At 42.7% G+C, this 72,089-nt stretch overlaps 3 protein-coding genes and 1 long non-coding RNA gene across 5 annotated transcripts in view; all 4 read right to left on the minus strand.

Moving 5' to 3' along the window:
• Nucleotides 1–14,471: 14,471 nt before the first annotated feature.
• On the minus strand, nt 14,472–34,947 carry LOC310861371 (angiotensin-converting enzyme-like; the record flags this gene model as incomplete). Its single annotated transcript, XM_083768792.1, has 13 exons — nt 14,472–14,703; nt 17,030–17,152; nt 18,239–18,337; nt 18,925–19,069; nt 19,560–19,783; nt 21,336–21,508; nt 24,150–24,247; nt 25,118–25,309; nt 26,242–26,385; nt 29,171–29,258; nt 29,973–30,143; nt 33,537–33,710; nt 34,729–34,947. The coding sequence occupies 13 exons, from the start codon at nt 34,945–34,947 to the stop codon at nt 14,490–14,492; spliced, it is 2,064 nt and encodes a 687-aa protein (XP_083624918.1). The 3' UTR covers nt 14,472–14,489.
• A 4,031-nt stretch (nt 34,948–38,978) lies between these two features.
• On the minus strand, nt 38,979–48,702 carry mrgbp (MRG/MORF4L binding protein). Its single transcript, XM_083770068.1, has 5 exons — nt 48,503–48,702; nt 46,198–46,319; nt 45,608–45,689; nt 42,809–42,883; nt 38,979–42,060 (listed from the first exon to the last, which is right to left on the minus strand). The coding sequence occupies exons 1-5, from the start codon at nt 48,642–48,644 to the stop codon at nt 41,849–41,851; spliced, it is 633 nt and encodes a 210-aa protein (XP_083626194.1). The 5' UTR covers nt 48,645–48,702; the 3' UTR covers nt 38,979–41,848.
• A 1,980-nt stretch (nt 48,703–50,682) lies between these two features.
• On the minus strand, nt 50,683–53,010 carry LOC310861092. Its single transcript, XR_014569459.1, has 2 exons — nt 52,156–53,010; nt 50,683–52,105 (listed from the first exon to the last, which is right to left on the minus strand). It is a non-coding gene; the product is annotated as an uncharacterized lncRNA (long non-coding RNA).
• Nucleotides 53,011–53,718: 708 nt separating this feature from the next.
• Nucleotides 53,719–72,089, minus strand: part of hm13 (histocompatibility (minor) 13) — a 21,746-nt gene continuing 3,375 nt past the window's right edge. Inside the window, exons 2-13 of one of the 2 annotated variants that reach the window (XM_083768314.1) lie at nt 67,788–67,820; nt 65,528–65,626; nt 64,789–64,871; nt 62,993–63,081; nt 62,367–62,452; nt 61,089–61,214; nt 60,857–60,914; nt 60,237–60,320; nt 59,487–59,523; nt 59,262–59,364; nt 59,082–59,167; nt 53,719–53,824 (exon numbers count right to left, since the gene is read on the minus strand). In XM_083768314.1, coding sequence (XP_083624440.1) covers nt 53,731–53,824; nt 59,082–59,167; nt 59,262–59,364; nt 59,487–59,523; nt 60,237–60,320; nt 60,857–60,914; nt 61,089–61,214; nt 62,367–62,452; nt 62,993–63,081; nt 64,789–64,871; nt 65,528–65,626; nt 67,788–67,820 — 978 coding nt within the window. In that variant the 3' untranslated portion in view covers nt 53,719–53,730. The remainder of the gene's footprint in view (nt 53,825–59,081; nt 59,168–59,261; nt 59,365–59,486; nt 59,524–60,236; nt 60,321–60,856; nt 60,915–61,088; nt 61,215–62,366; nt 62,453–62,992; nt 63,082–64,788; nt 64,872–65,527; nt 65,627–67,787; nt 67,821–72,089) is intronic. The other variant, XM_083768315.1, reaches the window with a different exon arrangement.

Genomic DNA, 72,089 nt, shown 5'->3' on the forward strand with positions numbered 1-72,089 from the left:
CTATAATCATTTTGAGTTTATAGTCTTATTAGGTTGCGTTTTGCGCTGTGGCAGCACTTCAATATGTCTCGCGTTGATCCCGCCTCTAGCGGCCTCATGGTTTGAGCACCACTGACATGGAAACATAGGTTTATTAGACAACTGTTAGGATTTAGATGACATTTTGTAGAATCTGATTTCAGGTAAAAGTACTCATTATGCAGGATGCTCCATTTAATGTTTTTAAATCATAATGTATGTCATATAGGCTTGTAGATCGGCTATTTTCAGCAAGTGAAAAAAAAACAGTCATTACGACGGCATCAATCAAGGCCCGCCAAAATACATTTCGTTCAACTAAATCAACTGTAGATTTAGACGACTGAAATCTTATAATATTTAGTCGACTAAAACTAGACACTAAGACATTCCAGGTGACTCAAATGTGACTAAAACTAAATAAAAACTATTCAAGAGACTATAGGGCTCCATTTCCGTCACAGCTAAACCCCTTATCCCTAAATTTCTTTGCCTTTTTTTTTATATTTTGAAAAACATATATAGCAACTATAGCAATCTACATTGACACACTGTGAGCTTGTAGACTGGCCATTTTAACTATTCAAAAATGTTTTGCAAAATAGTAAAAAAAAAAAAAGAAAAGGCAAAGACGTTTAGGGATATTCGGTTTAGCGGTGACGAAAATGGAGCTCGTATGACTAAAACTAAAATCTAAATATGCTGCCAAAAACAACGCTACGAGCTTGTAGTATTTTTCAACAGCTAAAGTATAACATAATGCTTAAAACACCAAAAGGGGTTCCCGCCCTGAATGGGTTAAGAACATTTTGTATTCTGTCCAGTTACTTGTAACGGAGTATTTCTATACATCGCAGTATTGATACCTTTACTGTAAAAAAGAAACTGTAGATTTAGTCGACTAAAATGTATTTTTTCGTCATGGGTGCATCAGATATGTATGAAAGACAAATTGATTATGTAAGACAAATGAATTGTTGTCTAGTATGATTTGTACTGTATTGTGATACACCATGTGCGAAATAAAATGGAAAATAAAATGGCGGGTCTTGATGCCGTCGTAATGGCTGATTTTACACTTGCTGAAAATAGATGATGTACTGTTGTAGATCTGCTATTTTAAGCATGCATCCAAGTGTAAAATGACTTATAGTGGATCTCTTGTCCACTAGTCCCTTCCTAACATTTCAGTCTAGTTTAAATTTGTTTTAAGAAATTGTCAATATTAGTTTTAGTTTTAGTCAACATATCTTAGTTTCCATGTCGTTTTCGTCAGTGGAAAAAGGTAGACGACGAAAAGAGTATTTTTTTTTCCCATCACTGTGTTGTTTTAGTTGGAGTCAGAGCAGCAGCTCTGAGACGAATCCAGAGAGGAATATCTTTCTCCTCCTCTTCCTCCTCCTCCTCTTCTGATGAAGAAGAGAGTGTCGTCCACATTAAGCCACGTTACATCAACACTCAAGTGACTCAACCTGCAGGAAAGTTTCACTGTTAAACTTGTGGAAGATGTTTCTGAAGTCACATTGTCTAAATGACATACAATGTATATAGCATTAGCATTGTATACGGCACATACACTGTATATATATTGTGTGTGTGTGTGTGTGTGTGTGTGTGTGTGTGTGTGTGTGTGTGTGTGTGTGTGTGTGTGTGTGCGTGCGTGCGTGCGTGCGTGCGTGCGTGCGTGCGTGCGTGCGTGTCTACAGATAGTGTGATCAATGAGGTGGAAGACCCAGAGGAGGTCTATGATGACGTGGACACAGATCCTGACAGACTGGGTATCCAATCCACTTTATTTATAGAGCACATTTCACAACTCAAGGTTTACAAAGTGCTGTACAGAAAGTTAAAAGCTTATACACTGTAAAGCTAAAACATAAGACACCAGCAAACCACACATTAGAAAGGGACACATAGCAACAAAGCCAAAGAAAAACACAGAACTCTCAAATGGAATTAAAAGCCAAGGTGTAAAGGTGGGTCTTAAGGCGAGATTTTAAAGTCTCGATGGTGGGGGCCAGTTTCACATGGGAAGGTTGAAAGGTAACCGCAGAATCAGCCTAGGGGTTTCATAACCTTTAAAGATTTATTTTTATTTTTATAAATTACAATATATTGTCAGTGACAGCCATCAGGCTATAGGATACAATTTGCAGCAGTGTTGGGACGAATGTTTAGTCGCTCAAGTTGTCGTTGAGTTTGAGTTGTTGTGGTGTTTTCGTTCTGAAAAGCAGCATCCGGACCACAGGGGGCAGCACTCCCACAGAAGGACACGTCCTCCTTGTCTTATGACGACGTCGGCGAGGAAGTGAGCTTCATCCACGACCCTCAGCCCCGTTCCATCTGTCGACAACCTGCCAGAACACCTGGAGACACTGGTAAGAGCATCTGTCGACAACCTGCCACAACACCTGGAGACACTGGTAAGACCATCTGTCGACAACCTGCCGCAACACCTGGACACACTGGTAAGAACATCTGTCGACAACCTGCAGCAACACCTGGACACACTGGTAAGACCATCTGTCGACAACCTGCAGCAACACCTGGTACACACACTGGTAAGACCTGGGTGAAAGAAGCTTAATTTCCTCACAAACACTTCTCGTATAGGCCTACTGGCTTTTTAGATATTCGTCCAAAGTTTGTGTGCAGAAGTTTTGTTTTGAATGGCCCCGGAAATGAAGGCCCGGCCCCACCTGGGCCCTCATCAAACCCTGTACACTCAAGACACACTCCATATATGGCCAGTACAGAATTCATTCCATATGTTGATCTGACCCTCCATACCAAAACGCCAGTGCTCACCCAGCAGTATGCTGCCCGCCACCCAGGCGGATGCGTGCACGCGACCTCGCCCTCAGAGCATCTTACTGGTTGTAATTGTCTGTGCGTGTGTGTGTGTGTGTCTACAGATAGTGTGATCTATGAGGTGGAAGACCCAGAGGAGGTCTATGATGACGTGGACACAGATCCTGGCAGACTGGGTATGGATCCTTTTGTTTCTCTAACATAAGGACAGTTTACATGTTGAAAGAACTACAGTGAGGTACAAACATGACCTTATATTACACAGTGATGAAAGCAACACAGCTGCATTGCAATTGTTTTCTATTGTGTGTGTGTGTGTGTGTGTGTGTGTGTGTGTGTGTGTGTGTGTGTGTGTGTGTGTGTGTGTGTGTGTGTGTGTGTGTGTGTGTGTGTGTGTGTGTGTGCATGTACAGACAGCGTGATCTGTGAGGTGGAGCATCCACAGTGCGACGACGTGGACACAGGAAGTGGCATCGCAGAGACGACGATGTGAGGTCATCATCGTCAGGCAGATTTTATTTTTGAAACAATTTCAATGTTTTTTTTTTATTTGGATTTGTATTAACGCAAGAGAACAATGGCTTCCATTCCGTTATAGAGGACAATGGCTTCCATTCCGTTAGAGAGGACGATGGCTTCCATTCCGTTATAGAGGACAATGGCTTCCATTCCATTATAGAGGACGATGGCTTCCATTCCATTATAGAGGACAATGGCTTCCATTCCATTATAGAGAACAATGGCTTCCATTCCGTTATAGAGGACAATGGCTTCCATTCCGTTAGAGAGGACGATGGCTTCCATTCCGTTATAGAGAACAATGGCTTCCATTCCATTATAGAGGACGATGGCTTCCATTCCGTTATAGAGGACAATGGCTTCCATTCCGTTAGAGAGGACGATGGCTTCCATTCCGTTATAGAGGACGATGGCTTCCATTCCGTTATAGAGAACAATGGCTTCCATTCCATTATAGAGGACGATGGCTTCCATTCCGTTATAGAGGACGATGGCTTCCATTCCGTTAGAGAGGACGATGGCTTCCATTCCGTTATAGAGGACGATGGCTTCCATTCCATTATAGAGGACAATGGCTTCCATTCCGTTATAGAGAACAATGGCTTCCATTCCGTTATAGAGGACGATGGCTTCCATTCCGTTATAGAGAACAATGGCTTCCATTCCGTTATAGAGGACAATGGCTTCCATTCCGTTACAGCATGCTAACATTCCAGGAATAGAACGCCTGCCGTTTCTACTATTCATTCTTATAATTCATTGGACACAAATTTGATTGTGTCATTTGGATGTATGATGACTATTGACGTTTGATGACTCCTGTTGCATTTTTGAGTGATGCAACCACTCCCTTACAGAGCTGTGTGTGTGTGTGTGTGTGTGTGTGTGTGTGTGTGTGTGTGTGTGTGTGTGTGTGTGTGTGTGTGTGTGTGTGTGTGTGTGTGTGGCTGGGTGGGTGGGTATGAGCACGAAAACAGCATGGTTGTTCTTCACCACCTGTGCGCAACCTAACACACACACAAACACACAAGCACATATTAACTGTATATATATTTTACAGCAAATATAGCTGGCTTTTACTGGCTTTTTATAGATGTTAGATTACTATTTAGTGGTACTTGATCCCTGTTGTGTATGCTTTTAAACTTAGATTAGTGTTTTATGACTTTTATATGATCTTAAAGCTAGATTACTGCTTAGTTTTATACTTTTATATGTTGATAAAGCTAGATTACTCTTTAGTTTTATACTTTTATATGATGATAAAGCAAGATTGCTGTTACTTGATGCCTGTTGTATGAATTAGTGTGCTGTTTAGTGTTATGACTTGTATAACTTTGTGAGACATAATAATGCTAAAAGGTTGTTAAAAAAGTGCAGCTTTAAAGTTAGTTTAGGATAATTTGGATTTGTTTTTTTTTCAACCTTAAAGTAGTTTACACATTATGCATCATAATCACATGCTATCGTTGTAATAATGATCTATATTTGTATTTGCAGTTTTGGTGTGCTATTTCATTAACCACTATAGAGTAATTCCTCTGCTGTATATCCTGTGTTCACAGAAATGAGGCCTTATTTCTGTTTATATTTCTTGCAAAAAAAAGTTAAATTGACCATTTGTTTTTAATCAACATTTTTTGAATTAACATAATAAAAACAACAAATTTTAATGGTTGTTATGGTTGAGCTTCTGGTGATGTTTTTTCCCTTCCTTATTTCATGAAGTCAGATTTAGATTCGACACCTTTTTAAAGACGTAGGAGGGGCCCGGACAGGAGCCTAGTCCCTCCATGCGCCAGAAGTGTACCTCCCAGCCCTGGCAGAGTTGCTCTGGAGTAGTTCCAAGGGATTGTGTGCCCCTGGTTTTTCCCTAGCGGGACTGATTGAGGGTAGCTACTGGGACGTAAGTCGGGACTTGATCACTCCCGGCTGGGTCGCCCGAGTGAGGGGTATGATGTTTGAGAGACCCGAAACCCAGTTGACCTCAGGATACATCCCAGGTGCATCCATGCAATGTTTATTAGTTATTAAACCATGAATGATAGAATGAATGATGTAACCATGACAACCGTTATCTATGGCAGTGGTTATCAAAGTGTGGCCCGCGGGCCGACAGGGGTCCACAGGTTTTATGACATCACACACAGACACACAGTGATGATATGACATCACACACAGTGTTTCTCACCTCGCTGTGTTTCCTCGCTGAGCTGGGCCCCCTGGAGCCTGTGGAGCCTCTGGACGAAGAGCTGCCTGTGGTGGAGCAGTTGGCCGACACCTGACTCCTGGACAGATACGCAGCCTTGCTAGCGTACGCCATTAGCTCCTCGCCTGGTGAAAGGGACAGAATGGAAGGTGAAAGAAGATGAGGTTAACGTTGATGTTATTACACACACACACACACACGTGTGGGTGCAGGGTGTATGGGGTGGGGGTGATGGTGTTAGTCTCCCCACGGCCTGCAAAGGGAGACAATTATAGTGTTTGAGCGGTGCTCACCGCTCCTTTACATGACTATGTGTGTCCGTCTGATCGTATCTGTGTCTGTCCGTTTGCTGTATAGGACCTTTGACCCTGCTGTTTACACTATTGACCCCTGTGGCTGCAGATGCGGGGCCATTCACACTAATCACGTTAACATTGTGGTCCAGTGTGCATTTAATCTTTTATTCGAAGGGACATGCAGCACCCGCATCATCCCAAAGCCTATACCGCTCATGCAAGGATGCACTGTGATTGGCCAGTAGCTCCTTTGGAATAGCTCTCGGTTGCTAGGCGATCAATAAACAGTATATATAACAGGATATATATATATATATATATATATCCATGTATCTCTGATTCTTTTCCCAGATTGCTTTTTTCATCAAAACAACCTTTATTCTTTTGTGTCCGGTTAGCTCAGTCTACGCGGGGGGGGGGGGGGGATAGCCTCCCGCATGTTACCGGCTGATACCGACAATTAGCCACACCGACCTACCTATCACCTTTATTCACGGCTAATAACTTAAGTGTCGCTGATCGCAGTTACAAAATATATGTTTCGGGATAATTAAAATAAGATTATTCACGGCCCGGGAAGGGCTTGCCTTCAAAATAACAGTATGCACTGAAAGAAGGGATAAATGCAGCAGGAAATATATCTGCCAGTAAATTAGTTAACTGAAGGCATAAGGCTTATTAGCCATGCTTTGATCATTTTAATAATCTTGTCAATCAATAAATCAATCAATCAATCAGAACGTACTGAGTCTACTAGAGATGGACACAGGGATGATCACTTTGCCGTTTTTCGTTGGCCACAGACATCCCCTCCGTGTGCACGGATGTGCGTTCCTGCTGTTTGACACACATTCACACGCACGCACACACGCACACACATACGCACACACGCACACACACACACACACACACACACACACACAATATGATATACACAGTGATATACACACCACACACAACACATATTAAGCAGCCATGTTGTCTCCTTTAAGCAGCCATAAATAGTATTATTTATATCGCACTTTCGGTCGTTCACACACCAATGGCGGAGGAAACCATGCAAGGCACCAACCTGCACATCGGGAGAGAATGGGGGTTCAGAGTCTTGCTCAAGAACACTGACACTTAACGCAAATGTTGACTCACTCACCCAGGTTGGTGTTTAATTGCTGTCTCAATGATATCACCCACATCTTCAGTGATGTCACCTGGATTCATACAAAGAGTTATAATTGTCATGATATAAACACAGAAGACAGTTATAATTATAATAATGATATAAACACAGAGAAGATATATATATATATATATATATATATATAGTTATAATTGATATAATATATATATATATAGTTTTAATTGATATAAACACACAGAAGACAGTTATCCTGCCACCCTAATTAAAAACACACGCACCCCGTTTATCCGGCTGCATTTGTCCGCCTTCTCCTACCAAACCACACCGTTTGCCCACATCTCACCAGGCACAACACCACCGGCATGCCTGTCCAGACATAACGCACTACTTTGCATCCATGCAACTGTCATGTTTACATCACAATACCCATTTCTATGAAAAAAACACATTATGCTCCACCAGTGTTGCACAAGAATGTGTGGTGACGTCAGATTTGCAGCCCGCGTTCACAACAGAGCACACTGCCCCCACCCCTTCTGGCTGCTAACTGACTGTGCCAAACAGTCCAGTCCACCACCACCACCACCACCACCACCACAGTCAGTCACCGCAGAACGCATCGACATTCGACAAACAACACGTAAGTGGTGAGTCCCAGGGCTCGACAGTGCGACTAGGTACTCGCATTTGCTACTGAAAATAGCACCCTGCGAGTTGTACCATTCACTTTGTAGCACCGGTGCGACTACAGAATTTGCCCGTACAATCGTGATAAAGACACGCCACTGATACAGCAAGTGCACATTCTATAGTCGCAGTTCCATACCTAACTTTTTATTCTGTAGTAGGTGTCGTTCGCTAAAAAGAGCCGATCTGCAAGCTAACAACGTGTCGAGGCTCGCGCACAGTGTACGCGCGCGCGCACATGGAGTGGACGGCTTGACATAAAAAAAACAATCCTGGCTTAGCACGGCGATCGCTTACAAAACAAAGTAAACGCGTGTGCGCAGCGTCAATGATAATACGAATGACCGACCTGGCTGGATACAGTACATCAGTCAGTGGTCCATCCATGTGACCTGCATAATGAGCAAAAAGAAAAAAGGCAAAGATCTGTCCCCCCCACCTCCTCCTCCCACCACCACGTTCTGCATAGCAGACTATATAGCTTAGTAAGTCAGTAGTCTACTGTATAGCTGCATATGTCCCATGTTCTGTCTGAACTGAAGCAGTCAAAGCCAAGGAGAATGTTACAATACTCATTCACCATCGACAAGCCTGCCCTGCACTGATAGAAATCCAAAACATTGTAGGTCTACTATAAATCAGTCAAGGTCCCCCAAAAAGGTTATTTAGAGTATGTTCTGCTCCATTCTCAACATCTTTTGGTTTCCAAAAACTGTAATTTATTGTACAGTTAAACAGTAAAAAGCTGTTTAATGTGTGCTTATTTTAATTTAATTTGCTTTGATGGGAAAATAGTTATCAGACATCTGATGTCTTCAGAAGAAGACATTGCACATTGCAAGAGACATTTGGACTAATGATTTGTAAGACCTGTTGTGTTTGTATTGTGTTATAGCTATACTGTGCCAAAATGCCGTTTTCTATGCATTTCAGGGGTATTGGGGGGTTTGACCCAAAAAACAATAAATAATAATAATACCCATCCGTTGCTACATGTGAAGGGCACAATACTGGGTTTAAAAACACAGCTGAAACATGAAGTGGAGACCGCGATTTCCTTCTTCCCATTGCGCTGCAACGTAACTAAAGTTATGGCAAAAAAAATTAACTATGATATATCGACCAATAAGAATAGGGGGTGGGGATAGGTAACTTGGAGTTGGATGAAGGACAATGACGCTCAAGCGAATCAAGTGAAGCGACTCACAAGTCTGTATACGACAAACCATTGAAAAGTTATAGCAAAACATAGTAACTATTAAATATCGGCCAATCAGAAGAGGTGTGGGAATAGCTATAGCCTATGGAGAAAATGAACGGGGAATTCACTTCTGGGTATCACGTCGTCATGAATGGGGGCGGGACTGCGGTGCTCTATAGCAGGGGTTGTCAACGTTTTTGGCTGGGGACCCCCAGAAATGCTTTGTCCATGTCTTGCGACCCCCGCCCCGCCCCGCCCCCCTCCTCACCACCAATAGAAACTGACTGTAAAATAAACCTTAATATTAGAGAAAATATATCATAAATTAATACTGGAACCAGATAATCATTAAAGGAAAGTTTATGCATGCACCACGCACTATGTAAACTCTCAATTTCCATTTTCCAGCCATCCATTTCCACAAAAACTTCCACGGGTTGAGAACCCCTGCTCTATATAGGCTCCTCTCTCGGAGACGTTCCCTGATTGTTGTCTAAATCAGGGAATGACCACTACACCACTTTGCAACCTTACTTCATAATTGGTCCTCACAGTGACATCATCGACAGGGAATCCAAGCTAATAGAAACTGCAGGCTTTCTATTCCTGAAAAGTTGCAATGTGAAAATGGAAACCATTGTTCTCACGATAATAAAAATCGAAATATTGTTTTAAAAAAGATCTTCTTTAGAAAAGATCAGTGTAAAATGTCACTGGTGGACGGATTTCTGAACTGCCCACAGCCCTCCTATGAGACACAGACTGAGTAGGAAATAAATGTTAATGTAGTATTTTATCATGAACATTAGTGAGGACCAATAATATGAACATACGTTGAAACGTGGTGAAGTGGTCCTTTAAGCCACATCATATGAGAGCTAAGCAGCAGTGGATGTGAAGCAGGCAGCAAGACAAGCAGAGATCTATTGCGCATGCAAAGCCCTATTTAAAGATGGAGGGCCATGATTTGGTACTTTTCAGGTGCTTCAGTTCAGGTGTGTGGTGCTAAGGTGAACACCAGCTATACTTAATGGACCGGTGGGTGTGGCCACAATAAAACATAATTTTAACACTTTCTGTACACATTTTGATTTTGAAAGAAAATATTTCAAAAATAATTTTGAAAAACCCTTCCTCCTAGAATAAAAATACTGGTAGCTGATTATCATGTTTTATGGGGGAAAGAAATATCTGTCTTTAACGGAATTCAGCGCTAGACCCCCATCTGAAGATATGTTGTCTCAGGGACCTCTCAGAAGCAAAGATTTGAGTTAAAAACCTTCGCTCTGAAAGAATATATATTCAAAGATGTGTGCCGCATTTTTTAAAAAATTCAAAAATACCAGACCTACAAGCTCATAGCACGACACGCAGAGATGGGCAGTATTTGAAATACATGTATTTGAAATACGTATTTGAAATACTTTTTTGTATTTTGTCATTTGTATTTCGATGGGGATGGAAGATGTATTTTGTATTTAGATAAATTTTTTGACCCAGTATTTGTATTTTGTATCAAAATACATTTTCAATATATTTTGCCCATCAGAGATGGGCAGTATTTGAAATACATGTATTTGAAATACGTATTTGAAATACTTTTTTGTATTTTGTAATTTGTATTTTGATGGGGATGGAAGATGTATTTTGTATTTTGTATTTAGATACATTTTTTTACCCAGTATTTGTATTTTGTATCAAAATAAATTTTCAATGTATTTTGCCCATCTCTGACGACACGAGTGCCGTGCTATGAGCTTGTAATGACCACGTAATGTACCAGCAGAGTACCAGGAAGCTGCAATCAGATGACTAACAGCTGAGGCGTGCAATACTCCCGTATCCTGCATGAACTAACACTATATGCTTATCATGCAGTATCATGCCCCTTTTGAGACCATTGAAATGTGTGATCTTTCGCCACTTCTGTGTGTAAAGTTGTGCAATGTTGGTAAGACTTTATATTAAGGTCGTCTTTATAATGCATTATAATGTGTTTATAAGACATTATAACACTCGTTATAAATGTTTGTAATAATGTATAACAACTTATAACCACCGTGTTTATAACATATTATAAGTGCTGGTCATAATGCATTATTATGCTCCGTGAACAGCACATTATAACTATCATAACTTAGGTGGTTATAAAGGCACATAGATAAGTGCTGTAATGTCTGTGTCATAATGCATTGTAACCAATGTGTATTAAATTGAATAATGTCTTATAACTTATAAGCATCAATAATATGCTACAGTATAGCAGTACTTTGAGACCTTTGAGAGTAAAGTGGCAACATTCTTTAATGGTTATTAGCAGTTGTATCATTTTATAATACCCTATAGCATGACTTTGTGAACTTTAAGTAAAGTGACACAACTTTGCATAATATGCTATAGCATAATATTGATGTTTATGAGACATTATTCCATTTATTAAATAAAATTGGTTATTATGACATTACAGCACTTCTCTGTGCCTTTATAACCACCTATAATAGTTATAATGTGCTGTTCCACTGAGCATAATAATGCAGTATGACCAGCACTTATACTATGTTATAAACGTGGTTATAAGTTGTTATACATGATTACAGGACGTAGGTCTCTACAGCGTAGGACGTAGTGTAGGATGTAGGTCTCTACAGCGTAGGACGTAGTGTAGGATGTAGGTCTCTACAGCATAGGACGTATGTCTCTACAGCGTAGGACGTGAGGTAGGACGTAGGTCTCTACAGCGTAGGACGTAGTGTAGGATGTAGGTCTCTACAGCATAGGACGTATGTCTCTACAGCGTAGGACGTGAGGTAGGACGTAGGTCTCTACAGCGTAGGACGTAGTGTAGGATGTAGGTCTCTACAGCATAGGACGTATGTCTCTACAGCGTAGGACGTGAGGTAGGACGTAGGTCTCTACAGCGTAGGACGTAACGTAGGACGTAGGTCTCTACAGCGTAGGACGTGAGGTAGGACGTAGGTCTCTACAGCGTAGGACGTGTGTCTCTACAGCGTAGCACGTAGGAGGACGTAGGTCTCTACAGCGTAGGACGTAGGTCTCTACAGCGTAGGACGTAGGAGGACGTAGGTCTCTACAGCGTAGCACGTAGCGTAGGATGTAGGTCTCTACAGCGTAGGACGTAACATAGGACGTAGGTCTCTAAAGCGTAGGACGTAGGAGGACGTAGGTCTCTACAGCGTAGGACGTAGGAGGACGTAGGTCTCTACAGCGTAGCACGTAGCGTAGGATGTAGGTCTCTACATCGTCCTACGAGAGAGAGAGAGAGAGAGACAGAGAGACAGAAAGAGAACGAGAGACAGAGAGAGAGATAGAACGAGAGACTGAGAGCATTTCACCATTCGATACACTGTTAGGTATAGTACCTCTATAAGGCTTCGGGATGACGGGTCAGAGTTGGAAAACTCTTGCTACGATGGACGCACAGAAATGGCGGACATATCAGATTGTAGATATTGTCGAGCTGTACGCGCACATGTAAATTACTTGGCTGACGGACCTATCGTTGCCGAGCTATCACGCGTCGAAAGCTATACCCGTAACCCTAGCCGATTAAGAGAACCGTGAGTCCGTGTGCCGGGAAACACATATCAACGTGTTCAGCTCGTCGTGCTGAGTCCGAAAAACTTCCGGGGGCTGGGGACAGGAAGTAGGCCTTTACACCTACTTCCTGAGGTCGTAGAGAGACAGGACCAACACCGTTGGAATCGGGGCCAAAAAGTAAGTGGGAATACATGCCCCTTGATTAAAAGAAATAATAGGAAATATGTTGTTCTTGGATGCATTGGTGACATTTAAAAAAATCACCGTAGTTTGAGGGTTTGCGCCACCTTTAGGCACTTTCCCAACGTCCTTTTGTTTCAAACAAGACGTACTTTTGTTCAGTAGATGATGCTGAATCTGGGGAACCTGGTCCCGTTGCTCAAAGACACTCCTAACAACAAAGGTCAAGGGTATGACCTTTGCAGGCTTAGTTTCCGGCCTCCGCTCTAAAAATCAATAAATTAAAAAAAAATCCTTTCTTTCCAAACAAGACTATTTCTGAATGTTTGAAGCACACCTAATCCAATGAAAGTGGTCTCGTAGCTGTACGACACTTCTAACTTGCCACTAAAACAAAAGAGACACGTTTTTTCAGCCCCAAAAGCTCAAATAATGTATTTCTTTTCAAAAACCACTTATTCTGACTTGCTTTTTTGCGCTGCGATGCGCTGAGGTGTTTGCCAAAACCTTTCGTTAATTCTTTAGACCTTCAGCGTAAAAAAGTGAGTCTAGAGAGGTACCTGAGAGGAGAGGAGAGGATTGGAGCTCACAGTGACACCTTGCAACAGGTGTGTAGTTGCTAAAAAAATGTCACACACACACACAAATGTTGAATAAACATTTATTCAGATCTTTATTTGACTGTGATAATGTATTGAAAAGAACGTATAGGCCTATACACACTTATTACAAACACGAATGAAGAGAGATGTTTTAACACAGTGTTCCTCAACAGTTGATCATATTTTATCACCTCCATTTACGGGAATCATGGTCCTGATCAGTGTAATGACATCATTAAACACTGGTTTAAAATGATCGACAGGTATATATTTTATTTACATTCACTGTAACATACATTATACAGTGTGTGCATCACCCATTCTTGAGAATTGGGTCAAAACCATTAATCTATAAATTAAAAAGGGAAAAAAAAGAAAGATCTTTTAAGGACCAAAGTGTTGGTTGTATTACCTGACATCTGACGCAGTTGACAAAATGGTATATTTCATTCATTCAACACAGTCATAGCGAGTACATTGATGTTTTTCAACATTAATTGGAGTTCTCTCACTGCTATTATTAGAATTATCCATTTTAAACCATAATTTGTATTTAGTTTGGATTTAGAAAGACTCAGAGTTTATATTTTATGGTTGAGACACATCTGATAGCAATATTATTTAATGCATTTATCCAAAAAGATTACAAGAGAAGCTTTCCTGCCTTCAAAATAAATAAAATTAAAAAAACAGGACAGCGGACAATAGTATAGACTATAGAGCGAAGCCTGTTTATGCCCCATTAAATTATCTTTTTGTAGAAATCTGACGGAGATGACAAAGATCCTGGACACAACATTAAAGGGCCAACATTTATACAAAAACAAGAAAATAATAGTAATACCTCTTACACCTTGCCAAAAAACACCCTAATCTCAGACAAGGACAACTTCAGAGTGCAAGTTATGTAATAGAAGAAACTTTGTAATAGTATAAATCGTATGTAATTCATATAAATCATTGTCGTAGCTCCTCACTGGCTGCACCAATCGCTCCAACTTTTCACACAGGCATTATTGACCAGAATATCATGGAGTCAATTTAACAAATTATTAATTAATAATGAATGTATTAGTGAATTGAAAGTTCCCATCGGCGATCAAGTCTTTTTCTGTCAGAAACCGTCGGACACTTGGAGGGGATCGGTTAATAACAATTGCACAAAAAACATGGGTTTTTCAGAAAGATGTTAGGATTTAGAAGCATTTTATTTTATTATTGACCCCAGTCCAAAATGTGTTGAGACACACATGTGTCGTTAAACCCCTTCTCACCAACCAACACCCTGTGCATAGCCCTCAGGGACGGCCGGCACCCAGTTGACGTCGGGCCACCCTAAGGTTTCATCGGCGTTCTGCTGTTGGAGCCATTTGATCATGGGATCAAAGTATCTCATCAGAGCCCCGGCGTCCATCTTGTCGGTCCCCAGAGCCGACTGGAGAACTTCAGTCCAGGGTTTGGAAGAGCCAGACTTCAGCACCCTCCTGGAAAATATGGAAATGAGATCTCACTTATAGGGCTTCAACATTTCATCGTAAATTGAACTATACCTGTATGCAATTGATGATATAAAAAAATACAATGGTAATTTAATAAAATAATCAATTAAAACTGTTTAAGTGCCAGGGACGTCATCCTGTATCTAAATATGCACTGGATGCCATGCCTGAAACTATTTTGGTAAAAAAAAAAAATATATATAGAGCTTGTAGATCTGCTACTTTCAGCATGTTTGCGCAACACCTTTGTGCGACAAAGTATACCGTATAAAATAGGGCTTAAAGGACCACTTCACCCAATTCCGACCCCATTGGACACAAGCCATATGCTTTCTTGGGTTTTAATTCCTTGGCAGACCTTTTATGTACTTTCCTGTGCTTTTTTTCTGCAAACTGTTAAAGTATCCAATCAACAGAGGTGGACAGAGTATACTCGACCACAGTACTTGAGTAAGAGTACAAATACGACCTGGTCAGATGTACTCCACTACAGGTAAAAGTAGCTCAGTGAAAAAAGATTTACTGAAATATTACAAACTTGCTTTTAAATGTACTTAAGAGTCAAAGTAAATGTCTTATTTTTCAGATCAACAAATTGCTGTATTTCTTTCACAATTCTTGTTTTCTTTTTTTACTCTGAAACAACTTGTACTGTATGCACTGATGTGCTTGCTTGTAGAACAACTATGTTATACATCAATTAGCATAACAGGATTATACTTTCCTTTTTTTGATACAATATAGAAAAAGGTAAGAATTGATTGTGCCAATCGTCCTCTCTTAACAACAACAGTTTGAACACCGAGCAAGAGAATAGAGCACAGAAGTCTGACGTCACTTTCAGTAGAGGGCGTCAGTCCCCAGGTTCATGTATTTGTTTAGTTGCATTGAAATCCCCATTGAGGCGATTTTAGATCGCCTCATATAACAACTGTGTTTGAAAAATAAACATGTCACCCCGGCCGTTTCACTCATATGGATATGAAGAATCAACTGACTGAGAGAAAACGCTAATGTTACTGCTGCTGAATTAGTTACATTTTCGCTAGAAGCAGACTGTATCATATATGAGTGACTGACTGTTGCAAACTATACAGAGACACCTTCCCGACAATAACGCCGAGACAGCTTGTTTATTTTTGGACCACGACGCTTATAGTAGACGATATTAAGATCACCCCATGTTATTCTCCATAGAGAAATTACTTCCGCGAACCAGGGGAATCGTCGGGATAAGCGAGTTACGTCAGGACTTCGGTGCTCTATGAAGCCCTGCTGTAGCTGGTGAACGGAGGTGGAATTAACCCATTTAGGCCGGACGTCGAAATAAAGAAAAAGTCTTCTGAAAGAATATATGTTCAAAGATTTGTGCCGCATTTTCACGATTTTTCTAAAATAGCAGACCTACAAGCTCGTAGCGCGCCACTTGATCTGCTATTTTCCAATAGCTAACGTATACCATAATGCTTAGTTAGAACACCAAAAGGGGTTCCCGTCGCCAGGCACGGCTAGTGTGAGAGCAGAAAAACTAAATCACACTGGTGTGAAGTGAGGGGCGCCCAGTGTGGCTGCCACATGATGTCGCATCATGTTCTCAAAAAACAGCCAACCTAAACGTACAGCCTTCCTAGAAGTGTACGTATAATAATTTGTCTTGGAAATGTATATTAGAGTAAGTAATGCGTATAAAAATTAAAAATAAACACTCAGGTAAAGTATCTGTGGATCCTCAGAATCTGTACTTAGGTACAGTACTCAAGTACATTTACTCAGTTATCGCCCACTTCAATCAATCAATCAATCAATCCCATTTCAACCTACAGTATCTTCAAATCAATGGTCCTCACTAATGCTCATCACAATATGGCATCAGTTCAGAAACCTTCCTACCAGTGACATCATCAATGGGCAATTAAAGCTAAATAGAAACGGCATGCTTTCTATTCCTGGTGGCATGCTGAAATAGGCATTGTTCTAGCATTATTACAAAAATAAATACAACACAAAACTAGAAATGCACTCTGTCGAGCTGCCAACTTGCGCTTTGCACACAAGTTGGGATGCACACGCAGATCCGACACACCAAAGGTCCGACATGCGGAAACAGCAGTCGGACATGAGGTCGAACATGCGCTGCTCCCGTGTTTGCGGTTATGGTTAGGCTAGGGTTTGAGGTAGGTTGTCGTTCTAATGACAGTCGGAGGGTTAGTGTTGTGAATCACTTTGTAAAAGTGTTTTTGAAAAGTTCTATATAAATAGAGTTTATTATTATTATTATAAACTACAGTATATAGGAGGAGTCAGGACTTACTCTAAGACCGCTCCTGCCTCCCTTGAACGGTAGATATCACATGTGTGCAGGGGGCCAACGTGATTGGCTGCCTGGCACAGTTTCTCGTAGAACTGGAACTGCAGGATGTAGCTGAAAAAATACCTGCAGGGGAGACGGTCGGTCGCAGAGTCATCTTTATACATTTGCTTTAGTCGAATTGACACAACATGCAATAAAAAAAAACATAAACCAGACAAAAATACTGCCCGTCAGGTTAGACGGAGAGTTCAGCTAGCTCAAGGGGAGAGAAGATGGATGGATGAGGAGAGCGGATGAGGGTGCCATCATGACGAGTCATAAGTGTAGTGTTTGTGCTGTAGCAGGGCTCTCTTCATCTCCATCTCAGCTCTTAACCCATTCTGACCTGAGATCAGATTCATACGAGGTTTCCACTGGACACACACTGGTCTGATTAACCCATTCTGACCTGAGATCAGATTCTAAAAATGTCAGTCGCTCTTCGATTTTTCAAAAATAGCAGACCTACAAGCTCGCATCGCGCCACTCGGTGGCGCGATATGAGCTTGTAGATCTGCTATTTTTAAATAGCTAAAGCATAACATGATGCTGACACCAAAATGGGTGTAAACAACAAATCTATTTTCAAATCAATTTATCAGTTTATCAGTTTTATAGTTTGACAATTCTAAATTCTGTCTGCTCTTTTTGTTTGTGTTTCTTCACTCCCGTCTTGATTTCGTCGACTGAAACTATGACGAAAAATGTTCGCCGACTACCTTTTTGCACTGACGAAAACTAAATGGAAACTCAAGCTCAAGCTTGTAGATCAGCTAGTTTCAGCTGGTGTAAAATCAGTAATTGCGGTGACGTCAAGGCCCACCAAAATACATTTAGTCGACTAAATCACCTGTAGATTTAGTCGACTAAAATCTTACGATAATTGAAAACTATTCAAGAGACTATGACTAAAACTAAAATCTAAATTTGCTGTCCAAATCAACAGAGATTAGGGTTGTAAGATTAGGTTAGGGTTTGGGTTATCGGACTAATCTAAAATCACATTATTGTGACAGTACAGTATGCATTTGAGCCCAAAGACGTAATTTATTGATTGCTATGCATTTCATTTTCCACTTTTCACAATCAATCTTGTGCTGTGAATGTCAACCATCAAAATCTTTGATGCATCATGTATGGCGTGTTTGAAGGAAATGTAGCATTTCTTACCTGATATAAGGTGTGTTTGAAGCGACATGGTATTTTGCTCCAGGGTCAAAGTGCTCCTCCGTGCGCTTGATGGGTGGGCAGATTCCTTGGTACTTTGTCCTTTCAAAAAGGCACAAGAGAATGACATAATTTGACATTGGTGTGCGTGGCATTATAAGTCAATGTGATCCTTACATGTCCATGTGATTGTGGTGATACGATACGATTCAATCATTTAAATTCAATTTAATCTGTGTGAAACATGTGGATAGTGCAGTTTTTTAAAGATTGAGATTAAAATCGATGTTTCGATGCAGTTACTTTCTGTCACTACGTATATCCTTACACCCCTAATATTTGTCCATTCATCCAAACATCCATCCATCCATCCTCAACAGCTTATCCGGAGTCGGCTGGCAACTTCCCAACCATATTTATATAACCATATAAATATAAATTATCCTGTATATACTGCACATCCGAGATTCAGGAACACCTTTATACCTACCTTTATACATATTGATTTATTCCAAAGTCAATACCGTTTCCGACAACTTGTTGCAGCATGCATTCCTCTTTGAGCAGTACTTGCGTATAGACAAATACCATAATGACTATAACTCAGAGGTGTCGTCAAAAAGATTATACTAACATGAATGTTACATAATTATAGCATGACTGAAAAAAGGGATTCATTTCATATATACCTGAGTCGCCACCATTCAGAGTTGTAGCGCTCTGGGGGTGTGTCCCCGCTGAACACGCTCCATCTCCATTGGTCGATGAGGTAGCCAAACGGCAGGAAAGCAATTTTCTTCAGGGCCATCGTAAACAGATAGTTGATGTCACTCTCTGTGCATAAAGACAATGCGGTGTTTAGCCTTACAGTATATTATATTATAGAATATAGCATAAACAACGCCAATGACGCATTTGAATGGTTGATGTTGGCTGAATTCCTTAGCCTGACTTTCCGCCGGGAACCCGTTTTGGTGTTTTAACTAAGCATTATCTTATACTTTAGCTATTTTTTAAAAATCGTGACAATGCGGCACAAATCTTTGAATATATATTCTTATTTCGACGTCAGGCCAAAATGGGTTAATGCCGTCTTTGTTTAGTTGTTGAGACGACATGTAGCTATAGAATCAATTGCAAAACAAATCTACTAATGTAGCTCATGTCCTAAGGAATAATATAGGCATCCATCTATCTATCTATCTATCTATCTATCTATCCATCTATCTATCTATCTATCTATCTATCTATCCATCTATCCATCTATCTGAACTGGCTGAAGCAAGAATTATAATAAATTCATTCATGTATCAATGAATGCTACCGGGGTCGTTGGTGACAGAATCCAGCAGGCCAATGGTCTGCAGGTGTTTGGGTGTGGCGATGGACAGAGTCATGACGTCCCCTATGGCCTCATGGAAGCCAGGGTTGGCTCCGCGGCGGAAGCCTACAGGCTGGTCCTGGTAGTGCAGGTAGTACTCCACATGTCCCATCTCATGATGCACCGTGGACAGATGGTCCATGGTCACCTTGGTACACTGCTTGATCCTATACACGCACACAATACCATAACCATACAGACCTGAGATCAGATTCTAAAAAAAAATTATTCTACATCCCGACAGTTTTCTGAAAAAGCTATGTTTGCTATGTCAGTCGTTCTTTGATTTTTCAAAAATAGCAGACCTACAATAATAATAATAAAACTTTATTTGTATAGCACCTCTCATGACATGAAATGCAGCTCAAAGTGCTTTACAGAGCAATGGAGAAAAAAAAAGAAAAGCAAGGCAACGACATTAAAAAACAAGCAGTAATGCAATACAGTGAGGACAAAAAATAAAAGATCAATTAAAAGCAATGTTGTAGAAGTGGGTCTTGAGCTGTGCTTTAAAAATGTCTACAGAGGCTGCCTGACGAAGGTACAGTGGGAGCTTGTTCCATGCCGACGGCCCGTAGAAGCAAAAAGCTGCTTCCCCGTATTTTTTTGTTGCCATTTTTTTAGGCAAAGCGAGCAGGCCAGCAGTGGAAGACCTTAGGGGGCGTTTGGGACATATTTAGGCAGGCAGTCATGTAGGTAGGAAGGTGCGAGACCATTGAGAGCTTTATACACAAGTAAAATCATTTTAAAATCAATCCTAAAAACAACCGGAAGCCAGTGCAGTGAAGCCAAAACTGGAGTAAATTATGTTCTCTCATCTTAGTTCTAGTTAAAATTCTGGCTGCTGCATTTTGGACAAGTTGTAATCTGTCAGTTGTTTTCTTAGGCAGCCCTGAAAAAAGTGCATTGCAGTAATCAAGCCGAGAAAAAACAACTATACAACACAATAACTTCTGTTTGATAGGTAGGAGGAAAACCAGGACAGGGCCGTACCAGACAGGCCTATCCAGTGCTCCAGACGCTGTATTAAAATTGAATCAATTGATCAATCGTGTCAAATACAGCCGTTATATCTAGAAGTAAGAGAACGGATACATGTTTCTTGTAAGCAGACACCCTAAGATCATTAATTACTTTTACAAGTGCTGTTTCTGTGCTGTGACCTTTCCTAAAGCCAGATTGGAATTTGTTATGCACATTATTGTTCCGTAGAAACACATCCAATTGATGAAAGATGCATTTTTCTAAAACCTTGCCCAGAAAGGGCAGATTTGAAATGGGTCGATAGTTACCCAAACAGAGGGATCAAGATTGTGATCCCAAGCTCATAGCGCGCGCCACTCGGTGGCGCGCTATGAGCTTGTACAGGTAGATCTGCTGTTTTTCAATAGCTAAAGCATAACATAATGCTAACACCAAAAGGGGTTCCCGCCCCAAAATGGGTTAAGTAAAAGTAAATGTCCGGAATTCAAAATGTATTGAGTAAGTGTACAAACGTATTGGTATCAAGATGTACTTTAAAGTATCACTCGTTATGCTGAATGTCCCATTTCAAGTTTTCAAATGTAGGCCTGTAAAAATAATGTATTGGTTGCATTGGTTAATGTATGTTTTGTAATAATAATAAAAATATATTTGAAGTATCTAGTAACTCAAACTTTTACTTACAGTAAGTACAGTACTTAGTTGCTTTACACCAACGTGTGCGGCCGTGCTAACCTGAAGTCTTTGCGGTTGTAGAAGTCCCAGGCGGAGGCGTGGCACTCCACCGGTCGTCCGTCGGTGGGTTTCTCCAGCATGGACTCCTTCCAGAACTCTGGAGGCATCTCCTTGAGACCCAACGAGGTGAAGAACTCCTCCGCAACGCGGAACATGTGTGTGGCATTATAGTTCTGATGGAGATAGATGGAGGACATGTGTGTGGCATTATAGTTCTGATGGAGCAACACAGAACATGCGTGTGGCATTATAGTTCTGATGGAGAAACACAGAACATGTGTGTGGCATTATAGTTCTGATGGAGAAACACAGAACATGCGTGTGGCATTATAGTTCTGATGGAGAAACACAGAACATGCGTGTGGCATTATAGTTCTGATGGAGAAACACATAACATGCGTGTGGCATTATAGTTCTGATGGAGAAACACAGAACATGCGTGTGGCATTATAGTTCTGATTTGAGAAACACAGAACATGTGTGTGGCATTATAGTTCTGATGGAGAAACACAGAACATGTGTGTGGCATTATAGTTCTGATGGAGAAACACAGAACATGCGTGTGGCATTATAGTTCTGATGGAGAAACACAGAACATGTGTGTGGCATTATAGTTCTGATGGAGAAACACAGAACATGTGTGTGGCATTATAGTTCTGATGGAGAAACACAGAACATGCGTGTGGCATTATAGTTCTGATGGAGAAACACAGAACATGCGTGTGGCATTATAGTTCTGATGGAGAAACACAGAACATGTGTGTGGCATTATAGTTCTGATGGAGAAACACAGAACATGCGTGTGGCATTATAGTTCTGATGGAGAAACACAGAACATGCGTGTGGCATTATAGTTCTGATGGAGAAACACAGAACATGTGTGTGGCATTATAGTTCTGATGGAGCAACACAGAACATGTGTGTGGCATTATAGTTCTGATGGAGAAACACAGAACATGTGTGTGGCATTATAGTTCTGATGGAGAAACACAGAACATGCGTGTGGCATTATAGTTCTGATGGAGAAACACAGAACATGTGTGTGGCATTATAGTTCTGATGGAGAAACACAGAACATGCGTGTGGCATTATAGTTCTGATGGAGAAACACAGAACATGCGTGTGGCATTATAGTTCTGATGGAGAAACACAGAACATGTGTGTGGCATTATAGTTCTGATGGAGAAACACAGAACATGTGTGTGGCATTATAGTTCTGATGGAGAAACACAGAACATGTGTGTTGCATTATAGTTCTGATGGAGCAACGCAGAACATGTGTGTGGCATTGTGATGGAGCAACACAGAACATGTGTGTGGCATTATAGTTCTGATGGAGCAACACAGAACATGTGTGTGGCATTATAGTTCTGATGGAGCAACACAGAACATGTGTGTGGCATTGTGATGGAGCAACACAGAACATGTGTGTGGCATTGTGATGGAGCAACACAGAACATGTGTGTGGCATTGTGATGGAGCAACACAGAACATGTGTGTGGCATTGTGATGGAGCAGTGCACGCACACGCGGTACTCGTTCATGTGTTTGGCCCAAATGCATCCCAGAATGCACTCTGTTCCAAGCCCGGAAGAAGGGGTGAAATCGCCTCATGCGCTGGGTGAGCAACTCAATGCAAGTGGATGGGAGGATAAATCCGGTGACGTCTCTATTATATATGACTCTATGCTGGTGTGTGCCATTATAGTTCTGATGGAGTAACACAGAACATGTGTGTAGCATTGTATTTCTGATGGAGCAACACATGAGGTACAGTAAGACATTAAGATGTCTTTAACGTCTTTTCCTCCAATGGTGCTCACTGCCAAGGATGACTTCAACGACTTGTATTTTTATTGTATCGATTCAGCTTGCGGACCACCCTTGAAAATGAGATGTTTCATCTCAAGGGGTTACTCCTAATAAATCATTTCAAATAGTTTCAGATCGCTGATTGCCACGGATTGTTTAGCTCTCCGTTGCTAGGCAACACTTGTATGGCTATAGGCTGTGGTCGGTCAGTAAAATACTTTCCCCTCGTCCAGTGCCATAATTAGGGAAAATTTGCTAAATGTGTGGCAAATCTGCAAAATAAAATGCTTACCACTAGCTTTCTTCACAAATGTGTTCATAAAGGTGTCTACTATCACAGAATTTTTTTTTCCAACCCAACTCCCTTGGGAAACTTTGTGACAGCTGCTGAAAGTTGGGGTTCCATTAACACCCAATATAAGGCAAAAATGTCCAAATTTCATTATACTTTAAGTAGCATGTGAGGGGGTTTTCATGATTCTGAATCCATTGCTAAACTAATTCTTGGAATGGATTCAGCATCATGAAAACCCCCTAGTTTGACATGTCACATGGTACTTAAAGCATAATGAAATCTTGGGATTTTGCCTTATATTGGATGTTTATGGTACCCCAACTTTCAGCAGCTGTCACAAAGTTTCCCAAGGGAGTTATGGGTTGGAACAAAGTAGTTCCATAGTAGTGGCTATATTGGCTATAAACGCCCATAGCCACTTGCCCAAAATGGGATGACCCCCATCAGATTTCTGAAGACGCCTTTAACCCAATTTGGGTGGGAACCCCTTTTGGTGTTAGCACTATGTTATGCTTTAGCTATTGGAAAAATAGCAGATACGAGCTTGTAGGTCTGCTATTTTTGAAAAATCTCAGAAAACTGTCAGGATTTAGAAGACATTTGTAAAATCGCTCCCATGTCAAAATGGGTTAAAATAAACAATGCTTTCCCACTCTATTGCGTCGGCACACATGTAATAATAATCCATGGTCTGTCACAGCTCGTACCTTTTTAACCATGGCCTCTGTCACATCCACGTGGGTTTTGCCAGGATATGGAATCATCATGCTATAAATATTGTTCCAATGCTGAGCCCACATGTTTCCTATAGGATGAGAGACGTATTTGAGTCAAGCACAAAACCCCCCCTAGCAGACTACGTGCCTACTCAAAGCGCTTACAATGGTTCATTCATTCATACATTGGGAGGTGAAGCGGCGAACAGTCGACGCCAGCGTCCTCACTTCCCACCCCCAATCCAACCCTTGATGCAGAGTGTCAAGCAGGGAGGCACTGGGTCCCGTTATTTACAGTCTTTGGTATGACACGGCCGGGGATCGAACCCCCGACCTCCCAGTCTCAGGGCGGACACTCTAACCACAAGGCCACTGAGCTGGCACTGCATACCAGCGCATGCAGTATAGGAGGCAGAACAAGTTACAGCCAATATTTAGAAACGATAACTGACTTAATCAATCGAGAAGCAGTTTTTTTTTGTGTGTAATCATTTAGAAATCATTCTGTATCGTCAAATCAGCACGGACAAATGGGAACAGATTTTTTTGTTTGTTTTTTCATAATCGACTAAAATCCAGTAGTCTGATTAACCCACTTAAAGCTGCATTATACACTTTGTTGTGGCCTATACACAGATAGTGAAGATGGACCATTTGGTGTTCAGTTCATATGCTCTCAAGAGTTATTAATTATTGTGAATTATCTTGTGAGTTATCTGCATTACTACGAGAAGTCTGGAAGAAGTGTACAAGAATTGTTACTTCGATCAACGTTTGCCTGTTATCTTATACGGTACCACATCAATACAGCACGGAATTGTGGACAAAATCGTATATCCAACGATAGCAAACGTTTTGGCTCCGAGAGGCTAAATCTCATCAAACAGTTGTCCGTGGCTCAAATGCCCAATGAATAAATGAAAAAGGGTTGAAAACTACGGATTGAAGGTCACACGTACCCAGCAGATGGGCAGGGATGGGTCCTTTAAGGTTGACGTATTTGGCTCCATAGTGATCATGGAGCTTGCGGCGGACATACGCATGCAGGTTCTGGTAGAGAGGCTCTATGGTCTTGTAGATCTTCTCCAGGTCCTCCTTGAGGGTGTCCGTCTCATACTTGGATCTCCAGGAATCACCAGCATCTTCAAAACCTTTGATGAAATGCAATGGCAACGTGTGTGTGTCTTTCCCTCTGACCCCTTTTCCATCGGTCGGTTCCCAATGGGAACCGGTTCAGTTCTTTTTGGTTTTTAGTCCATGAGCCAGAGCTCCAAATTTGGTGGGCAAACTATACCCTATATTAAATTGTTTATAGGATCAATACAAGTAAATTAATACATCATAACCCTTCCACAGTAGTAGCTTTTTCATATTTTTGATTATTTTTCATATTTTCCTACATAATGCCTCATTTGCATATTTAAAAATAAAAAGATTGTAATACAATAAATGTGTCTTCGTGTAAGTACTCAATTGGGGAAGTTTAATGGTGATAACAATCTAATATAGGTATGGTTTTTCCCACTCAATTCATTATTGACGTTTCAATTTTGGAGCTATGGCTCATGGACTGAGAACCAAAAAGAACTGAACCGGTTCCCACTTTGGAACCAACCGGTGGAAAAGAACTGAACCGGTTCCCACTTTGGAACCAACCGGTGGAAAAGAACTGAACCGGTTCCCACTTTGGAACCAACCGGTGGAAAAGAACTGAACCGGTTCCCACTGGGAACCAACCGGTGGAAAAGAACTGAACCGGTTCCCACTTTGGAACCAACCGGTGGAAAAGAACTGAACCGGTTCCCACTGGGAACCAACCGGTGGAAAATAACTGAACCGGTTCCCACTTTGGAACCAACCGGTGAAAAAGAACTGAACCGGTTCCCACTTTGGAACCAACCGGTGGAAAAGAACTGATCCGGTTCCCACTGGGAACCAACCGGTGGAAAAGGGGGCCTCAATGTTGATCACCTCTGCAGAAATAATGAAAATGGAAGGAATGACAAACACATTTGCTGTCAAACGTCAGACCAACGGCCAAATACCTGAAAATAAATTCACAAACACGGTAGATGGTTCCTACCATCGGCCACCTCGGCCTTGTTGAAGAGCTTCACAAATGTGGGGTAAAGCTTCCGTAGAGGAACCCCTGCTGCCTTGTGCCAGGCCTCCCACGCATACAGCAGCTTGTTGTAACTCCTGGAGGAGGCCATGATGTCGGTCAGCTCTGGAGAGAGGGACAACAGACCAATCCAACACACCCTTAAAACACACAAACTACAGTACAGTCGTATACAGTACGGTCGTTCTCAACCTTTTCAGTCGCCCTCCATCCATCCATTCTCCGGATCCAGCGGAAAACACCAAATAATGCAGGGCAGAATTAGGACGATATACCCACTCTACTCATAATCAAAGTTTAAAAAAAAAATAGAGCACTTTAAATTCCACCACCTAAATGAAAGTGACCCAGATGCACTCAATAACAAAAGGCACAACAAACACACACAGCAAAACTCTAGAGAGAGAGATGCCCCCACGGCCAGCTGGCCCTATAGAGCTCTGTCTGGGCACAAACAGAGCCACCAGATAGAAAACCCACTGGCCTATAACCCATTCTGACCTGAGATCAGATTCATACGAGGTTTCCGCCGGACACACACTGGTCTGATGAACCCATTCTGACCTGAGATCAGATTCTAAAAATGTCAGTCGCTCTTCGATTTTTCAAAAATAGCAGACCTACAAGCTCGTATCGCGCCACTCGGTGGCGCGATATGAGCTTGTAGATCTGCTATTTTTAAATAGCTAAAGCATAACATGATGCTGACAACAAAATGGGTGCCCGGTCAGAATGGGATAAAACAGCAAAGGGAAAGCTATGACACACTAGAAAGCACACACAAGCAGAGTCAACTAGAATGCTACCTGGCCCTATAAACAGAGACTGATTGATTGATTGATTGATTGATTGATAATTTGATTGGACAATAAGATGCAAACAGTACAGGGTACAGTCAAGCACAGCATTGGTCCAAAAGGAACAGCGCCGAAGAAAGACCCTTGCGGTCTTGTTTCCATTCGGGTCCCATGCGTTCATTCACAATGAACAAACAGTGACAACAGACGATACGTTTCTCAAACACACTAAATCTATATGTACAGGTTGGAATAGAAATACATTAATACAACATAAAAAGGGGGGGGGGGGGAGCCAATCACCTTCTCTCCCTTTGACCTGATGACAGTGACGGGTGAGATTACACTGTGGCAGAACACCTGAGCATCATGGCCGACCCAAAACAAAGACACATCTTAACTAGGTACAGACTCAGTGAGCACAGTCCCTGCGATTGAGAAAGGCTGTCATAGGCAGACCTGCCTCCTCAGGGAAGACAGACCCACTGCACACACAATGCGAATTACAACAATGTGCAAACACAGCAGCAAGATGTGTGAGCTGCTGTGATAGGAGAAGGATATCAAATGGAACACAACCCACCCTAAAGACTAATCATTGTGGGTATTCCTGCACTAGCTGCATCGAGTGATCTTGGTACATAGAAATGGATCACCCCCCCCCCCATAAAAAAGTCAAAGTCGTACGATTTGTCACATACGTTACCGCAGTGGAATTTGTTCTCCGCATTTGACCCATCTCTTGGAGCGGTGAGCTGCAGCCGTGCCGCGCTCGGGAATCATTTGATTAGTTATTAGTAGATTTGACCCCCCCCGATCCAACCCTTCGATGCCGAGTGTCAAGCAGGGAGGCATCGGGTCCCATTTTTACAGTCTTTGGTATGACCCGGACCAGGGATCGAACCCCGACCTCCCAGTTTCAGGGCGGACACTCTAACCACAAGGCCACTGTGTGAGACAGTACAGTACAGCACAGCACATGCAACACAGGTGACTGCTGCAGTCGAACACCTACAGCAAAAGGTACAGTCAACTGGGTGTTTATTCTGCTGAAGAGATGCAACACTATTCTTCCCCAGAAACTGTTACAAAGTGTTCCTTTTACATTTCCAATGAGGAACACAATGTGCCGAACTGCGCAGATGCTACACAGACACAACACAATAGAATCAAGCTATTGTAATTGTTATTTTAATAATAGCTATTTTAATATTCAAATAACAACAGCGCGTGTCTGTGACTCGGCAACTTCTATCTGATAAGATCTATCTCCCACAGTATACCGTGCACCGTCTTCAGCACCATGGACAGCGAAGTGAGTCGAGTTGAGAGGGGGGGGGGGGGGGGGGGGGGGAGGAGAACCTGTTTCACTTGAAATTGGACACCTCATTATTCCATTCTGTATGGGAACCCGTTTTGGTTAAAGGACCACTTCACCACTTTTCAAGCTATCTTCATATAATAGGTCCTCACTAATAATCATGAAAAAAATGGCGCATTTTCTTTCTACTCTGTCTGTGTCTCATAGGAGGGCTGTGGGCAGTTCACAAACCGTCTTCCAGTGACATCATCGATGGGGAATCCAAGCTAATAGAAACTGCAGGCTTTCTAGTCCTGAAAAGTGGCAATGCGAAAATGGAAGCCATCGTTCTCACGATAATGAAAATCTAAACATTTTTGTAAAAAAAATCTTGTTTTAAAAAAAATCTGCCTAATGATGATGTCACTGGAAGACGGTTTCTAAACTGCCCACAGCCCTCCTGTGAGACACAGACTGAGTAGAACAAAATCGTGCCATTTTATCATGATTATTAGTTATTATGAAGATAGGTTGAAAAGTGGTGAAGTGGTCTTAAGCATTATTTAGCCATTGAAAAATAGCAGATATACAAGCTCATAGCGCGCCACCGAGTGGCGCACTATGAGCTTGTAGGTCTGCTATTTTTGAAAAATGGTGAAAATGCGGCACAAATCTTTGAACATATATTCTTTCAGGAGACTTTTCGTTTATTTCGACGTCAGGCCTAAATGGGTTATTCAGTAGTACAAAGACTGTGGTAATGTGTCTAAATTGGAATTCTGAAGCTACTTACCAGGCAGCATATCCCAGCACTCGTGTGGCTTTGGACACACCTTGGCTGTTGAAAAGAGTTGTTCCATGGTGCTACTAATCGTGTTGAACTACAAGGACAGAACAGGGGAGAAATTATTATCGTTTATTGTTCAGTATGACAGTAGGCCTACCTCTCTATCTAATACAATTGTACGGAAATACAGAATTGACCTTGGCTAAGCCCCACCCACTCCACTCTGCCAGACCAAGGTCTGGCACGTTGTGCTTCTTCTCACGACATTGAGATGCATGTCAAATTACTGGATTTCTCCATATAAATAATCGATCACTTCAGGAGCTAGGAGCTTCGAAATGTCTTCGAAGTCCTGCAGTAGTAGGCTATGCACTGGAGAAATGTGCATGACATTATTTCAATAAACTAGAAATGTTACTGGGAGAAACAGTACCCAAGTCAATCAACTGTAATGTCCGACAGGAGTCATTGCAACCATTATTCCCAATGGCAGTTGGAAGGCGTTGCATTCGTGTGGTTTGGGCCTAACGCGCGGTAAAACTACGCTGATTAGCATTATTGCCATCAGCTGGGTGGGTCAGTCGTGTAACTTTCCCGAAGTTAAGCTGTGTATTTGTCAAACAACAGAGCCATGCAAAATAACATTGACAGGGCTATGAGGTGATGGAAGCTTGCCCAGCCTAGCAACGGTTTCTAAACTATTTGGATTAGCATTGGACAATTGTTTTTGGGATGGGGTTTAGCGAAGGATCCATACACAGACATAGCAGTACAGTATAATATCCATACATGTTACAGTATTATGTACCTCCCGTCTCTCTTTCTCTGGCAGGTTTGCAGCTCCCAGGAGGCTGATCTTGCCTATCAGCTTCTTGACACGGAGGTCCGTCAGGGTTTGAAGGAAGGCTCGAGGGAACACCGTCTTGGCCCTCTTTCCCCAGGCCTCGTCAAAGGCCTGTAACTCCATGGAGGCCTTCACCTGAAGAAAGACAACAATGTTGTTGTTGTTTCAGAAAATGGAACTAATAACCGCTATTCCATTGGACCCACTGTAGTTCACAAGCTCTTGTTAAAGCAATACTTCACAGATTGATTCGATAATTACTGACCCCATGAAGCCTTGAATTATCGAGATTCTTTTGTTTTTGTCGCATTCTTGTTGCAAGTTAATAGGAGACCAATCTTAAAGCGTGCGTGAGTGCGCGTGCGTGCATGCGTGCGCGCGTGTATTCCTCCCTGTCCTATGGTCAACTGAGAACTCTTAACTGCACATCTCTGCCTTTTTATTGGTTTCTCCAACTGCCAGTTTTCAGTCAACAAATATTATGCAAACACACTTCAAGCATTCCTGTGGACAGGCGGTATATACTCAGTGTTGGGCAGTAGCTAGCTACAAGTAGCGAAGCTACATAGCTTAACTACATTTATCAGTAGCTTGATGGTAGCTTCACTCCTTTTGAACCAAGTAGCGTTTTTTGTAGTGTAGCAATTTTTAGACCCAAGTAGTGACGTAGCTTTCAACAAAAGCTATAAGTTACAAATTGACTGCTAAATAAAGTTTTGTGGGGGAAAAAAATCCCTGGAAAAAATTCATGATTGGTTGGTTTAGATAAGAAGAGTCTGACACAGTTATGTTGTTAAGCATCAGGAGGATGTCACACAGCAGCTGTCCTTTTATCTCTAGCACAACACAATGAATTACTCACCTAATGCTGCCTGCAGGTTCCATGTTTAATTCCAGCGTGTGTAACCTACATTATTGTCTAAGTGAAAGTTTTCATAATGAAAATTTTGATCGCTAACGTGGTTTAGCGACTATAGTACTTTGACAGCTCATTCATCGTAGCTTGTTTACAAGTCAAACAGACTTCTTGTGCAGAAACTGCCCCATCAAAATAAGAGCCACTTGTATTGATTAGTCAACACTAGTTTTATTTCTAAGTCTACCTACAGGACATTAACATCTCATTTAAGTGCCTGTCAGCATTCTCTCAATCGGAGTATCCCATCCTCAAATATTCGGTAAAACAGTGCCTATCGAGGCAACAGTCTGTCTTGAGAGACTAGCATTCTCTAGTCTAAATTATGTATCTCAGCTGGTGTGCAAATGGCTAGGCTGTGGCAATAATAATAATTTTAAAAAAAATAACTAAAATCGTTCATTTTTTGGAAATGTTGAATTATGAACTGAATTAGTTCCTTAATTTTTTTTTAACTGTGAACTGAACTATAGTTAATAAAAAAAAGAACTTTCCCAACACTGAACACATGAATCAGCCGGCTCCTGACACCACAAGGTACATTAATACAAGTAAATGTGAAAAAGTTGACATAAACGAAAAAGTTTAATAAACAATCAAACTCAGCATTTTTGCCTGCCTATTAGGCTATTTGTTCGGTGGAAACTTGATCATTAAGTTGATAAAAAATATTTAAAAAAAAAAGTAGTGTCCATGTAGCTAGCTACTTTTGCCATGTAGCTTATAGTGTAGCTTGCTACAATTATCTGGGGATAGCTTTGTTGTAGTTGAGCTATATTTAATAGAGAGTAACTGGTAGTGTAGCTTACTACATTTTCCAAGTAGCTTGCCCATCACTGTATATACTTATGGTTCATAGGATGCCTGTGAGAAGTAACATATTCACATTGATTGACACCTAGGCTGGGCCGACAAAAGAAGAGGGGTATCGGGGTGTAATGTTTCACATTAAATAGAACGTCTCAATCTGTACGAAAGGCATTTTCATTCCTCGTGTTCAGCATGAGATGTAAGTACTGTTCAATTGGGCAGTGTAACAAATAGACGGCCGACAAAATAGATCAGTGAATTCACTCGAGCCTTAAAACACTCAAGTGTCAACACCTGTTGACACTTGAGTCAACAGGTGTTCTGATCCGAGCATTACTTCCAGAAAGACAACAACTTATCTCTGACTCTTGCCAATGTCAACTTATACATTCTGTTTGGCGCACCGGCTCTCCACCGTCAACTACTGCGCTATAAGCAGACCCCAATCAAGTTATTGAAACATCTGACATATTTAGTTAAACTATACTATAAACTTAAATTGGTTACGTCATCCACATACGTCTTTAAAACATGTTTTACACACATAGGGCCGATTCATACTCCTATTTTAGAGCAGAATAAAAGTCGGTTCGGCTCTGTAGTGCCTACAATGTGACGTCATTTGAGGTTCGGCGGGGCGGGTACCGTCCTAAAGTCGGCTCTTCGGTGCTACTGAAAATTTCTGACGAGCCGAAATCATTTCGGCACTACAGCGCCGAAACAGTGGTAAAATAGGAGTATGAATCGGCCCATAGTTACATCCGATTGGCCGAGCAACGCCACCAACACAAGGAGACGATCCAAAGGGTCAAAGGGACCACCGACTGACAGAGTTTCCACACCCGAGCGGAAAACGGCCGACAGCCGCGGACTGAAGAAGCTGTCCGCAGCTTCTTTTCAGAGTTTTTAAGACAGCTGGTGGATGGAAATTAAGCTCCACCTCCGCAGCCGACTGCCGTGAAGGAGGACAGCGTTTTCCCGGGAATCTGTCCGCCGCGGAGGTGGACCCGAGAAACGTCCGCAGCTCTTTTAGTAAGTGTGGCAGCACCTATACGCAGCAAGCTGCCAACTCGCGCTCCGATTGGTCGAGCCAGTCACGAGCGTACGCACGCAGCGCCCCGATTGGCCGAGGGTGTCACCGACATACGCAGCCGAAAACAGTATTTGCGCACGCTCTGCTCGCGCAAGTAAAAAATAAATCACTCCCGTGTGAAGTGAGGGGCGCTAATATAATAAAGTCTAACTCAAACTCAAACATTAAACGCCATTAACAATAAAGAGACAATATTACGTAATGAGGCACATTATGACGTAAATGTTCATTGTCAATGGCGTTTACAAAACAAACATTGAACTAAAGACAACCATTAAACCTACCCTGACCTAAAAAAAAAAGGTCAGGGTCGTGATCTTCATGTATGGAGATGGCCATATATGGTGGCGTGACGTGTCACGATGCGTGATGTCATGAGGCGTGACCATATATGGAGGCGTTAAGGGTCTCCATGATGTCACGTGATGTCACAAGGCATGATGGATTGGCAACCATATAATGGAGTGACGGACGCGAGACTCAGGATTTCATAGTAAATGAAAACGATTGATCGACGCAATGATAATCAAAATCTACAAAGTAAACTAAAGTTTTCAAATAAATATAGTGGAATTAAAGTACAATATTTGCCTCTGAGATGTAGTGGAATAGAAGTAAAAGTATTGCAAATACCTCAAAATTGTACTTAAGTAAACTAACTTAGTGACTTTCCACCGCCGATGTTGTCCTGGACCTATACTGTACAAACCTGGAGTCGAGAGTTGAAGTCCGTCAGGTTGGTTTGGTAGCTCCAATCGGCCAAGAGGTAGCGGCATTTTGCCTGCTCAGCCGTGGCGTTGTAGTCGTCCACAAACCGGGCAGCGTCCGCCGTGGTGTCGGCGTAATGCCCAGGAAGAAGAAGCCATGAGTGGGCCGGCACAGCCTGGCATAGTGCCAGGAGGACCGGCAACACCAGGAGCACAGCAGCTGACCACACAAACCCGACCATTCTAAAAAATACTCGCTCTCTCCCGGCTCTCTAATTTACGCTCTCTATATCACTCTCGGCAACCTGAGAAAAGGGAGAACTAAGAGTGGATGAAGAGTAGGAGAAGCTTAAACCTACATACACTTTTCCCCCAGTGAGGCATGAGAGTTCACTTTGCCCCCCCCCCCCCCCCCCCGGAGCTGTTGTCTCATGGACTTCTTCAACTGTTCCCCTCCCAGCCTTCCAGCCTCCTATTATATAGCCTTGGTGATTCATTCATGACACAAAGACAGTTTAGAGATGCCACAGGCGTTCATACCGGAATCCTTTTTGGGGATGTAGAGTATAAGCATGCAGCAGGGGCCCCCCGACTCTGCACAGGAGCCTCCTGGAGCGGGACCATGCGTGTGTTGTTTGCTTTGCTATCAGAAGGAACCGGTTTAAACGAACAAAAGTGCTCCAACAACACCACACCACTCTGAGCAGGCAAACACACACTTCAATTCACCAACGTCATACGGGATGAAAGGTTTCTGAAGGTATACGTGTCGCACGCCTGTATGCACTCGACATGAAGATGACCTCTCTGCATTTCTGATGACTGTCCTATACTACAGTGGTTCTCCGTCTTTTCAGTGCCACGACCTCCCAAAATATTCATATTTGAACCGGGGACCCCCTCACCCCGACAAGCATTTGGGATTGTAGAAGTTGAGGCATTTACGTTTAGTTTGACTAAAAAAAAAAAAGGAAATATTGTGAAAATAGCCTTGTTGTTCTTATATGATTTGCCCAATGTTTGGCCAGTTTTTATAGTAGTTTGTTGATTACTTTTGATGTATTAATGGTCTTTTTTCACACACAAACACACAAACACACACGGTCACTTTACTGTCATCTGGGGACACCCACACAAAAAATGAACCGAGCCCACAGGTTGAGGACCACTGTCCTGATATAACTGTATACCCACCCGGAGTTGAGCATTGAAGTGGGTCAAGTTGGTTTTCCAGTTCCATGTGGCCATTTCCAGCTGGTAGCGGACCTGCTCATAAGTGCCGTTGTAGTCATCCAGGAACGTCGCAGCGTCCACCGTGGTGTAATAATCCCCAGGGAGCCAGCGGGCTGGCAGAGACTGGCACAGTGCCAGGACTGGCACCAGGAGCACAGCGGACCACAGAAAACGGAACATTCTACTGCTCCTTGGCCGGGTGTGTGTGTGTGTGTCTCTCTCTCTCACTCGTTCTCTTCAACCTGGGAAAGGAAAAACAAAGAAAGGGAATGAAGAGTTTGAGAAGCAGGCTGAGAAACAACACTATTATCCAGTGATGATGTGAGAGATCCCCAGAGGCTGTTGTCTCAACTTCTTGACGTTCTCCTCCCTCCCTCCCTGCCTCCCTGCCTGCTAGTCAACCGTTTCCGAAGGCAACGCGTCACACACCTGTATACAATATGCACTCAACACTAAAGATGATCTCTCTGCATTTCTGCAAGGGAAAGAAGAGTTGGAGAAGTATAGGCTAAAACTACACTATTGATCAAATTCCCCAGGGCTGTTGTCTCATGAGTCATCCTATATGGTAACCAGTCTGTAAAGAAAACAATTGAAAACCGCAAAAGGGTATTTATTAAATATAGTATAAGATTAATTAATATTCAAAACCTGCTATTCTCACAGAATCTGTTTTAGTCATGATTCTGGTGGGGGAAAGTAGACCCTTCAAGCAGTTACCATTACTTTCAGAGTGTGCCGCCGAGCTGTGCGCATGCAAGGTCACTCAGTGGGAGAGAGATTGCTATATATTGGCAGGCCAGAGAGGGACATAGCCCAAACATTTAGAGGCTCAATCCCAATTCCTCCCTTCGTCCTGGCCCTTAGCCCTTGCCCTTGCTTATGCGCGTTCACGTGAGGGGGAAGGGTTATCTCAATTGTCTTTGGAGCGAGGGGTAGGGCAGAGGGCGAGGGGTAGAATCCCCTTCGTTTGAAGGGATATCTCGACGGGACTTCAAACGGAGCAACATCACTGAGGGGCTGCAGTGAGGGCTGAAAGGCGGACGAGGTAAGAAGCCTTTTATGTCCTTTATTATGGAAAAATATTATAATAACCAATATTATTTGAATGTATTAACAATCTGCATCGCCAAAAATATCGCAATCTCTAGCAAAGGTTAACGTTACCTCACGTGAACTAACGATATGATACGGCGTTGCATTCATACAACGTTACCCATTCATTTGGCGCCGCATCGGCGCTTTATTCTTTTTTATTTATCGCCGGTGCGCCGGTGATACAACACGGATGCAAGCTAGCTTATTAGCAGGCATCAGTCCTACCCCCCAGACGATATGTCAACATTCTGCAGTTTTGGAGCTCTTAAAAGCCGTGAAATAGCCTACTGTACCTACATAACGCTGTCACTGCATAACGTTGGCTACTCGCGCTGCAGTGATAGCTATGGTTTTATCATGACCAATGTTAAGCTAATCCCCACAAGTTGCAAAACTTACATAACTAATTAGCAATGGTGTTGTTTTTTTCCCCAGGCAAACCAGCTACAGAACAGATTGCAAGCTGCTGTACAGACTATACATTGGATGGAGATGAATCACGATGGCATTTTCATTGATAGAAAATTACTCTGTTCTTAATGATATTAAAAACAATGAACAGTGACCACAGCCCCTTCTTTCTATACTGTAAATTGTTTTTCCTTTTTCTAACCCTGTATATATATCTGTACCCATGCTATACAAACAATAATCAATTAATCAGGTACAACTGTTGAGCAGGTGTCAGAATGAGCTATATCTAGCTGAATTACATACATGGGCTACCAACATGAGACAAAATTACAATATATTTATTTCATCATAACCACAGCAATGTTATATTTACGTTCCATCTCTACAGCTTAAATCAAATGGAAAGTAGTTTCCAAAGTGGGTTATGGGCTAAATGATAGTTTGTACACTGTCAGAGTTAATTAACATTGATTTTACAATATAAATTGGGGGTCCTAGAGACAGAAATGCCATCAAAGTTTGGGGACCACTGGCCTGTAGTGAGCTTGCAGATCAGCTATTTTCTGAGAACAGGTTGTATATCAATTTATACAAGGGACGTTCAATATTTAGGGACGTTCCAATTCCTAGGGGGATGATTTATCTCCCTACCCCTTGACACTCATTATGTAGGGACAAGGGGAAGGGGCAAGGGCTGAGGGGTAGGGTTAAAAAAGGAATTGGGATTGGGCCTTAGATTCTCGTAGAGGGTTTTTTTTTGATTCTGACGAATCTCTCTAAGATAACCCCGCCCCTAACGTTGAAAGTTGAACGTTTGTGCCTCAAAATCACTCTTACCTTGTACAAATGCAAAATCTAAGCTGCTTTAAATGTTGCCCCACTTGTTTGTGAGGTGTTCGCAAACAGATTAAACACCGTACATGCTTATTTTTCAATAAAAAAGGTATTTTAATCCACTCTGTTTCTGAATCCTCCATTGTAAATGCGGTAAACGGCGCAACAGAATATTGCCCTCGCCCCTAGCGGCCAGGGTTCTCTTGCGCATTTACAATGGAGAGAAAAGCAAGATGGCCGCCAGATTCCGAGACAGAGTTGATTAAAATAACTTTTTTATTGATAAATAAGCATGTACGGTGTTTAATCTGATTGCGAACACCTCACAAACAAGTGGGGCAACATTTAAAGCATCTTAGATTTTGCACTTGTAAAAGGTAAGAGTGATTTTGAGGCACAAACTTTCAACGTTAGGGGCGGGGTTATCTTTTAGACTCTCGTAGAGAGATTCGCCAGAATCGAAAAAAAACCTCTACGAGAATCTAAATGTTTGGGCTAAGAGGGACACGTCAGAATTCTCCGGGACAGACTAACTCTCTGGCCTGCGCTTTGCGGGGCCCCCAAATCTGTGGACTGATATGATCGAATTCGTGATGTAACAGGTCGTATTTGCTTTCATATATGTCTTTGCTGTTCATATGTATATCACATGACCATTCAATTTGGGATAATTGTGGGCAATCAATAAATGCCAGATCTTGTGAATCCATAATTTTAAGTGTACAGCCTGTTTATGGGACTATTAGATAACCCTCTCACAGGATGACGCATCAATTCTAAATGGTCTAAATTCAGTCATGCACCATAATGAATAGTGATTATGCAATGTGTAGACATATTCTGCATTTGACCTGAACAAAAAAAATGACCAATTAAACAATGTTACTGACATATTGATGTTACCCCCCCCCCCCCCAAAAAAAGAGTACCCATATATCAGCTTCATTTTTGCAGCGTTCCAATTTAAAATGTGCTCATTTCTGTGGCATCACTTCCAATGTCAATCGGCATCCCAATGTGAACGTGTACCTTCTGTTCAGCAAAGAGCAGAAGAGACATGACTAGAAAAAGTGCCCTTCTGGGCACAGGTCTCCACCAGGATAGGAATGTAGGACATTGCAGCCTTCATCTGGTGGTATCTGGTGGATAAAAGGGCAACAAAAGTAAACTAGGGAGTTGGCATACAAAGTTATCCACAGATCCGTGCAGTTAGAGGTAAAAACACTTTTCGGTCAGTTATAGCGCCAACCTGAGGCTGAGTTGAAATTGTTCATGTGGCATTTCTTCCTCGGCCTAGTGGGAATGTGCGTGCACAATTTCACGGAAATCACGCGATGTGTTCATGATTTGCAGCATTTTGTTTGAAACTGAGCACTCCTGTGAACTTTGGAAGCCAATCTTAACCAATCAGGATGGAGTCTGAGAAATCTGAAAGACCCGTTTCGTTGAATGGCTCTAGAGACTGTGTACCAATTTGCGCGATGTTTGGACAAAATCTGTAGGTGTACTGTGCAAAAACTTGTTTTGCACAAAGCGGCCTCCTGGTGGCGCTATAACAGGCCGTTCTGGAAAGTTTGGGGCAGAGGTTCATCGTTGGCATCCAGGGAGTGTGTGTGCAAAATTTGGCATCGACCGGGTTAACGGTGGCCGAGATTAGCTGCTCACGGACACACACACGGACGGACGGAGTGCAAAACATACTCTCCCCCCATGCCTTCGGCCTGGTGGAGACAAAGAGCCCCGTTAGTACACTCCTGTTAGTGAACACATTTAAAAGATGACTTACCCTGCATTTGTGCGTCAGACACTGACGTTCTGTACTTTGTGCACCAGTGCGTTCAACAGAGAACAGTCCATGAGCCAAACACAATTGATACACGGCTTTAATGACAGATGTCCAAACACATGTGTAACAATAAATTAACACAAAGTCAATGTCATAAAAAAAAAACTACATTATGTTTGACAACAGATAACTCAAACAAACATAAGTTGTGATGTAAAACTACACATCAACGGTCAGTAAAACAAACACACACACACACACACACACACACACACACACACACACACACACACGCGCACACTTGTGAGGACATCCAAATCTTAGGAATGCAATAGCCCAAAATAGCCCAAAAAAGGCCGAACTACAGGCTCACGTCTTGCGAGCTTGTATACACTACAAAACAACCATTTCTCCAGTGATGACCAGGAAAACGGGCCTCACAATGTCCATTTCTCAAATTATACTATATACTTGTGGGGACATTTGAGACCCTCACAAGCACATCACACACACACAAACACACACAAAACACACGTCTGTTGTTGACGAGTATGCCGCCCCCTGCTGTCCTGCGTGTGTGTAATTGATCCAGAGATTCAACAGAGGGAACAGCTTGTTGCTGCTCGATTGGCTGTTGATGGAAAGTAGCCATTGAGCGTGGGGGGGGGGGGTTAACTCGCAACCGTTGGGCTGCAGGACAGTCACCAACCCCTGGTACTGGAGCTGCCCCATCTACGCAAAAATTGTATCTCCATATTTCAACTTACGTTTTTTTTTTTTTTTTTTTTATTATTAACCCATTTAGACCGGTTACACCTACAGTATACGTTGTTGTATACCTTTCAAGCGGCTGTGCAATTATACATCACTGTCGTCGGGGAGAAATTTTCATCTCCATAATCCAATTACCACTACCTACTACAGCGTCACACAAAAGCATCAAAAGTATCCACCGACCAACCACCGTGCCACACTTTCAGCTTGTCGATCCGCTACTTTTCCCATTTTTTTGTAATTAGAGTCCGTTTTGGACATACACTATGAGGGTTTTCACCCGACAGAGACGATATATAGGAACAGCGTTTTTAGAATCGGCCCCAGGTCTTAATGGGTTAATAATAATGACCTACTGCAGTACAACGGCGGCACGCAAAAATAAAGCGGGCCGTTGTCAGCTTGTAGGTCTGCCATTTCCGCTACTTTTGAAACATCTTTGAAAGTGAAAGTGGTTAAGGTGCGTCGCCAATTTGGAGGTCTCGTCTTGAGGACGACGTCGCAGAGAGACGGTGTCTGTTGGTTTTAGAACTATTGAACCTATGGAAAAGTATTCACCCATTAAGACCAGGAAAAGCCTATACACGTTATAGATTTAAAACCGTGAAAGCATTGGTGTCATTTTTTGATGTTGCCGTGTATAGCAAACGGAGATTTTGTTTCATTTTTCACCCCGTTCGACTGTTTCAGTGCAGAGAATATGCGTTATCAAGCGTCATCAGGACCATGCAACGGGCCCCGAGTATGGACATTTTCCACATTCCTCACTGTTTCAGCATGTCATTATCAGCTATTGTGACGGTGGTGATAATGGTATTTTTGTGTCAATGACGGAGGCGCGCCGTGTCTGGGTGGCCTTGAGCCACGCGAGGCGCCGTGCCGAGCGTTGCGACGGCCACCAGACCCGACTCAGCGGCGTCCGAGTTACGTCCCGATAGGCAGAGAATAGTGTATATTAGTACTAGTAGCCCCTAGTTTTCATGCGCCGACAATAGGTCTGCTATTTTTGAAAATTCGAAGAACGACTGACACAGAAAACATAGCTTTTTTTGTAGAAGACATTTTTAGAATCTGATCTCAGGTCAGAATGGGCTAGTATGCCAGTAGGGCCATATTGGCCGTACTCCAACGTCCTGATGACGGTCGATTTCGTCTATTTAACCCATTCTGAACGGGAACCCATTTTGGTGTTAGCGTCATGTTATGCTTTAGCTATTTAAAAATAGCAGATCTACAAGCTCATATCGCGCCACCGAGTGGCGCGATACGAGCTTGTAGGTCTGCTATTTTTGAAAAATCGAAGAACGACTGACATTTTTTAGAATCTGATCTCAGGTCAGAATGGGTCGATCAGACCAGTGTGTGTCCAGTGGAAACCTCGTATGAATCTGATCTCAGGTCAGTATGGGTTAATACAGTGATAACGGGTGAATCCGCGATTTTCCTGAAAACGTTACGGTTTTTATACACATGTCAATCCAAAGCCCACCACTGCCAACGTTTGACTCTCACTGAAAAACCGCCTGGCGGGAAATCTTATGATTGCAAGAGAAGAACGGCTCCCGGTCCACTCCCAGTTTACTGCACCTTCCAAAATGCCCGTATATGGGCTTCTGTGTCGGTCCTCTTCCGCCGGGCGAGCATGGCATTTTCAATGGACGCCGACTATTGAACGGATGGTCGTGTTGACAAAAAATAAAAAGTAAAAAATTGCGGAAGCACAGAGAAAACCTGCTTGTTTATCAACAATCGGGGGGGGGGGGGGGGGGGGTCGATCGAACTGGATAAAAATATCCTGCGACTACTCGCTGGCAGTAAAATGGGTTTAAAAAACCCGGCCTCAGGTCTAAATGGGTTAACAAAAGCTTGAGGCAGTTTTTTCCTGAAAAGTAATGGTTCTTGGACACACAAGGTTTCTACCCGAGAGCGAGCGATGATGATGACGACGACGACGACGACCCCAGCGGCCCCAGAGGTCCTGGCAGGATAGTAAAGATTTAGGAACCACAGGTGGGGTCCATGAGGAGGGACCCTTCACGGTCCCATGATGCAAAATGGAACCAAATGCACCCAGTTTTAGTTCCATCTGTAACACTCCTCTCGGTCCTTGGAAATCAAAGACGTTGTTGAGGACCAGCGGCACCGGATGGACTCCCCCCCAGACCTCCCCTGTCTTCAGTTGCGCCTCCTCTTGACTCCTCCCGGGCTGGCCGGGTTGGAGGAGGAGGAGAGGAGCTTCTCCGCAGCGCGGCTCCTCTTCTTCTTGTCGGCCTCCTTCACTCCTCCGCCCCCCTCCGCTCCTCCTCCTCCCCCCTTCTCTCGGTCCCTCTCCTTCTCCTTGTCTCTGCTGCTGCCTCGCTCCGAGAGCTTAGTGGAGGAGTTACTACCTGCCCGGGAGGAGGGGGGGGGGGGGGAAGAGAGAGAGAGAGAGAGAGACAGAGAGAGAGAGCAACAAATGTAAGGCTTGTGTCATAATGGTTAAATAACTGATTCACAAATATCCCCATTTGCTTTGCTAAAATGATAATCACGTTAATTGGTTGTAAAAACTAGTAAAAACTGAATTTGGTTTTTTAGTCATATTTTAGTCATCTGAAATGTTTTTTAGTCGACTAAATCTACAGTCGATTTTGCCGAAAATGTGTTTTGGCGGACCTTGATGGTGTCGTAATGCCTGATTTTACACTTGCTAAAAAATAGAGTTCTACTGGATCTCGTCTCCACTAGATCTACAAGCTCATAGCGCTGCACCGAGTGCCGCGCTATGAACTTGTAGGTCTGCTATCTTTTTTTTTTTATCGTGAAAATGTGCCTCAAATCTTTGATACATTATTACAGAGTGAACATTTTAACTCCTCAAACATTTGCTTCTGGGGAGGTGCCTGGAACAACCTTATTTTCAGATGTGGGGGGGGGGGGGGGGGGGGTGGCATATTACATTTTTGGGGTCCTTGACATGAAATATTGGGCACCGGAAACATAAGGTTTTTCAGAAAACTGTCAGGACTTTGAAGATTTCTTTCTTTATTTCAGGCCTAAATGGGTTAACGAGTTAAAACTACAGTGCTGCAAGGTAGTGACTGAATAGTGACACGAGGGTTCATGTTAAAACACCGACGAAGAGGAGTGTCACACCTTCTTCATGAGTACTGGGCGGTTCTCTCTCCATCCTGAACTCCTCCTTAGTGTCCTCCTCTGAGCCCAGCTTCCCTACACACGCACACGCACGCACACACGCACACACACACACACACACACACACAGGATCTCAGTTCCGAGCAGCGGGCGCACCACATGTTTGAGCATGCCCGGTATAGCACAGATGGTCAGGACGGTGATTAATCCTACGTTAAAAGGAAAACGTGGTTGCGTGGGCTGATGAGATCAAGGAGTGTGGAATGGCACCCCACCCCCCGCACGGCTCCACTCACATGTAGAGATGTGCGAATAAAAAAAAAAGATTCCTTCCCGATCAGGGTTCGACGCTTAGCATTTTTCCAAGTAGCACGTGTGCGCCTAAGTTGAAAACAAACAAATTATTTTAGGAGCACGATGAAAAATGATGTATTTTTAAGGGGCGCTAGCCCCTCCTATATACAGCCTTTGTCCCCACACATCTCAAAATTAGCCATTGACAATCAACAGAGAAATTACGTCAAAATTCTGCTAAATATGACAAATTAAACGCCATTGACATTGAAGGGAAGATGTATGTCATGTGTAAACGAGCAAATCAGCTAACCAATCACAGGCAACAGGCATTCTGATTGGCCAGTATGAGATGATATCTGATGATGTATGATGACAAGAGCGCCCCTCACGTAACATGGGTGTGATTTTTCTTTAATGAAGTGATATGAGGTAGGGGTGGAAAATAATATGTCAAAATATTATATCACTATCTTTTCAGCAATTATCACAAAATAGTGATATTCATCATGATATCATTTGTTTTCATATAATCTATATAATCAATTTGTTTTATGCTAATACTTTGTAGATAGATCGATAGTAGCTCTGTTCCATACCTCTAATACGTGCAACACATTAGAGCTTTGGACCATAGCTAGATAGAATATGTTGCTCATGGATGGATAGACAGGCTATCCGTTTTTATCCTGCTGTTCCATCATGTTAGTGTGACATTCAGACAGTGCAGAGGCTGCTCGATGGTGAATTAGTATTGTAACATTCTCCTTGGCTTTGACTGACTGACTGATATTAATACGGTAATCCAGCCAGTTCGGTCATTCGCATTATCATTTATGCTGGGCACACGCTTTTGTAAGCAAGGGTTGTTTTTGATGTACATCAATCCGTCCACTCCATGTGTGTGTGTGTGTGTGTGTGTGTGTGCGCGCGTGCGTGCTTGGCTGCACGCTGTTTCACCCGCGTTTGGTTAAAAGTAAGTTACGTTTAAACTTTGAACATTACAAACAAACTTTGCAAATAACGTTTCAGGGTCCAAGCAATTCCTTCTGAATCAGTGCTATCATGCTAATGCTATCCCGCTGAGTTCGCTCTGACTTATTTTCTGTCTGCCGCTGCTGACAGACAGCAAGCAGTGACAGGGAAGAGCACGGAGCAACACAGTGAGGGGAGGGGCGGTGGGAGCAAAGGGAACAGATCTTCAAATGAACACCGCATTGAGCCTCGACACGTTGTTAGCTTGTAGCTCTTCTCTTTTTGGCGAACGACACCGCCGTTCAGAAATATAAATGTAGGTATAAACCACGACTATAGAATGTGCACTTGCTGTAGACAGAGACTTGTCTTTATCACGATTGAATGGTCAAATCCTGTAGTCGCACCTGTGCGACAAATCTAATTTTACAACTCGCACTGTGATATTTTTTGTTGCAAATGCGAGTACCTAGTCGCACTGTCGAGCCCTGTTCCCGATACAGATTCAGATATCCAGTTATTTTAACCCATTTTGGGGCGGGAACCCCTTTGGGTGTTTTAAACATTGTTATAATTTAGCTATTGAAAAATAGCAGATGCTACGAGGATACAAGCTACGAGCTTGTAGGTGTGCTATTTTAGAATAATCGTGAAAATATTTATTTCAGAAAACTGGAGGATTTAGATATTTTTTTATTTTTTTTCGAGGTCAGGCCTAAATGGGTTAAAATAACCTTTTGGTGTTTTGGTGCATAATGTTATGTTTTAGCGATTGAAAAATAGCAGATCTACAAGCTCATAGCGCGCCACCGAGTGGCGCGCTACGAGCTTGTAGGTCTGCTGTTTTTGAAAAATCGAAGAACCACTGACATAGAAACATGGCTTTTTCAGAAAACTGTCAGGATGTAGAAGACATTTTTAGAATCTGATCTCAGGTCAGAATGGGATAATCTTGGACAGCGGTTCTCAACGTGGGGTCCAGACAGAGACGGCAGGCGTTTTGTTTTCAAAAGGAGATTAAAAAAAACGCCTGGACGAGACGTGCACGAGAACTGGCATAAAAGCGGCGTGAACCTTGTATTCTCCGCTGTGTGGAGTCGGGAGCAGAGGGAGGGGGGGGGGGGGGGCGGGGGGTGGGGAGGCGGGCTGTCTCAAGGCCCATTCATAGTCTGGATTTTCGGTGGTGAGGTGACCACCGGAGCTGAAATAACCTTGAGCGGTGGTGAGTAGAAGCAGAGAGAAAGGGCTGGAGCGGTGGCGGTGGTTTGCTCTTCACCGCGGCTCGTGACGTCATGTTGTAGTTTCGGTGGTCACCTAACCACCGAAAGTCCAGACTATGTATATGAGCCTTTAGCCGGGAGATGCTCTGCTCCCTCTAACGCCCAGAAAACCATAGGGCTCTTTCAGGCTATATAGGTCCAGAGAGACCCTCGGTGTTGAACTTGATGGGGTTTTAGGAAACACCAAAAGGAAAATGGAGTCGCGAGGAGTGTGACTATATACTGCATGTGGAAGTCGATGAACTCATACCTTCTTTAACGTCTTGGATGATGTCATCAGGCAGAGAGAAGCTCTTCTCCGAGTTGGGAAACGGCAATATCTCTGACTCATGCTACACACACACACACACACACACACAAAACAGAAAAGTGCCACAAAAGAGTCAGCTAATGGAGAAATACCCGCATTGAAAGACCATAAGAACAATCAGAAACCAAACACACACACCAAGGTTTCTGTTAGCCGATATACACCGGCCACTGGCCGTTAATTATATCGCTGGCCATGCACAGTGTCTGATTGGGAGCAAACTGTAATTAGGCTATTTTATCATTCATATTAACCCATTTTGGGGCGGGGACCCCTTTTGGTGTTAGCATTATGTTATGCTTCAGCTATTGAAAAATAGCAGATCTACAAGCTCATAGCGCGCCACTGAGTGGCGCGCTATGAGCTTGTAGATCTGCTATTTTTTTTAAATCAAAGAACGACTGACATAGAAACATGGCTTTTTCAGAAAACTGTCAGGATGTAGAAGTCATTTTTAGAATCTGATCTCAGGTCAGAATGGGTTAAAATGCAGATGGGTTCTCTCACACACACACACACACCCTCCTCACCAGGGCTTGCATGTCGTACATGGTCCCCAGGTGGTCCCAGATGACAGCGGAGGAGACCTGCCTGCCGATGTTCTGGCTGAACTTATCTCTGATGCAGATCATGTGGAAATGACGGTTCACTCCTAGACCACCACACAACCAACCAACCAACCAACCAACCAACCAACCAACCCCACACACACACACACACACACACACACACACACACACACACACACACACACACACACACACACACACACACACACACACACACACACACACACACACACACACACACACACACACACACACACACACACACACACACACACACACACACACACACACACACACATGAATAATAATCATAACAATAATATAACAAACAATGACAATTCATACATTTAATAAATGGTCATTTACTGGATAAGACTCTTTATTAGTCGTTGTGGAAATTACTTTTGTGCTAAACAGCCATAGAGGACACAGCAATCACACAATACATAAACAAACAAATACACACAACTATACAGTACCTCATTAAAGGACCACTTCTCAACCTGTCTTCATATAATAGGTCCTCACTAATAATCATGAATCTACTCAGTCTGTCTCATAGGAGGGCTGTGGGCAGTTCACAAACCGCCTTCCAGTGACATCATCGATGGGGAATACAAGCTAATGAAAACTGCAGGCTTTCTAGTCCTGAAAAGTTGCAATGCGAAAATGGAAGCCATCGTTCTCACGATAATGAAAATCTAAATATTTTTGTAAAGAAATCTTGTTAAAAAAAGAAATCTGCCTAATGATGATGTCACTGGAAGACGGTTTATAAACTGCCCACAGCCGTCCTATGAGACACAGACTGAGTAGGAAAAAATCGTGCCATTTTTTCATGATCATTAGTGAGGGCCTATTATATGAAGATAGGTTGAAAAGTGGTCCTTTAAACTAATCACACAATGCATTGACAATGCAATACAGAAGTCAGTCACAGTTAGGGAATTCCCCTTTCATTGTCAATGGCAAATCTTGAGACGTGTGAGGACAAAATATGTTCATAAAAATAACTCCTGCACTCTCATCTTCAAATGCAAGAAAAGAAAATCATGGGAATATAACAGTGCATTAAATCTTCATTAGGTTATAGATTATTATTACTATTATTATTATTATTGGGCATTTATGAAAAGATAGATTTTTCATGAGGAGATCATAGCCTGATGATTAATGACAGCGTAATTAAACCAACCAGGAAAGAGTCATTCTTTTTATACTTTGGGTCGATTCATACTCCTATTTTACCGCTGTTTCGGCGCTGTAGTGCCAAAATGATTTCGGCTCGTCAGAAATTTTCAGTAGCACAGAAGAGCCGACTTTAGGACTGTACCCGCCCCCCGAACCTCAAATGACGTCAAATTGTAGGCTCTACAGCGCCGAACCGACTTTTATTCGGGTATGAATCGGCCCTTTGGCTATTCAAAAATCGTGACAATTTGTGAAAATCTTTGAATATAGGCCCTATGCATTTGTAACTCCAATCAACAACATATTTTGTTATATATATATATACACACACACACACACACATATACATATATACATGAAAAGGTTTTGAGTATCACTGATAATATAGCAACTTAATTTATGTGGGGATTTATTGGATAATATTGTAGAATCGGCCTCAGGTCTAAAAAGGTAAATTAATAAACAACAACCAGTAGTATAGGCTATATTAAAACCCAGCAAGATGAGAATGGTGAGGGAAGACAGGGAGGGAGAATAAATGAACAATATTAAAACTCGGCTGACAGAATGAATTGCTTATACGTATTAATTCATTTCCAACAAAGTAACATGTAGTGTTTCAATAAAAGACGGTCGTCAAATAAATACAAATGCATCTTCTTGTCTCAGACTGAAGACAGACAGCCATGTAGGACAGGCCCGTGACGTCACAATAAACAACCGGACGTGCACGAGGATCAGTACGTGGGATCACCACCGCAGGTCCTGACTGTTCCTCGCGCGGAAGGTTTTTAAGTTGCTGGGCGTTTTTTTTTTTTCTTTTTCTGCCTAAACTGCGTCATTCTGCTCAGACTTCAAAACAGCCACGGGCGTGACGTATAAGACTTTGACAGTGACATTCAGTTGTGACGTCACTGTCTAAACCTTGGGCAGCTTTGTCGCCATTTAGCATCGACGTAGCTAACGGTTGAGGCTAACCCGGTTAACTTATTGTGTGTTTACGTGCGTGTGTCTGTCTATGTGTGTGTTTGTGTGTGTGTTTATGCGTGTGTGAGTGTGGGCTTCAGCTTTTTACCGACTGGTTTGTGTCCGAGCATCGCGTGGAATAAACACACTTCTACTTCGTGGCTCCAGACCACCGAGTCCTCCCCGGGAACCAGAGCCGAGTCTGGAGGCTTCTCGTCGGTTGGAGTTAAAGCCACCTCTGCCTCCCCCATGTTGGTTCTCACATAACAAGCTAACTAGTTAGCCGCTTCTCTTAGCCGTCTATTCTTCTTCTTCTTCTTCTTCTGGCATATCCGCTACACTAAGTTGCAGTGGCGCCACGTTGCCGCCCCCTATGGGTCTCAAGTTCAACCCATCTAGATCTCAATCTAGATGGGTGTGTGACTGTGTGCCTTAGAGTATATACTTTTAAGGTTTGTACTAGTACAACAATGGTGAGCGATTGTTCGGATAGTGTTATGTGTAAAAGCAAAAAATTATAATAATAATATATATATATATATAAAGTGCTTAATGTAGATAGAATAAATCCCTATCATCCAACCTTTTTATAAACAAATTGGAATCCAAAAAGTGCTTTGTTAAAAGGCTTTTGACACCGTGAACCACTCCATACTGGATAACAAGCTAAAAGCAATTGGTTTTGATAGCACATCAGTGAGCTGGATGCAATCCTACCTGGAGGGGAGAGAACAGATGGTGGAGGTGAATGGAACACTGTCCCCCCTCCTCTCCCAGTGAGCTGTGGCGTTCCACAAGGAAGCATACTAGGACCTTTACTGTTCCTAATATAAAGGACATGACATCAGCTTGTGACTGCAACTTGTTCCTGTTCGCAGATGACTCGGCACTGCTCACTCACTCACCTCACTCCTGCCCACTTTGACAGGCTGGAATGGCGACAGAGTACAGCATCTTGCAATGGGTCTAGTCCACAAGATTCGATACACCACCAAGATACCCATGTACCTGTCTAGATACTTCCTTAACGAAGTCCACACCCACGACACCAGAGGGAGTGCAACGAACCATGTACAACCCAGATTCGGCACAAACAAGGGACTAAATTATTTTCGCTCCTATGCCACCAAAATGTGGAACGCCCTACCAACAGTCATTAAGACATGCAAATCCCTTGACTCCTTCAAAACCGCTCTCAAAGGGCACCTACGGACGGCTGCAATTCAAAACTGGCCCCCGCTAAATCTGAATCCCCCACCCCCCCCCCCCCCCCCCCCCCTTTTTTCCCCTCACTGTATGTTTCTTTTCCCTTTTTCCCTCCTTTATGATGAATTCCTGTTCTGTTCTTTGACTATTATAGAAGTGTCTATTTGTACGTCTCTAAATGTTTTGATGAATTGAACATGGTAGACCCTCTTGTAAACAAGTGTAATGCTTAATTGGGTCGTCTAACAGTCTTTGTTAACCGTTTGTGCTTGAAATGTAGCCTACTGTAATTCTGCAAACTGTTAATACATATTTCAATCAATCAATCAAGCTTACAAAAATAAGGTAGGGTAAATGGTTTTCTTTGGTTAAAATAATACTGGTAGCTCATTGCCTCATTCTGATAGTACTCATTGCTTAGAATGCTTGTTCACTGTTCAGTAACAGGACAGGAGTCTCCACGTATCTCCAGCTGATATGTCCAAAACAGTTACTTTTTTGTCTTCGTAAATAGAGAAAATAGACCACCAGTCACACGCAATGTGATTGAATTGTGCATATTCTATACTTCAACTTTCTTTCCTTTTTATTTTTGCACATCATGACATTCCCAATTATAGGGAAGCCAGGTTCAAAGTGATTAACCTATCACAGTGTTCCGAGGCACCCCATGGACTGGCATCACAACACCCACGATGGGCCTATAAGCACACTTTAGATTCCATGTGCGGACAGAAGAAGCTGTGTTTTACGTCATTTCCGAGTTTTTAAGATGGAGGATGGAGAGACGGAGGAGAGCGTTTTACGGGAATCTGTCCGTCGCGGCAGTCAGCCGTTGGGATGGAGCTTCTTTTCCATCCACCGGCTGTCTTAAAAGCCGGAAAGACGTCGGGCGTCAGCTTCCTTTGGCCGCGCCTGTCGGCTCAAGTCTGCCCATGCTGATTTGAGAACTAGAGGATACAGATCTAGATGTAATGTCCTGGGCTCCAGACTGTCTGTGTTTCATGTTATCATGTATCTAATAAAGTCCCTATAACATCATCTTAAAAATAAGTCTAAAAAGCAATGAGACAAATCCAGATGAATGCTTCCCTATATGGTGATCAAAGCACCAAAACATTTATTTGCAAAATAAAATAAAATACAGTTGAGGCCACGTAAGGCTCCCACACAAATACAACGGGAGAATAAAGTAAGAAATCAGATTTTGAAGTATACAGTTGCTTTTCAAATAATACCGATTCAACTACGCCAAACCGAAGATGATCCTCTCTTTATTTTTTTTACATCAAAATACAAACAAATGAAAAAAAATAAAAAATAAATCCATCTTGTCAATATAATAAAACGTTAATATCAATAACATCAAGATTAATAACAGGTCTGGAATATCAACCAGGCAGACTTGCTTGTATCCACTAGAATCTTAATCCAGTCCATCAACACGACCGATGATCCAAATGCCATTCACATTAACGTTACACTCTCTGATCCCAGATCAGTCACGTCTGTAACTTCCAAGAGAGAGTCCTAGTCCTCGCTTCTCTCCTCGCAGCTCATTGGACGAGAAAGGCGGATGTCGCACACCCCCCTCGTGGCTTCACCAATGGCGTTCGAGGGTTACAACAGGGAAGAGGAAGTGAGAACTGCACAGAGACAGGTAGTAGAATACAACAGGAGGAGATTCGTCTAAAAGGCTGATTCATACTCTCATACATGCGTGTCGGACACCGAAAATAGCCGATCTACAAGCTCAGAAGGCGTGGCATCGGGGCCCGGGGGGGGGGGGGAACGTGTTCTGAGCTTGTAGATCTGCTGGTTTCGAGACACGACATGGCACACGTGCAACTAATTGAGGCCTAACAGATCAGCGCCTCTAGACGAGAGAAGAATATATTTTAAAACCATTATTAAAAACAAATGGTTTGATAACAGAACAAAACAGAAGCAAAGCGAAGCTCAGAGGAAACATTTGGTCCCTTTTTAAGTTAAAAATTTAAATAAACTTGTCGCTGTATAACGTTCTTTTCAACTTTCTAACATTTCTTCCTTAAAAAAAAAGAAGGGAAAGGCCTCTGATTCACATTCACAGCTAGACATTCCAGATAAGTTGAGGTACTGAATGGAAGGAGGTGGAACAATCACTCCACCACTTCATAATCCCTCCTAAACTAAATGCTTCTCAGCCATCAGAACATTGGCCGGAAATAATATCCATTTAACCCACTGACCCACTCAAACCACAAAACAATTCTAATTATTTCAAAATCAGACGAACAAATTTGTAATTTTTTCAACAAAATATCCTTTTCGACAAAAGGATATTTAAGAACATGGATCCGTTTTACATCCGGGTCTGTAACTTTGTACAAATGTTACAGTATTCGCTTCTTTTTTTTGCCTATAATGTCATGCCCAAAATTGGATGCCAGGTTAAGGTGGTTAATTGGGACAACTGTATAAAAGTGTGTCCCCCACCCGTACCTCTAATGCAGTCGTTCTCAACCTGGGAGCCATGACCAATAATCATATTTACCCAAAATCATCATATTTGACCTGGTGACCTACCACAATAATCATATTTGACCTGGGGACCCCCCCCACCTTGACTAGCACAGGAGTTGTAGGAGTTGAGACATTCAGCTTGACTCGGTTCCACAGATAAATAGTGAAAATAGAAGTTCTACACAAGCTTGTAGAACCCCCCCCCCCTGCCCCTGGGGTTCCAGACCCTCAGGTTGAGAACCACTGCTCTAATGTAGCATGCTGATTGGACTTGGGAGGTCAGATTAGCATGCATTTACACCACTCTGACTACAGATAACTCCATCTTTAGCAAAGATAATACTATGTGTTTTTTTTTTGGCTGTGTGACAAGACTCAAACCCAAAGCCACCTACACTCAAACGTCGGGTCTTACGTTCAGGTTCTTTTACAGGGAAAATAAGTCAAAGCAGGTCAAATCTAACGGTTACACTACAACAACAAGAGTGCAAAGATAAACCCTGGACTAAAACTGTTCCAGGATCAGTTAGATTGAAATGAAACAGACTAATTGGTGCGTTTGTTTTAGTTCAGATTCCAGAAGCCATCGCACAAATAATTCCTACTGCCATTTGGCATCGTGTCGTTTGAATGACTGAGCGGTAGTGCAAGGTCAAAGGTCAAAGACAGACCTAAAACCTACTGCCAGGAGCGTTTACTTCACGGTACAACAAGTGATATTACAATCCAAGGTTCTAAAACTGGTTTCTAGTCCAGTACTGAAGGACTGCTGGTTTCCATTGTGGAAGCTGGTAGAACAGAATAACCTGTGGTAGAGTGAAACCACCCAGCTTAGACTCACTTTGTGTGCTCGTTTGTTCATTTGTAAAACAGTGATTCTCAACCTTTTTAACCCATTCTGACCGGGCACCCATTTTGGTGTCAGCATCATGTTATGCTTTAGCTATTGAAAAATAGCAGATCTACAAGCTCGTATCGCGCCACCGAGTGGCGCGATACGAGCTTGTAGGTCTGCTATTTTTGAAAAATCGAAGAACGACTGACAGAAACATAGATTTTTCAGAAAACTGTCAGGATGTAGAAGACATTTATAGAATCTGATCTCAGGTCAGAATGGGTTAAGTTCAAGGACCCCCCCAGTTTTTGATATGATATTATGTATTTATCTCCCCAACTTACACTGTAGATAATTGAATCCTCAGTGGTAATTGAACTCTGAGAGAGTACAAATGCTCCATTTGATACACTCTCAGAGTCGAGAGTCTATTTGGACCTCCCGGTGGGCCCTGTATCCAACAGTTGAGAATGAGTGTTTTAAAAACAACAACCACCTCACTTCCTGTTCCTGTATGGGGAAACAAACCGTTTCGTCAACTTGCGTTGACCAATCACTATCCAGCTGTGGGGACCGTTACCGTGGTTTCCCAGAGAGATAGGTGGGGGGGGGGGGGGAAGCGACAACTCAAGCCCCTCCTGCTAGCGACAAAGAGAAGTCCCTCCTAGCGACAAAGACAAGTCCCTCCCCCCTAGCAACAAAAAGAGAAAAGGGCTGAAGAAATTCTGTGAAATGATTGGGTCAAGAGGAGGAGGAGCGGGGGGGGGGGGGGGGGGGAGCAGTGAGGGATTCTATTGGTCCTTCTTCTCTGATGACTCTGATGACTCATCCTTGGATTCTGTTTCCGTTTCTGTCTCTGTGTCTGTCTCTGGTGTCTCCTCATACCTGGAGGGGAGAGGGAGGGGGGGGGGGGATCAAGATAAATTGTTTTGTTTCTTTCCAAAAAAAGTGAACCAAATTATTGTTCCTGTGAAGTAGATAGAATTCACACACACACACAACAAATTATTTTCATGAGCTGCAAACATGTTTGAAATGCGTATTATGATATCGGTAGGTTGTAATAAAAATCCACTGCCTAATAATGTTTTGCCGAATGTTCACCCCAGAATAGGGACGCTATAGGGTTCATGTGGTTTAGATAATGACTTTCAGTAAGCTGCAGTTCAACTCTAACACCAGGTTCATACACAACACTGATCGTGAAGTAGACGGTTGCTATGCAGCCATTTATAGATAAACCTATTTAACCCATTTTGGGGCGGGAACCCCTTTTTGGTGTTTTAAACATTGTTATAATGCAGATCTACAAGCTCATCGTGCGCCTTTAGAAGCCTTTGTTTTATCGACCTCAGTCCAAAATGGGTTAATGTATTTCAGTTAAGGAAGCTTCAAGCTTGGAGATTGGTCTATATTTGCTAGTCACAGTATCTAGGTTGTTCCTGTTTAGTTAGGGTGTGATAATAGCAGTGGTGTAAAGTAATTAAGTACATTTACTCAAGTGCTGTACTTAAGTATTTTCAGTAAAAAAAAGACAGCAGATCTACCGGGATAAAGTAATACAAAAAAAACCCCAAAAACAGACCAGGTCCTCCACCATCACAAGATAAGACAATTTTCAGAAGCTTTCCATTCTTTGTAGACGTTCATATTGCCAGTCAGCGGAAGTCACACTGTAAGGCACCATGTTTACATGTTACATGTTTTACCTCTACTTTGTTTCAGGATGCGAGAAATAATTAAAACCCTACCAGGAGGTAGACAAGACAGATAGTAGGTGAACTGAGAGGGAGACAGTGTAGGAGAGACAGGAGAGACAGACAGTGTAGGAGAGAGACAGTAGGACAGCTGAGAGGGAGACAGTGTAGGAGAGACAGACAGTAGGACAGCTGAGAGGGAGACAGTGTAGGCGAGACAGACAGTAGGACAGCTGAGAGGGAGACAGTGTTAGGCGAGACAGACAGTAGGACAGCTGAGAGGGAGACAGTGTAGGAGAGACAGACAGTAGGACAGCGTAGGAGAGACAGACAGTAGGACAGCTGAGAGGGAGACAGTGTTAGGCGAGACAGACAGTAGGACAGCTGAGAGGGAGACAGTGTAGGAGAGACAGACAGTAGGACAGCTGAGAGACAGACAGTGTAGGAGAGACAGACAGTAGGACAGCTGAGAGGGAGACAGTGTAGGCGAGACAGACAGTAGGACAGCTGAGAGGGAGACAGTGTTAGGCGAGACAGACAGTAGGACAGCTGAGAGGGAGACAGTGTAGGAGAGACAGACAGTAGGACAGCGTAGGAGAGACAGACAGTAGGACAGCTAAGAGGGAGACAGTGTTAGGCGAGACAGACAGTAGGACAGCTGAGAGGGAGACAGTGTAGGAGAGACAGGGGGGGGGATCAAGATAAATTGTTTTGTTTCTTTCCAAAAAAGTGAACCAAATTATTGTTCCTGTGAAGTAGATAGAATTCACACACACACACACACACAACAAATTATTTTCATGAGCTGCAAACATGTTTGAAATGCGTATTATGATATCGGTAGGTTGTAATAAAAATCCACTGCCTAATAATGTTTTGCCGAATGTTCACCCCAGAATAGGGACGCTATAGGGTTCATGTGGTTTAGATAATGACTTTCAGTAAGCTGCAGTTCAACTCTAACACCAGGTTCATACACAACACTGATCGTGAAGTAGACGGTTGCTATGCAGCCATTTATAGATAAACCTATTTAACCCATTTTGGGGCGGGAACCCCTTTTTGGTGTTTTAAACATTGTTATAATGCAGATCTACAAGCTCATCGTGCGCCTTTAGAAGCCTTTGTTTTATCGACCTCAGTCCAAAATGGGTTAATGTATTTCAGTTAAGGAAGCTTCAAGCTTGGAGATTGGTCTATATTTGCTAGTCACAGTATCTAGGTTGTTCCTGTTTAGTTAGGGTGTGATAATAGCAGTGGTGTAAAGTAATTAAGTACATTTACTCAAGTGCTGTACTTTAGTATTTTCAGTAAAAAAAAGACAGCAGATCTACCGGGATAAAGTAATACAAAAACCCCCCCAAAAACAGACCAGGTCCTCCACCATCACAAGATAAGACAATTTTCAGAAGCTTTCCATTCTTTGTAGACATTCATATTGCCAGTCAGCGGAAGTCACACTGTAAGGCACCATGTTTACATGTTACATGTTTTACCTCTACTTTGTTTCAGGATGCGAGAAATAATTAAAACCCTACCAGGAGGTAGACAAGACAGATAGTAGGTGAACTGAGAGGGAGACAGTGTAGGAGAGACAGGAGAGACAGACAGTGTAGGAGAGAGACAGTAGGACAGCTGAGAGGGAGACAGTGTAGGAGAGACAGACAGTAGGACAGCTGAGAGGGAGACAGTGTTAGGCGAGACAGACAGTAGGACAGCTGAGAGGGAGACAGTGTAGGAGAGACAGACAGTAGGACAGCTGAGAGGGAGACAGTGTAGGAGAGACAGACAGTAGGACAGCTGAGAGGGAGACAGTGTAGGCGAGACAGACAGTAGGACAGCTGAGAGGGAGACAGTGTTAGGCGAGACAGACAGTAGGACAGCTGAGAGGGAGACAGTGTAGGAGAGACAGACAGTAGGACAGCTAAGAGGGAGACAGTGTAGGAGAGACAGACAGTAGGACAGCTGAGAGGGAGACAGTGTAGGAGAGACAGACAGTAGGACAGCTGAGAGACAGACAGTGTAGGAGACAGACAGTAGGACAGCTAAGAGGGAGACAGTGTAGGAGAGACAGACAGTAGGACAGCTGAGAGACAGACAGTGTTAGGCGAGACAGACAGCGGAGAGAGGCTGTGGTGTCATTTGACACCATAGATAGAAGGATGACAAGCAACAGACAAGACAGAGCGAGGGGAGTCTCTAGTTTTGTTAATGGGCCATTTACCTGGCCGTGTGAGGAAAAGGGGGTGGGGCCTACGGAGGGAAGGGGTGGGGCCTCTACATGGAGGTGGGTGGTAAGCGACGGCGACGCGGGGAGGAGGAGGAGCCCGTTGCCATAGAGACGGTATCCATGGAGCTAGCCAGGCTGGCAGGAGAACCACTGACTGTCGGGTAGGAAGTCAGCCTGGGCGAACCAGGGAGGACTTCCTGTGATGACTCATAACTAATATTACACCCAGGGTGAGTTAGAGAGAGAGAGAGAGAGAGAGAGAGAGAGAGAGAGAGAGAGAGAGGTAGGTAGGAATAATAAAGAAAGAAAGTGATGGATAAAAAGCAGAACCAAACAAAAAGGAGGGAACTCAAAAACAGACGGTGAGAAATGGAACATAAGGAAAGAAAAGGAGAAAAGGGTGTTAGTCTTCATTAAACGCAAGGAAGAAGAGAGAAAAGAGAAGAGAAGGAAGATGTGAAATGTCTGGATTTCTACTTGTTTTTTCTCCTCTTCCCTCTGCCCCGTCCCCCCCGGTCCTCTTTTCAACCAGGATAACCTGCCATTCATTCTACCTGTAGCTGAATGGGCCAATCCTGTAACAGCATTGGCCCCATGATATGGGCCAATAGGAAATAAGCTGGCTTAGTTACTTTGGTTATCCACAGCAGCATTCATTGCCACATTTGTATATGTAAATAACCCATTTTGACCTGGGAACGATTCTACAAAATGTCTTCTAAATCATGACAGTTTTCTGGAAAACCCCATGTTTCTGTGTCAGTGGTTCTCAAAATGTTGATGTCAAGGACCCCCAAGATTATATGTAATTGGCCGCCGACCCCCCCCCCCCCCCCCATCTGAAAATATGTTGTTCCAGGGACCCCCCCCCCCCCCCCCCAGAAGCAAAGATTTGAGTTAAAAACTTTGGCTCTGAAAGAATATATTCAAAGACTTTGCGCCACATTTTCACGACTTTTCAAAAATAGCAGACCTACAGGCTCGTAGCGCGCCACTCGGTGGCGCGCTATGAGCCTGTAGATCTGCTATTTTTCAATAGCAAAATTATATCCACAGAGAATGCCCTTTGGGCTGGCAGCACAGCAGCAGTCCGCCATGCATTTCTGTGGTGATGAAGACGCTGCATGGTGCATCCTTTTTACCCAGAGCCAAGCGTCACGTTTCTTTTTTTATCACAACCATGAGAAGCCCCTTGTTTACCATTGTGGTTTCCAGATAAGTTATGTGTGCTGATATTGCAGGCGACGGGACGTTCGAGCATAGCAGCGGTGGATCGGTTTCGAACATGAGGTGTCAATACATGTGACTGGATGCGGAGCGCCTCTCCGCTAGGCATGTAACGATATATCGTATCGTATATCGCGATCTATCAATATTATATATTGTTTTTTTTTTTTAGGGGGGGCTAGTGTGTGACAAGAAATGTCAGCTGTAATCATATTCCATCATATTCACATGATTTTGGAGAGAAATGAGACAGTAGAGGCCTGGAGAGGGGAGCTGTATAATGTGTCTGTGCCCAGGTGATGGTCGTTATTGATGCTCATTAATACATCAAGTTAAATTAGTAGTTAAAGTAGTTAAATACAAATTGTGAAAAAAGCTTTGGGGGGGGGGGGGGGGGGGGGGAGATAAATCATTAAAAAAAAAAGAAATTGGTCAATTGTCTGGAAAATCAATGTGTTGAAAATATCGTGAAAAATCGTATCGTGAACCTCATATCGTGATACGTATCGTATCGTGAGTTGAGTGTATCGTTACATGCCTACTCTCCGCTCATAAAATGCCTTCTATGAACACAGCCCCTAATCACTGCTTTCTTAGGCCAGCACAAAGGATGCACCGACGCCGATATTCTGGGGGTAGCATTTAACCGGAAACAACCATCAATGCGTGTGAGTCAACAAAATGAACAAATAAAAATGAAACAGATTTTACTTCCTTGCAAATTATGTGTTGGATCAAATAAATGCATTTTGTTCCTTTTGTATTTGTTAACCACATGAATCCCGGAGGCCCTATTCTTAGGTGAACCTTTGACAAAAATAGATCTACAATCCCACAACGTTTGAGCTTGTAGATCTGCCATTTGTGATAAGCAGGTGCAGGTGAAACTATACCACAATGAGTCTGTCTTGCCGGTCTGCAGACTTATTCTCCTGTATATGTTGCCAACACATCTACGTACGTACAACAAGAAGTCATGGTGACCTACCTGAACAATTCAGTGAGTTCTCCTTTGATGAGAGCAACCAGGCATGGGAAGCCAATACAGGCTGGGACCAGGTACAGCAGAGCAGGCTGAGAGACAGACAGGGTGGAGAGACAGACAGGTTAGAGACCAGGGACAAAATATGATGACAGACAGACTCAGGTTGACAGACAGACAGTTTACCTGTGCATGTTTGAAGGTGTGCATGATGAAGATGGTGAGACCCAATCCGAAGATATATGCCAAGAAACTGGAATAGAAATATGTCCTGCTGTTCTTCTTTAGACTGGAGAGAGAGAGAGACGGAAGGAACGCGATACAGATTTGAGTGTAATCTTTTTAACGCATAGAGTTTACTTACACTGAGCCAATACTACAGTAAACAGCAACGTGGTTGGAAACACTCACCTGACATCAAAGCGCAGCAACAGAGCAATGAAGATACCTGGAAGACACATGCACGCACACACACACACACACACACACACACGTTAAAACACACAATATTAAATCCTGTGGGCTGATCACCCAGTCCTCCACTCTCTCTGTATCTCTTTCTTTCTGCTGAAACAAAAGGGCAGCGAGAGACTTGTGTCATACAATTTGATTGACAGGTGATCTAAAAAAAAAACATTACACGCAGAGATAGTTCAGACTTAAGAGCAGGGTCTTAAAAGACGGGGGGAAATACGTCGTCGAGCTTGCATAGCACAGCGAGGCTTTGCATCCTAGTACAGTATATAGAAACAATGTTTTTCCTCTCAAACTGTAGCCGATAATGGGGCAACTAGGAAACCAAAAGCCATTCTCTCTCTCCTCCACTCCTCTTTGTCTAGAATTCAAATATAAATGTGTAAATCGTTGCTTTTCAGCTGCACAAATACTTGAAATTGAATTGAATTGGAAGAAGTGTCTGGCTCATTTTAGATCTTAGTGTGAGGACTACTGATTCAGAAGGCCTTTGTAGAAATCGTCCAAACAGGTGCAATATGGACAACGATGATTTGCATTTCATGCCCGCTTTGTATTGCGCTTTAGATGTTAATAAGGCTATATTTGCCAAATTGAATAAAAAACAACAGACAATTGGACTCATCCAATCGCATTCTGCCAATAAATATATTTGTCAAATCGCTGTCATGTCGCTGTGCAGGTTACCTGGAATGACAATGTCTCCCAGACCCAGCATGGCAAAGTTACTGGCATCCAAACCCCTCTCTAACAGATCCTGAGGAAAGACCACTGGGGAGAGAGGGGAAGGGGCAGAGAGAGAGAGAGAGAGAGAGAGACAGAACAGTGTTCATTTTTACAGCAAATTCTGTAGTCTTTTGAAGAAAAGAATTCTACGATGGTGTCGCAATGCGTAATTTGTACACTTGGTTGCATGCTGAAAGGAGCCGATCTTCAGACAAGCTCACAACGCATCGCAGAGCAACACGTCGTGAGCTTGTAGATCTGCTCTTTTCAGAACACCCGAGCGCAACCAAACATAAAATGACTTCTACTGGATCTCTTCTCCACTTGTCGTCCCTCCCTAAAATGTTATTCTAGATTCTTTTTTTACGGAATTGTCAATACATTTACTCTTTTTTATTCAGTTTGTTAGTGAGAAAGGGTAGTCGACGACCTTTTTCGGGCCAGTTTTAGTCGACGAAATTAACACTGAGACAGAATGAGACTGAGTGACAGTGACACAGAGATGGGGCAGAGGGGTTTGTTAGTCATATCCAAAATGCACTCCTAAAATCTCACACACGCACACCCTCACACACACTTACGTTTAATTGGGGCCTCAAAGGACTTGGCCACGGTCACCATGACATTGGTTCCAAAGACCTAGCAACAGAGAGACAGACACACTAAGGCAGTGGTTCACAAACAAGTTTGGGCTTCAGAACGTCCTTCCATGATTTCTGCCCCTTTACCGGAATAAATTTTGCTTAGAAAACTACATTAACAAGAACATTACAACATACGATGTGTGCCGTGTGACGTGCATTCTTTGCTCACCCAGAAGACGTCGTAGACGAACAGCCCCCCCAGCAGGATGCAGCCGGTACTGACGTTGTTCAGGTGAAGCAGTTCCACTCCGTTCAACGCGAACGCCAAACCAAACAGGTTGTTGGCAACCCAGTGCTGTGACATCACACAACAATGCTGTCAGCTCATTGGCTATCAGAAGACTATACTGTCAGCCTATATGACCTAAATGTCGATATAATGTGGTAACAAACAAACACATTATACTGTATACAAGTGGCCCACAGAACTCCAAAGCGTTTGCGTCCCACCCATTGGACTACATAACCTGTGAAGTGGTCAGATGGGTGGGCCTTTTGGGGCATTTTGGGCGGGAACCCCTTTTGGTGTTTTAAAGCATTATGTTATACTTTAGCTATTGAAAAATAGCAGAAACACGCTTGTAGGTCTGCTATTTTTGAAAAGTCGTGGAAATGTGGCGCAAATCTTTGAATATATATTCTTTCAGAGCCAACATTTTTAACTTAATCTTTAAACTTAAACTTAATCTTTGCTTCTGGGTCCCTGGAACTACACATTTTCAGATGGGGGTCGGCAGCCAATTACATATATAATTCTTGGGGTCCTCTACATGAAATATTGAGAACCACTGACATTTTTTAATTTCGACATCAGGCCTAAAATGGGATAATCCATTAAAACCCAGGAAAGTGTAATTTTATATACCGGTATATATATATATAGAGAGAGAGATATGAAAACATTACACATATATAGTTTTTCTTTTTTCCAGCATGCAACCAAGTGTAAACATTATGCATTGTGACATCAGTGACAACAGTTGGCTATTCAAAAATAGCAGATATACAAGCTCATGAGCTTGTATATCTGCTATTGATGGAAAATCAGTGTTTAGTTTTGGTTTGTTTTTTGCAAATCTTTGAATACATTCATTTCTTTCCCCTTTCTTAACTCAAATCTTTGCTTCTGAGGGATCCCTGGAGCAAAATATTTTGAGATGGGGTCCGTGGCCAAATGGGGGTCCTTGTTGACATGAAAAGGTTTGAGGGAACCACTGACTGATAGAGCAACATACATTTTATGTATTATGGATTTAGAAGACAATTTGTAGAATTGGCCTCAGGTCTTAACCCATTTTGGGGCGGGAACCCCTTTTGGGTGTTAGCATTATGTGTTATGCTTTAGCTATTTAAAAATAGCAGATCTACAAGCTCATAGCGCGCCACCAAGTGGCTCGCTACGAGCTTGTAGGCCTGCTATTTCTTTTTATTTTATCGAATTGTATACCTTCTTGAGGAGGTACCAGACTCCAACCACACTGCTGATGATGAGACAGATCAGGTCCTTGGTGTCAAACTCATAGTTGACGACATCTGGACAGACAGACAGACAGACAGACAGACAGACAGACAGACAGACAGACAGACAGACAGACAGACAGACAGACAGACAGACAGACAGACAGACAGACAGACAGACAGACAGACAAGAAACACAGACAAGACAAGCTTATACAAGGGTTATACCTTTTAAATGTTTCAAAACGTTATGGCCTACCGACGCGGTCGGAAAAAGCTGACACATGGGACGGGTCGACCATAATGGTTCCATTTGTAAAGTCTCTTGAGTTACAGAGACTGGACAACACCGACTGCCCCATACGCAGTGGCGTCATGGTCATGATAGAACAGAACGCAGTACCACGCCGTGTGGCATCAACAGAATTGTGACGTGCAGGTGCGGAACGGAACAATAAGTTATGCTTTAGCTGTTGAAAAATAGCAGATCTACAAGCTCATAGCGTGGCACCGAGGTTGAGGCATGAGCTTATATTCGTCAAGTGCACGCACGCACGCACGCACGGACGTACGTGCGCGCTTGGCGTACTGAGAGTGTTGTAAGTGGTGTTATACCTTCCTTGGCCTCTCCACTGCCCTGTGTGAATAACAGCTGATACTGTTTGTTGGGCAGATTGGCTGGGAAGATTCTGGTCATCAGAGGACTGGAGCAGAGGGAGAGGAAAGAGGGAGGAAAAGAGGGAAAGAAAAGACATTCATATATACACACCATGAGTGGAAAATGACCTGTACATTCACGCCGATGGTGGAGGCAACCATGCAAGGCTGTACCATTCACATCCTACTCCTAGAACTAGAATGCCCATAATGCCGCGGTGTCCATTACCCAGTTTGCGAGCACTCCACTTGGCTCCAAACTTGCCACAGAATATTCATCATTATAATCTAGGCCAGGGGTTCCCCAAACTGTGGTGCGTGACATGAAAAAGGGTAATTGCCGTTTCATAGTTTTATTTAACCCATTTTGGACTGAGGTCGCTCAACCTTTTTCATGTCAAGGACCCCCAGAATTACCTCTATTGGGCCACGGGACCCCCCCATCTCAAAATATGTAGTTCCAGGAACCCCACCAGAAGCCAATATTTTAGTAAATGTTCGCTCTGAAAGAATATATATTCAAAGATTTGTACCAAATTTTCACAACTTTTCAAAAATAGCTCGTAGCTATGAGCTTGTAGATCTGCTATTTCTCAATAGCTAAAGCATGACAGAATGCTCGAAACACCAAAAGGTGTTCCTGCCAAAAATGGGTTAACACAAACGCCAAACTTTGGTAAAACACTGTCGTAAGGAGATGTAATAAGCACCTGCGGGAGTATACGGGTAGCTGCATGTCTCTCAGTGCAGTGACATGCTGTGATTTTTGCCATAATCATTAAAAATATGTATTATCTTCGGTCAAATACAACGAGACCCATGAGCGTTGGGGACCGCTGATCTAGGCCTTGCCTTCAATGAATTTACATAATTTGTATAGTTAATATAAAACTCCATTATTCAGGCACATTTTATAGCTACCTTTTTGGCCATTAGGCCCAACCCCTACGCTACGCAAAACAGGTCACAATTTTGCAAAACAGCTCTACAAGCTAACAACTTAAAGACTTTAAATATACCGTACACTACAAAAGTCTTTTTGACTTTTGTAAAAAAGTTGTTGTTTTGAGTAATATTTTGTATTGTGATACACTGTGCTTGTATTATTTGCTATGGTGTATAATAATTATAATATACACAATATATATATGATAAGGCGTCAGCTAATGGGGATCCGTATGGCAAACCATACTGCCCCATAATTATGGTACAAAGCAAGTACACTAGCCTGACCTAAGCAGAGACATTTCTGGTCTAGAGGGGCGGGTCGCGCCTCAGAAATGCGCGCACCCTGATTGGATCTCATCGATCTGTCCGTCACCCCCGGCCCCTCCTCTCCCCCCTAGTGCAGCGCTACGTCACATCATTTAGAGCGACGCCCACCCGGAAGGGTTGACTCCCACTTTTAGACTGGTTCAGCCCACGGCTTTTTCCAGGCTTTCATCTTTCGCGCAGACGAAATGAAAGCCTGGGTATCGAGGCTACAAGTACACTGACGGCCAGGACTTGAGGCTCATGACGAGGTACACCTGAGTGAGTTGCATCATACCAAGCATTAGTTGTCCAGTGTGTTACTCAACAGTGACACGACGCCAGGAAGAGCCAGGGATTGAAGCCACGCACAGACGGCCGCTCCAGCTACTGAGCTCTAACCACCAATTAGTGTGTGTGTGTGTGTGTGTGTGTGTGTGTGTGTGTGTGTGTGTGTGTGTGTGTGTGTGTGCGTGTGTGGGTGCGTGCGTGTTGTGTGTTACCTCATGGTGTGAGACAGAGCGAGGATTCCCAGAACAAAGAAGTAGATAGACAGCAGCAGGTTGATGTATTCCTGAGAAAAGACCTGAACAAAAATGATAACACATTAACACACATACCCTACGGTGTGACCGTGTGTGTGTGTGTGTGTGTGTGTGTGAGTGTGCTTGCGTGCGTGCGTGAAATTCAATTATCAGGAACACTCTGCTCTCAATGAGGATATTATCACATGTACAGTAAAAAAAAAGATAGATTACAAAATACAAATCCTTTCCCACCAGACTCAACCTTTTCTAAACCGGGTTCCCTTTCCATTCATTGCTTGCGTCACACCACAGGACGTGTTTACAGAAACCACGTCACACATTCTGAATGGCTGCTATTCCTATGAAAGACTTTACATACTGTGTATGCAAAGTCACCCATGCCTGAAGGTCTTTGGGCCGATTCATACTCCTAATTTACCGCTGTTTCGGTGCCGAAATGATGATTTCGGCTCGTCAGAAATTTTCAGTAGCACCGAAGAGCCAACTTTAGGACGGTACCCCCCCCCCCCCCCCCCCCAATAGGACTCGTATTAATCATGACGAGTCCTACCTATCGGAACGGTTAACAGCACCTGGAATATTTGTGTCCATGTACATTTTCTTTTTATGTGGACATCTTTTTTGTTTTTAAGTGTGTGTGTGTGTGTGTGTGTGTGTGTGTGTGTGTGTGTGCACATAAATACGTGGCACTTACCTTGAAGAACAGATAGAGGCCAAACAGAGTGCAGCTGGCTATGATAGGAAACCTGGCTGCATCTCTACTGGTTATAGTCTCTGGCATGTCTGATGCATTCTATAGAGAAAAAGAGAGACAGAGCAGAGAGAGAGAGAGAGATATTCAAGGGTCTAATTTGGTTACCAACTCTATCATTTAGCCGGGGACCACCCGGAACCCCCTCAAGGTGGTCCCCGGACCGACCGACTGATTGGCTAATGTTCCCCCGACCACGCAGAATCTGGATGGTGGGTTTCAAGTGGTTTAACCACATGAGCCCTCCTAGCATCCATATTATTCAGCTATTCCTGGCAAAGAGGTTTGGTGCAGAAGGGAAAGGAGTGGGCCAATCTATAAGACCTGGGGGACCGCCAAGTCAAGTATAACAGGGTTTAACCCATTTTGGGGCGGGAACCCCTTTTGGTGTTCTAAACATTATGTTATAATTTAGCTATTGAAAAACAGCAGATCTACAAGCTCGTAGCGCGCCACCGAGTGGCGCGCTACGAGCTTGTATAGGTCTGCTATTTTCGAAAAATCGTGAAAATGTGCCTTAAATCTTTGAATATATATTCTTTCAGTGTTTCAGTTTTTAACTCAAATCTTTGCTTCTGGGGGGGTCCCTGGAACAACATATTTTCAGATGGCGGTGGGCGGCATATTACATAATATAATTTGTGGGGTCCTTGACCTGAAATATTGAGAACCACTGATGTAGAAACATGAGGTTTTTCAGAAGAAAATATATTTTTTTTAATTTCGACGTCAGGCCTAAATGGGTTAAAAACCACCCTGTTGTTCAACCTTCAAACTCTACTAACATCCACCGTCAAATCCTCTGGGAGGAGAACTAGGTCACTACAGGAGAGAGGAGAGGAGAATGGATGAAAAGAAAAGGGGAGAGAAGGCGATAAGAAAGGCGAGGACAGGTGAAGGGGAGGATTAGGGACGGAGTAGAAACATGCGAGAGGAAAGGAAAGCAGTAATAACAGTAGTAAAAGTAGAGAAAGGTGCGGTAGAATTGTCACCCGTTCTTCCAACGACACACGACAATGACAATGAAACACTGAATGAGCATTAATTAACCACCACTCCACCTAAGCCATACATTACCCATCCATCTATAAAGCACAACCAGACATTATGATGATGCGTCGCAAGCCTCCAGCTAGTTTAGGCAGACGCACTCGAGAGGCTTAAATGCGCACATGCGCCACTGATAGTGGACGTCTGTCTGAGCACTGCGGAAGCTGAAGTGTCTGCGACACACCGACGAAGACAAGCAGCCGATTAACATGGTGCTCCATTTGTAACTTGTAACTTTGCCACCGGTATCACTGAAGGTTGGCATGGCCTCAAGTTTGTCAATTTCTATTCACACTTGTTTTAACCCTCGATCACATGGACAATAACAACTGTATGTGATATGCCTCCAGGCTCCTGTTCTTGATACTGTATATGGCACTTAAATCACTACTTGTACTGTTTTTGGTTTACGTTTTTAAGTGTGGGTTTTTATGCTGTTGTTTGACGTTTATTTCATGTTGAGCATTTTATGCTGGTGCACTGGCAGCACTGCACTGAAAAAAAGATTCTGAATCTCAAGTCTTGGTAAAATAAAGGTGAAATAAAGAAGTGTTACGATTTTTCCCCCTTTTTTTGCAGTATGACTGTGACACAAGAACACAGACAGCTACTGCACAGGTTTGTTTAGCAACCTGGCTGAAATAGTGTACCCATTCTGAACGGGAACCCATTTTGGTGTTAGCATCATGTTATGCTTTAGCTATTGAAAAATAGCAGATCTACAAGCTCATAGCTACGAGCTTGTAGGTCTGCTATTTTTGAAAAATCGAAGAATGACGGACATTTTTAGAATCTGATCTCAGGTCAGAATGGGTTAATCAGACCAGTGTGTGTCCAGTGGAAACCTCGTATGAATCTGATCTCAGGTCAGAATGGGTTAAGGCTTCAAAAGGCTCAGGCAGCAGATATTCACTCACAAGTCAATACTGCCATTTTGATATACGGGTATTTGTGATTGGGGTCCATCGATCCCAATTCAACAACGTAGCTCTACATGTTTTCTTCACTGTAAATCAGACTTGCGAACATTGAACAACAACAGGTATGAGACACCCAAGACACTTTTGAAATAACATTTGTTATGTTCCGTTCAGTGTTAATCGTTGTAGATGTGGCAGCTGTGATTTTAGTAAGTGCTTGCTCTAATACTCACTCTGTACTTAGAATCCGAACCATCTCCCAAGGCCTACAGATAGATCAATGGAAGGACAGACAAGACAAAGAGAGAGAAAGAGAAAGAGAGGGATCAGGACAGGTAGGAAAGTGGAACAGAAGGACTGCATGTGGAAACATCAGGGCAGGACTGCTTTCATTCACCTCATTATCTTAGTAAATAAAACGTACGTTTAAAAAAAAAAATCGTAATTGGTCCTGTCTGTTTGCTACCAAGATGAGTTGAGAATGGATAGGCAGATTTTCATGAACAATAAGTCTGTCTCTCCCTTCCCTACCACACCCTGGTCAAAACTTCATCCTAGACTCTTCTCACTCCTAAACTGGGTAATAACCAGTCAGCAGACTCACTCCCCATGTTTACGACAATCTCTGAAAACTCTACATACTGTATTCGGACCTATACCCCCCCCCCCCCAGTACTGACCTCTTCTCTTCCTCACTCCCCATAAGGACACTTCTTAACCCATTTAGGCCTGATGTCGAAATAAAAGAAACCTTTCCAAAAATGAAATAAAAATGAATTAAAAAAAAGAAAAAGAAAAAAAAGAAAGTTCGCTCTGAAAGAATATATATTCAAAGATTTGTGCCGCATTTTCACGATAAAAATAAATAAATAGCAGACCTACAAGCTCGTAGCGGTGGCGCGCGCTATGAGCTTGTAGATCTGCTATTTTTCAATAGCTAAAGTATAACATAATGATTATAGTCAAAACACCGAAAGGGGTCCCCGCCCAGACTGGGTCAAACAAGTAAGACGCGCAAACGCGGGAAGCGAACGCAGCTCGTGTGTGTGTGTGTGTGTGTGTGTGTGCTACAGCTGCGCCCTGTGTGTGTGTGTGTGTGCTACAGCTGCGCCCTGTGTGTGTGTGTGTGTGCTACAGCTGCGCCCTCTGGTGGCGGGCGGGTGGTGTCACAGCGGGACAGACACACAGACATGAGCAGCAGGGTCTCATAGTAAGTGGCTCACTGCGTTCGCAATAACCTACTTTTAAAAGTAAAGACCAACATATGACTCATGAAATGTCACGTGTGTACAACACCATTTGTGTGCGTCATATTATGTACTGTCCAAAACGTACTTTAAGATTAAAATTCAAAACTGGTTTGGTGTGACGCTGTGGTATGACCAAGTAGGGTGAAAATTAAATACATACAAAGTAAAATTGTGGCAAGAGATTTCTGCCCGACAGCAACAAAGAATATATATTAAAAGATTTGTGCCGCATTTTCACGATAAAAAAAAAGAAATAGCAGACCTACAAGGCAAGCTCGTAGCGGTGGCGCGCGCTATGAGCTTGTAGATCTGCTGTTTTTCAATAGCTACAGCATAACATAATGCTAACACCAAAACGGGTTCCCGCGCAAAATGGGTTAATTGTAGCCGACAGACAGGAGTCAATAAGTCAACAACAGCATGGCAGACTGTTTGGAACGCATGCATCTTTAGCCACTAAAAGTGTTTTGCAGCACTCTAAAACAATTTTAAAAGCCTTTATGGAAGATGTTAGGTGACTCATTTCACTGAATGAGTCAATGAGATTAAAGGGCCTAGGAGAAGACACACAAAACTTGCCTAAATGGGCCCTTCACACCAAGCTCTATTAACTGTAACTATAAATAGAGGGAAGAAAACAAATCGGACCAGTCTGAAGTGAGTGGTGTCGTTGGTACTGTAGTGTACTTCGTAATACTGTACTGTTCTTCGTAGTACTGTACTATACTGTACTTCATAGTACTGTACTGTGCTGTACTTCATAGTACTGTACTGTTCTTCATAGTACTGTACTTCGTAGTACTGTACTGTACTTCGTCGTACTGTATAGTGCACTGTTCTTCGTAGTACTGTACTGTACTTGCACGGCAACACGTTGTGAGCTTGTAGATCTCATAATACTTGTACTGTACGTATGTATGTGTGTGTGTGTGTGTATTAGGCTGCGCAACAGTGACACTGAAGGGTACTTCGGTGCTTAGACATACAGACACAGAGACAGACATACATACAGACAGACATACACACATTAGCACCACTCACTAAATGTTCTAATTCCAAAAACATGATCTTTAACACTGTGTGTTAAAGATCACTGAGTGTTTTTCTTGACTAATTGTGTATTTAAACTTCTATACTGTAATTATACCTCCCATTTCTTGCTCTTTTCTCCGTCACAAACTGTAATTATAACGCGCATGTCTTTTCATCATTGTTATGTACTGTATATGTGCACAGATATGCATACAGTATATTTATATCTTTTTTATTTATATATTTTTATTCATGTTCAAGAGTACGGTAGACCATTTGCTGTGTTTGACGCCAAGCTGTTTGTGACGTTGTAAAACATGTAAAACTCAATAAATATATTTGGGAAAAGAAAGAAAAAAACTTTATCTTAAATTATATTCATAGTTATATTTCTAGTGCTTGGCTGGTATGAAGTCTATGACCGGCCATTTAACCCATTTTGGGCGGGAACCCCTTTTGGTGTTACGTTATGCTTTAGCTATTGAAAAATAGCAGATCTACAAGCTCATAGCGCGCCACTCGGTGGCGCGCTACGAGCTTGTATGTCTGGTATTTTTTTAAACAGTCAGGATTTAAGACATTTTTTTAATCTGATCTCAGGTCAAAATGCGTTAAAGAACCACCATCCCTCCATTCCTCTGTGCGTTAGAATCTGATCTCAGGTCAGAATGGGTGAAGATGAAAGCAGAGTGCCTGCTGCGCTGCCTGCTAACATTGTCCAGTAGCATATCGGATATGCTGCTGGCAAGTCGAACACACCAAACGCGTTTGCTCAGAGTGAACGTGAACATAACTGCTGACTTGTCCAAGCCAAGGCATCATCTGCTCTGCTGTGGCACTTTATCATTAGGCCTACAGTAGTGTCATAATTATAACCTAATTGCAAATATTTGAGATAATCGCAATTATTTTTGCATGGTCGTCAACCATTTCCATGTTGAGAAATTCTTCCAAAAAATCTACAAGATCAACTATTTCCGCTATTTTTATTTATTTTTTAATATAAAAAAAATGTGTCACTGATGTATTGGTATATTTAAGTTATTTGTCATATCTGCCCTGTGCAATGTGAGATTACGAAGCCTAAAAGGCAAACAGAAATACAAATTCAATGCAAAAAACACATTGTTGTTCATCGCATGTGTGGGACAATTAATTGTCAACTTACTTATTATAGCCTAGTTAGCTTACTATACTATTAGCCTACCGGTACTTATTATCACTACAAATTAATGGACAGCTACAGTGTCTGTCCATCACATCAGCCCTATTAGTGGAACATCGTCGTGAGTCGTTAGGCCGTGTTCTGCAAACTCGCCCTGTTTATGACATATGCATGAGATCAAATCTGGCAGAGGGGACATAATGAGGCAGTTCTGTGACACTTGCATGAAAGAAGCTTACTGTGCCACCTCTTGCTGTCATTGTACAGTTAAATGAGAGTCTGTTTACAGAGGACAAGCAGCTTGGCATTGGCCAATACGTCATCTAAAACAGCAAGTTAAGTTGAATATTATATTTTGTCACCTCATCTGTCGGGTGGAAACCTTTTACTGTACAACTCCAAAACGATACCTTTTCAGGATATTGAAAATAAATTAACTTCTGATCCAACATGGTTATTTAGTCACAAGGTCTTACTAATACTTCATTAGTTCAATATTGTAAAACTCACACACACTTCACGACTTTAATTTTCACTTTCAAAATGTTTAGAAAATAGCTCAAATAGTTTTACATTGTGAGTTGTGACGTGTTATGATCTTGTACATGGGCTAGTTTGGATACTGTTGCCTAACACCCTCGTACAACGAAGTAGGACATTCATTTAGAAGGAAAAAAATAAATATGGAGATACATTTTTGTGTGATTTCATTTTTATAGGTTCTTAGGGGTGTTAGGTAGAGGGATGACGATAGAAGTGGTACAAATATAAATAGAGCACTCCACTGTCTCGCACTAAACGAGCATGCAGGGTAGCGCCTGCTGTAGTTTCAAACCAAAAGCCCACAAGTTTTAAAAAAACCCTGCCTGCGTCATCATTCTGTGCTGTCCAATCAGATCATTCTCTCGTCATTCAGTCTCTCGTCATGAGGAAGTGATGCACTCTCTCACTCTCTACTACCTAAACCACATGATCGGCACACTGCTGCGTATGTGTACCCAAACCACACAGTAGTCACACCGTGTACAATCTTAATCTGCCTAAAGCACATGGGCAATACAGTGCTTTGTTAAGTCTACGTCACCCTT

This window comes from Protomyctophum parallelum, assembly GCF_964188405.1.
Source record: "Protomyctophum parallelum genome assembly, chromosome: 7".
Lineage (NCBI taxonomy): Eukaryota > Metazoa > Chordata > Actinopteri > Myctophiformes > Myctophidae > Protomyctophum > Protomyctophum parallelum.

Coding starts and splice junctions, on each gene's coding strand:
- mrgbp (XM_083770068.1), bottom strand. CDS start 48,644: ATGGGGGAGGCAGAGGTGGCTTTAACTCCAACCGACGAGAAGCCTCCA. Junction 42,884..45,607: donor CATCCAAGACGTTAAAGAAG/GTATGAGTTCAT, acceptor GTGCGTGTGTAG/GGAAGCTGGGCTCAGAGGAG. Junction 42,061..42,808: donor GCCCAGTACTCATGAAGAAG/GTGTGACACTCC, acceptor CCTCCCGGGCAG/GTAGTAACTCCTCCACTAAG.